Genomic DNA, 71,664 nt, shown 5'->3' on the forward strand with positions numbered 1-71,664 from the left:
TTCTTCGATCAGGTCCACAGATAGCTGTCTGGCCTCGTCAGCTGTTTCTTCATTGTAGGCGGAAACTCGCGGTGAATCGTGGATGATGTCGGAGGGAAGCACGGCTTCGGATCCGTATACCAGGAAAAAAGGGGTAAACCCTGTTGATCTGTTAGGGGTAGTTCGTAAACTCCACAGAACAGCTTCCAACTCATCAGCCCAAGCTCCAGCTGCTCGACGCAGCGGTCCTTCAAGGCGTGGTTTAATTCCTGATAATATTAGGCCGTTAGCCCTTTCAACCTGACCATTGGACTGTGGGTGAGCCACAGATGCGAGGTCCAGTCGTATCCCCATTGTCTCACAATAATCCCTTAATTCTCCTTGAGCGAAGTTCGTGCCATTATCTGTGATTATGCTGTGTGGGATGCCGAATCTCATCACGAGGTCGTTGCAGCAAATTTTAGTGCCGTAGCACCGTCGGCTTTTCTCACTGGCTTAGCCTCGATCCATTTGCTGAACTTGTCAACAGCGACCAGGAGGTACTCAAAACCGCCAGGAGATGATCTTTTTAACTTACCAACCATATCGAGCCCCCAGACCGCAAATGGCCAGGTGATAGGTATGGTCTTCAGCTCTTGGGCTGGAGCGTTTGGTTGAGTAGCGTAGTACTGACAACCTCGGCAGGTCTTGACTATTTTATCAGCGTCTTCTTTAGCTGTAAGCCAATAGAAACCTAACCGAAAAGCTTTTGCAACGAGTGATCTGGGAGCGGCGTGATGCCCGCAGTCCCCTGCGTGGATCTCTCTGAGGATTTCAATGCCATCTTGATTGGAGACGCATTTAAGAAATACCCCTGCTGCACTTCGTTTGTAGAGCTGTCCATCAACTATTGTGTAGGTTCTTGCTCGTCTGATGATCTGTCGTGCGAGGACCTCGTCCTCTGGCAACTTCTGATCGATGAGGTAGTCCAGGAAAGGCTGGGTCCAAGCCGGAATGATGGCCATCACTTCCCTAGCCGGAGACACTGCCACCTCTGGGTTTTCCGGGTTAGCGCCCTTAACTGAGGGTATCCGGAGATGCTCCAGGAAAATGCCAGGCGGAATTGGTTTCCTGCCGGATCCGAGCTTGGATAGCATATCAGCCGCTGTGTTATCGTCTCTCCTGACGTACTTGACTTCGTATCCGAGGAAGCTCTTGGCGATCTCGTCAACTTCGTCTCTGTAGGCCGCCATGACGGAATTTCTGGCGTTCCAGGTTCCGGCTACTTGCTGTGCCACCAGGTCGGAATCTCCACAGCATATGATGTGCTTGATCCCCATTTCCTTAGCGATGCACAGACCGTGTAGTAGAGCCTCATATTCCGCCATGTTGTTAGTAGCTTCGAAGTGGATCTGCAAAACATACTGCAGTTCTTCTCCGGTAGGGGACTTCAGGGTGACTCCGGCTCCTGAGCCTTGATGCTGCTTGGATCCATCGAAGTGCATGACCCATGTCTCTGGTTCCGGCTCCAGACTTGCATCCGGAGCTTCTGTCCAATCTGCAACAAAATCTGCCAGAACCTGGGATTTTACCGCAGTCCTTGGCTTGTAAGCGATGTCGAAGGCGGATAATTCGATGCCCCATTTAGCCGTACGTCCTGTTGCGTCAGCGTTGTTGAGAATTGTTGACGCGGCGGAGCCTTGCTCACGATCATATTCTTGGATGCTCTTGGAAATAATGCCTCGGCTTCCGGTGCCTAGGAACACGCCATAAGCTAGCTTCTTAAAGTGAGGATATCTTTTTTTTGATTCCGTCGGCACCTCGCTGATGTAGTAGACAGGTCTCTCGGACGTCATATTCATGACCTTCTTCCTTTCGCTCCACCACGATGACGAGGTGACGACTTTGTTGGTAGCTGCCAGATAAAGGAGCATTGGCTCGACTCTCTTGGAGCTGCCAAGATAGGAGGGGAGGTAAGTATTTCCTTCAACCTCGAAGAGCTGCATCAGCTGCGTCGTCCTGCATAAATTTGTCTGTTTTCTTCAGCAGCTTGTACAGAGGTAGTGCCTTCTCGCCAAGACGGCTAACAAACCTACTGATTGCTGCAACACAACCAGTTAGTCGTTGCACATCTTTGAGACAAGTTGGCCTTTTGATGCACAGGATTGCCTTGATCTTTTCCGGGTTAACCTCAATGCCTCTGTGAGAGACTATGAAGCCAAGGAGTTTTCCGGCTGGCACGCCAAAGACGCACTTCAGCGGATTCAACATCATCTTGTACCTGCGGAGGTTGTCGAAGGTTTCTGTGAGGTCGCTGATCAAGTCGGATCCTTTCCGGGTCATGACCGCGATGTCGTCGACGTAAGCGTGCACGTTCCGGCCAATTTGGTCCTTCAGGCACCGCTGCATCGTACGTTGGTAGGTAGCACCTGCATTTTTCAAACCAAAGGGCATAGTAACATAGCAGTAAGTACCGAACGGGGTAATGAATGAAGTCGCCTTTTGGTCGGATTCCTTCATCCGGATCTGATGATACCCGGAATACGCATCAAGAAAACACAGAAGTTCCGCCCCCGCCGTCGAATCAATGACTTGGTCAATGCGCGGCAAGGGGAACGGATCCTTCGGGCAATGTTTGTTCAAGCCAGAGTAATCGATGCACATTCTTAGTATTTCAGTGTTCTTTTTGGGTACAAGGACGGGATTCGCGACCCAATCGGTATGGATAACTTCTATTACAAAACCTGCTTCTAGTAACTTTGCTAGTTCCATTCCTATGGCGCGGCGCTTCTTATCTCCAAAGCGTCGCATAGCTTGCTTCACTGGTTTGGCCCCCGGATTTATGTTGAGGTAGTGCTCGGCGAGTTCCCTAGGTACTCCGGACATGTCAGAAGGTTGCCATGCGAAGATATCCATGTTAGCGTGGAGGAACTCGACGAGCGCGCTTTCCTATTTGGGGTCCATGTTAGCTCCGACTAAAACCTGCTTGGAAGAGTCACCCGGAATGAGGTCATGCTTCTTGGTTTCTATCGCGGGCTTGAAAGAGGTTTTCTGCTCGGAGATCTGCTTCTTGGTGGTCTGCATCTCAGTCGGATTCACCGCGGCTCTGTAGCCTTTCAGCTCTTCTCCAGATATCACAGATTCTGCGAAGGCGGCTTCGCCTAACTCGCACTCATGAGCTTTTTTGTAGTCTCTGGATACGGTAATCATACCTTTAGGACCCGGAATCTTGAGCTTGTTGTAGATGTAGCATGCTCTTGCGTGGAACTTGTGGTAGGTGGGCCTGCCGAAGATGACATGGTAGGAGCTCTTGAAGGGCACAACTTCAAACGTGATCTTCTCTTCGCGGAAATTATGAACATCGCCAAAAGCCACGGGAAGTGTGATGCTGCCGAGGGAATTCGCCTTCTTACCCGGAACCACGCCATGAAACTCAGTGTTGCTGTGTTTGAGCTGTTCCTTGGTGAGGTTCATCCGCTCTAGAGTCTCCAGGTACATGATGTTCAGGCTAGCTCCGCCATCCATGAGGCACTTGGAGAAGTCATACCCGTCTATGCGGGGACTTACAACGAAGGCGTAGCATTCTTTTGGCACAATTGCGGGATGATCCTTCCGATCAAATGTGCACGGGATTTCCGACCACCTGACGATCATGCAAGACAGCCGGAACTATGGCGTTCAGGATCCGGGTAGCTGACTTGGAGGCGCGTACTGTTGGGGTTCCGAGGAAAGTGTGGTAAGCCCCCACGCTCTTTTTGTCGAATGGGTTGGATTTTCCTGCGGATCCTGCCTTGGGATCCGGCGAGTTATCATCCTCATCCATTGCCTCGGAACTATCGTCCTCTTTGTCCTTCTTGCCCTTGCCCCCTTTTCCGCGAGGGCGGTGCTTCCGTGCGCGCTTGTATCCGGCCTCCGGGTCGTTTTTTAGATCATTGACCCACTTGCAGTTGCGGTTGGTATGAGTGGACTTTCCTGTAACCGGATCCAGATGGGCCAGGCAGGGCATGTCTCGGTATTCCTCATAGGTTTGCGGTGCGCGGGATCCGGCAGCAGTGACCTCGGAGGTATGCTGCTGACCCCTGCCGGCTCCGCCTCCGCGTCCGCGTCCTCTTCCGCCTCCTGGACCTCCGCGTTGAAACGCCATGGCGACCATGTCGGATCCGCCACTCTTCTGGTCATCAGGGTTCTTGCGCTTATGGCTGCTGCTGCCGCCGTTGTCACGGTTCTTCTTTTGTTGGTGCAGGGGGATTGCTGTGGCCGCTAGATCACCGCCTGCGTCGTCATCGGCGGCAGTGTGATCGCTAGCGATGGTGATCATGTCATCCAACGTCAGTTGGTTTGCATTGACCATGCAGGTTAGCTTGTGTCGCAGCAATCCTCCTCGCTGCAAGCCCCCAATGAAGGCGTGCATTGCCGTGCGGTTGTCAACGTTCTCGCACTCGTTTCTGCATGCCAACCATCGGGTGAGGAAATTCCTCGATGTTTCGCCCTTCTTCTGGATGCAAGCCTGTAGGTCGCTTGTTGTGGCAGGTCTCTTGTAGGTGCCCCTGAAGTGTTTCTCAAAAGCGTTCTTCAGGTCGAACCAGCAAAAGATGGAGTTCTTCTCGAGGTCGCTGAGCCAGATCCGGGCTGGACCTACAAGGTACAACTGGAGCATGCGGCAGGCGATGTTAGGGGTTCCTCCGGCGAAGGTTACAGCATTGTAGTAATCCTCGATCCAGGTATCCGGCCTTTCGGTGCCATCATAATGCTTCAGATTTCCGGGTAGCTTGAGGTTCATCCTTGGCTTTGGTTCCTCTCGAATCATCCTGCCAAAGCACTTCGGGCCAATGTAGTCGGTTCTGTACTCATTAAGGCGGTCCCGCGCGTCGCGCGAGCCGTGGCGAGGAGACTTTGAGCGAGAGCGAGATCTCCGGCCATTACCTCCGCCTCCACCTCCGCCGCCACCGCTAGGTGGTGGTGAGGGAGACCTGCGAGGTGGGCGGTCTGACTTCTTGCTTCCGCCATCTGAATCTCCTCGGCCTTCCTGGTGCTGACTCCGGCTCCTGTGGCTGCCTTCGCCTTGGCGCTGGTTGGCCTGGTCGTTCCGGCGAGGCTCCGGGTCACGGCTCCGACGAGGCTCTGGGTCCCGGCTCCGGCGAGGTTCTGGGTCGCGGCTCCGACGAGGTTTTGGATCACGGTTCCGGCGAGGCTCTGGACCGCGGTCTTCATTCCGACTCCTTCTGGGCTCGGGCTCAGGAACATTGTTCTGATTCCGGCGAGGTTCCGGCGAGCGCTCCCTGTTTCTGTTTCTTGGCAGCACGTTGTCGCGGATAACAAGCGCACCATGCCCTATGGGCCTGGTGTTTCCGGCTGGACTACGGCGGCGAGGGGGTCGCGGGTAACCGTTGGGCGGAGGTGAGGGGTTGCGGTATTTGTCTCTGCCGGAGTACATCGCGTCCTTTCCCTTCCTTGGGTCCGACGGAGGCGTCTGTGACGGAACGGGGATCGGATTTGGGTGTTCCCTGGTTTTCCTTCTGCGTTCCGAGGATCCGGTGCGCGATTCATCGTCCTTCTGCGCGGTAGATACACAGTTATCCGGATTGGATTCCAACCTGCGCGAAGTGTCTGCCCTGCTCTGCTGCTGCACTGCTGAAGCGACAAGTGTGCGGAGGTAGTTGATGTCAACTTCTTCGTCCTTCTTCTTCAGCAATTCCGCTGCTTTCTGCATGTTGTCCTTTGGAGTTTCGAGCGGCTGGTGCACTGTGGGGGTGGCGAAGGTAATCTTGCGGGGAGGGATGGCTTCACGCCTGATCTTAGCTTCCTCCTCTTCAACGAATTTCACCTTGGCTTCCCAGTGCTTTTCTAGTTCCCTGACCTTTGCAAGAGATTCATCGACCTCGCGGTCCTTCTTCTTGAAGTGATCCACAAAGTTGGCAGCTTCTGTTCTCTCGTCCAGCATCGCAGCTGCGGTGTTTGCGAACTTTTTGGCAGTAGCCAGCATCTCCTGTCTTGTTGCTTCTAGAGCTTCCGGATCTGCGGCGTCGTCAGGGGTTATTGGTTTGTTGAGAACACCTGATTTTACGACCAGGTCCATGCGTGCTTGTGCGACTAGCTCCTCCGGAGACAGGACATCCTCAAGGGGACGTACACGATCTAACGGAGATCCGACATTGGACGGTCCTGGGTCGGAGGTGGTGTTTTCATCTTCGCCTTCCTGCTCATCCAGCCGTGCCACGGTTGCGAGAACCTGCATAGGCTGGGCGGAATCGACCTCAGGCTGATCACCGAAACCGTACTCCCCTAACTTGCGGACGAAGTCATCAGATTCCATGGAAGGGGTATCTCCGGAAGCTGGGCTCAGATTGCCCAAAATTGACTCTTCAACCGGAGCTTCGCTTTCTCCGACAGGCTGAGCCTGATCCGGATCTGCGCCGTTTTCCGGTGCCTCTACCTGCTCAGGACCAGCTCCTCCTTCTGGAGGGGCGGTTCCGGCGGTATGGGCCAAGAAGTGTACGAAGTGGCACCTCTGCTTTTCTAACACCTGGGAGACCCAGGCGGATCTGCATTGGTCTTCCACCTTTGTTTCCTGCTCAAGGGCGGATTGGGTGGGCTTTGAAATTTCCAGATCCAAGGCGGAATCTTCCTTGGGAAGCTCCTGCATCTCAGATCGGATCTTCGCGACAGCGTCCAGCTCTGCGGCGGCCGCGTCTGCGTTACTTACCAGTGGGTTTCCGTCGGAATCGACGGTTTCCCCGATGAAGATGTGAATGCCGCCAATTGGGACGATGGAGAGCTTGACGGGGTTTGTCTTAGCCGGAATCCAGCATTCATCCGGAGGGACGATCGGCAGATTCCCGGCGTAAAGGACGCGCCCCACAGCGATGGTGTCGTCGTAGCTTCCCATGGCGGAACCCTCCCGGTTCCGGCCTCCAGACGCCACAGGCCCCACGGTGGGCGCCAACTGTCGTTGCCTAATCGACGGTACCCCGGAGGAGGGATCCTCACGAGGGGGAGAAGTAGTAGGGGCCATAGGGCGGAGTGCACACGGGACGGTGGTACGCGAGTTACCCAGCTTCGGAACACCTGCACGATGACAGGGCCTACTGCTGCTTGTCTGGAATTATCTGGGCGCTTTCGCGTTGTTACAATGAGTTGTGGTTGTGCCTCTAGGGCTCCCGGGATCCGGCTTATAAAGGCGCACGGATCTAGGGTTTACATGGAGAGTCCTAGCCGGATTACAGATAGCCTAGCTACGGTACAACATCTTGCCGTGCACGTCACGGATCCGCCTTCCATGCACGTCGTACTGGATCCGGGTTCCTCATGGGCCTCCCTGGATCCGGGTCACTCCTAGGTCGGTACGGATCCGGCCTGCTGATCCTGGGCTGGACTTCTTCCTTCATGATCAACAGCAACTGGGCCGCCCGATGGGCCACATGCCTCATCACCGTCTGTGGGCCACCCGGGCTTGCCGGATCTAGGCACTGTCGATGGTACACCCATGAAGTATACCCACAACAGTCATTAATCTTGCAAAAATCATTCTTGCATTGCCATCTTCCAACTACCATAGGTATATTGTTCTTCATTGCAAAATACAAAATATGCTACACAAGTTCAAATAGACACTAATATTATTTTTACAACTGCCTATATAATATGGATGGTTTTGCATAAAACAGTGCTTAAATTATTAAAAAAACCTACATTGGTATTAATTTCGTGAAAGCAATATTGGATTCCCCATGCAACACATAGTCACAATAATCCTTGTATTTTAGATGTCATTCAATTTTTATTTGAATATTCCAATTGGTTAAACAAAACAAAAAACAATTACAAAATGGGTAAGGGTTGAACCTTGCCCAAGCTCTCTTGTCCCTCCTCTCCCCCACCCCTCCCCCTCAAACTCCCTCTCTCCATCTCTCTCTTATGCCCCCACCCTTTCCTAATACCGCCTCGGATTTTGCGGGATTTCCTTGTGGATTATGTTTGGGGGTCAACAGGTAGATAAATGCACAACTAACTCACGTGGTTTTTACAGAGAAACATTTTCACTGAAAGTAATAGTGGTAAAAGGAGAACCAATCACTATTTCGATAGTTAGAGGAAGTTTGTACCTCCAAACCACAATCAAACCACGCGTCATTAATGCAGATTATGTTCTTAGTGAAATATATGTACGTGGCAATTTCATAAATCGTAAAACTATGTGACGTATATATATTCAATAAACAGTGTGTGAGTGTGTTTGTGTATATATGTCTAGTAAAATGTTTTGTACTCATGTTGTTAAAAAAAGTATTCTATGTATACCTAAATGTAGATTGTAGTGCACATTTGCATTTTTATCAAAGCCAAATTTCTTAATATTTGAGTAAGTATACAAAAAAAATCAACATTCCATGATACCAAATACAAACAATACAAAATATATTATATGCCGCTTCTAATAATATCTGTGTGATACCTTTTGCTATAAACCTTGATGAAACTTTATGAGTTTTGAATTTGACTAAAACTGAAATGTATTGTGTTTGTATGCCGTTTCTAACAATACCTGCATGATACCTTTTGCTATAACACGACTTTTACACTTGTTTTTTTGTTTGGAGGTCACATTTTGGGATGCGGCTAGGAACGGGAGCATCCCAAAGCGGCACCACGCCACGGTGTCCCCAGACAACCAATCCGACGCTTTTTCGTTTGGGGATGCTACTAAAATACCTGCGTTTGGCGCCATGGGATGACACCTCTGATGAAGCTAAGGCGGTGGAGCGTGATCTCTGCGAGCTTTTTGAGAGGGAGGAGGTCATGGCACGACAAAGGTCTAGAGTGGAGTGGCTCAAGGAAGGTGACCGCAACATGACCTTTTGTCATGCAAGAGCATCGACCAGAAGGAGGACAAATAAAATCAAATCTCTAGTCCAGAACGATGGCTCGCGATGCACTGAGTTGGCTGAAATCAAGGCTCAGGTGGAAGGGTTTTACGATATGCTGTTCTCCGCTGAACCTTGTATTGATACTGATGTGGTGCTAGATTCTATCAAGGGCATGGTCACTGATGAGATGAATTTGGATCTATGCAAACCTTACTCCAATGAAGAGATTAAAGCAGCTTTGTTTCAAATGGGTCCTACAAAGGCACCAGGGCCGGATGGATTTCCTGCGCTCTTTTATCAAACCCATTGGAACCTCATTGGAAGGGGAGGTGATCCCTGAAGGATTATGTGACTCCATCGTCGTCCTAATCCCCAAGGTTACCAAGCCGGATAAACTGAATTTTTTTCGCCCAATTAACCTCTGCAATGTGTTATATAAAATTGCATCTAAGGTGTTGGCTAATCGTCTGAAGCTAATTCTTCCTGTTATTATTTCCGAGGAGCAAAGTGCCTTTGTCCCGGGCAGATTGATTACTGACAGCGCCTTAATTGCCTATGAATTCCTCCACACTATCAAGAACCAAAGGGCGAAGAAACATTTTTTCGCCCTCAAGATTGATATGATGAAAGCTTACGATAGAGTGGAATGGAGCTTTCTACATGGGTGCTTGGTGAAGCTTGGGTTTGCCCCGGCTTGGATACGGTCAGCCATGAGATGTGTCACTATGGTTCGCTATACAGTGAAAGTCAATGGTGATCTCACGAAGCCGGTGATACCCACACGTGGGATAAGACAAGGGGATCCCATTAGTCCTTATTTGTTCTTGCTCTGTACGGAGGGTTTATCATGCTTATTGCATCAACAGGAGGAGGCAGGGCAATGACAAGGTATTCGAAATGGCCGATCTGGTCCAACCATCTCTCATCTTCTGTTTGCTGACGATAGCATCTTCCTTGCCCGAGGCGGTCAGAGGAGTGTTGATGCTCTGCAGGCCACTCTGAAACTATATTGCGAGGGGTCGGGGCAGAAGATAAACCTTGACAAGTCCACGAGTTTCTTCGGTAATCACTGTGGGCATGCGGTCAAATAGAATGTCATGGATCACCTCGGTGTTCGGAATGAAGCGCACCAGGAGTCTTACCTGGGTATGCCTACAGAGGTAGGTCGAGCCCCCATTGGTTGTTTCCGCTTCCTCTTTGATAGGTCCTGAAAGAGACTTAACACCTACTCAGACAGGTCTCTCTCTCGCTCGGGGAAGGAGACGTTGATCAAGGCGGTGATTCATGCCATGTCTACCTACATCATGAGCTGCTTTCAAGTGTCGGTGGGTGTCTGTTCATCCATCAGAAAGGCGATAGCAAATTTTTGGTGGGGGATTGAGGATGGGAAGAAGAAAATGCACTGGAAATCATGTGATTGGCTATCCACACCCAAATCCTATGGAGGGATGGGTTTCCGTGACATGGTTCTCTGCAATAAGGCAATGCTAGGACGACACTGTTGGCGTCTCCTAACTGAACCAGATACCTTATGTGCTCGTGTCCTCAAGGGACGGTATTACCCAGACACCGACTTCTGGAATGCTGCACGGCCACGTACATCATCCTTTACTTGGCGTAGCATTCTATTTGGGAAGGAGCTCTTGGTCCAGGGTGTGCGGTGGGGAATTGGCAACAGAGAGAACACGAGAATCTTGACAGATAACTGGATCCTAGGTGTCCCCTCAGAAGGTTTATCTACACTGTTGCCGCTACCCGCAGACGCTTCAACTGCTACTCTCCTGGATTCTGACACTATGTTATGGAAGGAGGATATGGTCAGGCGTTTCTTTGCTGACCCGGTTGCTGAGAAGATCATGGCGATCCCTTTGGGGCGTCAAGGCGGCGATGATTTCATGTCATGGCTGCATGCTCGCTTTGGTGCTTATATGGTGCGGTCCGCGTACAATCTTGCAAGGACGCAGCAGTTCCTTCATAAGCGCAGCCGGTCAGGACATGGCATTCCTTCTGACATCACGGATGATTCCTTGCGTTGGAAGAAGTTGTGGAACATTCCGGTGCCAGGGAAGATGAAGATAAACCTCTGGCGCTTTGCCCACGATTGTTTGTCGTCGGGCACGCAACTCCTTCACCGACGGATCCCTGCTTCGGGGGCGTGTGTCTTCTGTGGCCGAGAAGAACAGGTGGAGCATACACTGCTCTTTTGCTCCTACGCTAGGGAGGTCTGGCGTGCGATGAAGGCCAAGTTCCCATGTCATCTTGCTAGGCGAGGCTTCACTACAGCTAAGGCATGGGTTTTTGATCTATTGGGAAGAGTTGATGATAAAGCTCTGGTCACAATGACGGTGACTATTTGGCACATCTGGGACGCTCGGAACGCGGTTCGTAATGATGAACAGTTGAAGCATCCTCGGAGCCTTGCTGAACAGATTAAAGCCTATATTGATATGATCTTGTTGCACCTCTTCAAACAGCCCACCAGCCAAAGACGTGAGACTACTCCTTCAACACCAGTTTGGTCTCCGCCACCGGAAGGTACGACTGTTGTTAATGTTGATGCATCATTGTTCTTTGCTTCGTCTCGGATAGGGGTTGGCGTGGTGATCAGGAGCCACAAAGGTGATTTCCTGGCTGCATATAGTCAGGTTCATAATTAGATCATGACGCCAGAAATAGAAGAAGCACACGCGGTGAGATGTGCAATCGCCCTTGCTCGAGATGAAGGATTGGACAAGATCATCCTTGTGTCTGATTGTTTGTCGGTTATTGAGCGGATCAATGCCCCTGGTGAAAGAGAAAAGTCTATACTCCATGTTTTGTGTGTTTTATGACAACACTTGAATGAATCTTACCATGTACAAAGGTTGTCTTTGATAGATTTGCAAGTGCACGGTGACCTCGCTGAACACGTCATGATCGGAGAACTGAAGCGTAGCTTATAGGTTTTCTGGTTTTGTGTGTGTATCGCGAGGTGACATGGTTGGAGAGGAAAAGAGGAAAAAGCAGTTTTTGCTTGACCGGTACTACCGGTACCAGGAGAGGTAGTACCGCTACCCTACTAGTACCGCCCAACGGTACCGCTCTGGATTCGAAATCCCCCACAGAACTTATCCACGTGGACACACAACGGTAGTACCGCTTTCCAAAGCGGTAGTACCGCTTAGGCGGAAACTGCACATAACGGTTGGATTCGGGGGGCCCTATATAAAGGGCCCTTCTTCTCCAGCTCGTTTTTATATGTTCTCTTTCTCTCTCTTCCATTATTGCTGAGCTTAATCCTTGAGGATCTCCCCAACCATCCAACCAATCTTGCCCAAATTTTGAGGAGTGGTGGAGGAGGCCCCGATCTACAGTTCTACCAAGAGAGTTTTCACCAATTCGTGCTAGTCCTTTGTGGATCTTGGAGTTAGGGTTCCTTTGGTGGGATCTTGGAGAAAGTGCTCCTATGGAGGCTAGCTTGGAGTTGTGCTAGCCCCATAGGGTGTTGGGAGCCTCCTAGTGTTGTGGAGCTCGCCCCAACCTTGTGAAGGAACCACCGCCTCGACCGGTGCCTTAGTGGAAAAAAGGGAGCCCCTTTGTGGAGCTCTCTTGAGGAAGAAGGTGAGGCCTTCCTTCGTGGTGTGGCCGCCTAGCCTCTTGTGTAAGGATAGCACCTCCTCAACGCAGACGTACTCCCTTTTGTGGCAGGAAATGCGGGAAACAAATCCTCGCCTCGTCTCTGCGCCCTCCAGTTGTCCCGCTCCTCAACTTTATTATTGTTGCTTGGTTCCTTTGCTTGTTGCACTAGCCTAGGGTCATACTAGGAACATCTCCACCACTAAGGCTATCACATTTACCTTCCGTTGCACTAACAATTGAAAAAGACTAAAAATTGCGTAGCGCCCATTCACCCCCTCCCCCCTCTTGTTCGCGACGGTACGTTCACCTGGGAGGGATCGGTCCCTGATTGGAGTGGTGATCGAGGACATTAAAACCCTTGCTCGCTTGTTCTCGTCGGTGACTTTTCATCATGTTAGTCGGTTGTGTAATAATTCAGCACATATCCTAGCTCGTCGAGCTGAACTTCTTGGTAGTGTTTACTTTCGTGATTTTGCTCCGGATTGTATCCGAGGAAAACTTTGTATTGATGTTATTTGATCAATAAAGTGCTGAATTCTCTCTCAAAAAAAAGGGATGCTCTTAGGTTTTGTGGTGGAAACCAATCTGCCAACCAAGTCAAGTTGGCGTCTCACGTGCACGGTTGGGTCTGAGTCTGACCCAAAAGGCCAAAACGCTCGGCCCACCCCTGACCCGAACCCAATCTCACGCAAAATTTCCCACCCGCGACCCGGTGAGAAGGGTCACAGATCACGCACGCAGCCGCCACCGGCAACCAATGCCACCCGCCGCCGCCGGCCGCCACTGCTGCCGGCGGCCAACTCCTAGCCGCTGCTGACCACTTCCCCCCTCCCCCGCCATGCCCCGCCTCCTCGCCCCGCTCCCCTCCCGCTCGCGCCGCCGCCGCCTCCTCGCCATTCTGTCGAACACCTTCTCGACGTCCACCGCCCCACCACACCGCGCGCCGCCGCCGCCGCCGCTGCCGCAGCTCTCCCCGCTGCTTCCCCGGACCGAGGATTCCTACGCCTCCGTCTCCGCCGCGGCCGCCGACATCGCCGTCTCCTTCCGCGACTGGTTCCTCGTGCCCCGCGCCGCCGAGCCGCTCTCCGCCCTCGACGCGATCTACGAGGCCCTCGCCGCCGAGGACGCGGCGGCGCTCGAGGCGCTCCCGCTCACGGAGGAGCTCGTCCTCTCGTTCATCCGCCACCGCCCGCGGCGGCTCCCCGACGGCGACGCCCTGCTGCTGCTCCGCCTCAAGTTCTTCGACTGGTCGGGCCGCCGCCCGCGCTACCGCCACACGCGCGCCGTCTACCACGCGGTCTTCCGCCTGCTCTCGCGCGCGCGCCGCGCCTCCGTGCTGCTCGACTGGCTCCGCCTCTTCTCCTCCACCACCCCGTCCGCCAACCAGCCGCGCTTCCACGACACGCTCGTCGTCGGCTACGCCGTCGCCGGCGACCCCCAGCGCGGCCTCGGCGTCCTCGGCCGCATGCGCTTCCGCGGCATCGACCTGGATCCCGTATCCTCTCGCATCCTCCTCAACTCGCTCGTCGACGCTTCGCTCCACGACTACGCCGACTCCTTCGCCCGCAACCTTGCTGCCAGCCCCGTTTCAACCTGCATCCGTATCAAGAGCCTCTGCCGTCGAGCCCGCCTCGGCGACGCTGTAGCGCTACTTGACACCCTCCCTTTCGCGGAAGCATCCAAAGGCACCGCGGCTGGCTCTATCGTCACTGAGTTCTGCCGGCGTGGCCGCTTTGATGAGGCATCCCAGATTGTTGATAAATTCTCGTCGTGTGATGTTTACGGCGCATGGATGCATGGCCTCATTGAGGCTGGGATGCTTGATACTACGTTGCAGTTCCTTTCTGATAAGAAGGAGGCTGAGGGATACATCCCTGATGGTAAGCGCTATGATAAGCTTGTGTACCGCCTTCTCAGCAAGAACAGACTTGGTGAAGTGTATGATTTGCTTGTGGAAATGATGGAGGAGGGCATTGCTCCAGGACGTTCAACCATGAATGCCGCACTTTGCTTCTTTTGTAAAGCCGGCCTTGTGGAAGTTGCCATGCACTTGTATAGGTCAAGACTGGAGCTTGGGATTAACCCTAACAAGGATGTCTATAATAATCTGATCAGGGCGCTGTGCCGCGGTGGGGCCACGGAAGAGGCATGTCTCGTATTGGAGCAGTCGATGGCAGACGGCTACTTTCCTGGCCGTCAGACGTTTGCCATGTTTGCAAATGTGCTGTGCCAGGAAGGGAAGCTTGATAAGGTGAGGGAGCTTCTTGACAGGGCGCTCAAGCAGGAGGCATGGCCAATGGACAGTATCTTGGCCAAGTACCTTGTGGCCTTGTGCAAGAGTGGGAATGTGGACGAGGCATGTACAGTGCCCCAGATAGCGAGCAGCAAGAACCCTGCGGGCCTATATCGTTATGAATCAACTTACAAGAGCTTGATTAGGGCATTAATATTGATTAAGAGGGTGGATGTGCTGCCAAAGCTCATACTGGAAATGCAAGATATGGGACACATTCCAACCCGGAGCCTCTATCAGTCTGTCGTTTGTGCATTGTGTGAGGAGAGTAGGTATGGTGAGGTTCTTGAGCTACTGGAGAACCAGTTGGGGAGAAATGAACTACAACCCCGTGTGTGCTATAACTACTTCATCTCTGGGGCTGGACATGCTAAGAAGGCTGATGTTGCCAGGGAGGTGTATAGCCGGATGGAGTGTGCGGGGATTGTACCAGCTGAAGAAAGCAATATCCTTCTTCTCATGAGTTATCTGAGGAGCAAGCGTATTGGTGACGCACTAAATTTTTTCAACTGCATTCATGAGAAGAAGGCACCTGGGACCAGGATGTATAACATATTTATATCTGGTCTATGTGAAGCTCGGAAGCCGGAGCAGGCAATGGTATTTTGGAGGGAAGCAAGGGATAAAGGATTAATTCCGAGCATCAACTGCTATGAACAGCTTGTGCTTCTTTTGAGCTCAGTTAACGACTATGACAGTGTTGTCAAGATTATTGATGACTTCAGGGAAACAGGTCGCCCTGTTTCAGCCTTCTTGTGTAATGTACTTCTGTTGCACACACTGCGGGGCAGCGGTCTTCTGAAGGCTTGGACACGTTCAGAAGATAGATCAGCATCTATTGTAGCAAGTGCTGAAGAGATCAAAGGTCGTGGGGCAGGACGAATCTTGATTGGACAACTTATTGAGTTGTTTGCAAGTGGTATTCGAAACAGGAGTGACTTGGAGGTTCTAGAAGAAGGTTTAGAACAGTTCTTTCCTGTCGACATTTTTACTTATAACATGCTGCTACGAGGATTGAGCATGGCAGGGAGGATGGATACTGCATGTAACATGTTCGAAAGGCTGTGCAGAAAGGGGTATCAACCAAACCGATTTACTTTTGATATAATGATACACGGCTTCTGCAAGCATGGCATTCGAAGTGAGGCTGAAAGGTGGATGGAGGCAATGTACCGAAATGGGTTCTATCCTACTTGGTACACTATGAGGTTATACAACAATACATCCTTGCGAGTACATGATCAGAAAGTCATTCAATTTGTATAAGCAATTACCTATCTTCGCCTCGCATCCGTCTACTGGGCTATTTAATACTATGCCTTTGCTGAAAAAGGTAATGTATTATCAATCCTTGCTCTTTGATTGATTTTCTACTGCATGTGAGGTTTTGTTGTTTGAGAGGTTTGCCGGAGATCTGAGATATTGAGTAATTTTTTCTGGTGTTTCCTTATGACACATGGGATAAATCCGTTGCACCATATTTTAGACTTGTCACATTAGCCTACTGGGTATTAGTTTCTCAGACATGACAGTATGTTGGTCGACCATTTTCGTGGCAATCTCACATGGCTTTCATAGTTACAAAGAGACATGACATTTTCTGTTCTATTTTCATAAGGTATCTGTGTGATTTTCTACATTGATGGAACTGATCGTGTGATGTACATTAAAGTCGTTGTAGCGGGTTATGCAAATGTCTAGCAGACCAAATTTTAAGACAGTTCATCTCTTAATTTTATACTATAACCACATCCACAATAAATTAGTACAATGGCTTACATTTTTCCCTCCCAATTTGAGCATTGTGCAGGCACACTTTTTGAGGATCAGACATACATCCATGTGGAGAATATTTGTAAACTTAACATTATTGCATCCTGAACCACACCTCACCTGGCACAACTTAGCGTCGAAGATGTAGCTAGGGTATCAGTTTACCTGTAACATTGATTCTTTTTTTCCTTGTCCATGATGTATTCTACTAGTCCTATTACAGTTTTGCGCTGTTCACCTGCTGTAACAATAATAATTCAGTAGTTCCCACTGAATCAGTAAATTATGGGGCAATGGAGATTCATTGTCATGGCATGATCATCTAAAAGTTTAGCATAACATTTTCTAAATATAGATTGAAGGCGGTTGGTCCACATTATGCACACGATGTTTCTGCTTCCAGGATCCATTATCAGTTCCAAAATGGAAGTTTGATCTATTTATAGCGCAAAATTGTTGAGGCAAGAAAGGACTTGAAAGTATCCTGTAGATGTTTGATCTCATTTTTTTTCTGCAAGGCGATATAAGAAATATGATTGATATGTATTCTTCATTTATAGATCCAGTTTATTTCGAAGATTACCATTTTCTTGGAAATATATTCAAGGTTAACTTCATGTGAATTTTTGTTTCTTTCCTGGATTTTTGTTCCCTTCCTGGTTGAATCAAGAGAACACCATTTATCTCCCGTAGAAGACTTTACTCTGCACTGGTTCCCTAATTTTCTTTAAGGTGGACAGGCTCGATCTAAATCACGTCGAAATTGTACTCACTGTGTGCGCTCACCAATCTCCTGCAGCACAAAGCCTACCTGAAAGAAAATTGCACTATACAGTCCAAAGTACAGCAGCATGGGTATGTCGCTATATCTTGCATGCAAATTTTCACGTTAGAACAGGCTATGCTCATTTGTACATGTGAGAAAGAAAACATATGATTGAAACTTCTAAACATGGGTTTCTAATATTTTCGAAGTAACAAGAAAACTCTACAGATGCTGCCGTCATTCTTGGAAACAGGAGCCTGAAAATGTAGTTGCATATACAGAATTATCTTGCCATACTAACTTACTAGTAGTAAGCTAACGGTAGTAGACATACAATGTCCATCTGTGATGTTCATAGCAGAATTATTCCGCAAAAGGAAACATAGATCATCAACTCTTATGCTGTTGTGAACAAGCACACATTACATTCCAAGACGACTAGCTATTATCTAAAAAGAACATGACAGGGTTTAAGCGGGCATACATATACACATACAGCGTAAATTACAGACTCAAACTTCCATCTAAGGCCTTGTTCGGTTTCACATATTACAGAGGGGATTGGCATGGTTTGAGGGGGATTAAATCCCATCTAAGCAAAAAATCTCCCCCAATCCCTCTCAATCCAGTTCAATACACTTGAGAAGTGTATTAACCAAACAAGGCCTGCACATGATCAGGGTTTTTTCATCCAACAGGATCTCAGATCACACCGAGAACTTATTCCACGAAAAGAAAGTGGAGAAGATTAAAAAAAAAGCCATCTTGGACAACTATTCCTGCATAAGAAAAAGTACACACTGATTGTTATCTCTTAGATAGGTGTACTTGCTGTCTTCGACACCATGGTAGGTCGACCCATCCGTGGTACATTCTCACCTAGGCATCAAACAAGGGTCCACACAGATGGAAGCACCACCAAGTGTAATGCAAGCATCAGTCTATATCCAAGGTGGAGTATGGCGCGTGACCGACCTGCATCGAGATTTAAATGTGGCCACTTTGTTTAGCAAATACTAGCTTGGTCACCGAGAAATCAGGTGTGGAACCACCTGATTAGTACATGGGGTGTAGAACTCTGATGATATCTGATAGGATCTTGCTACTTAGTACTTACCGAGCAATCATCATGAACACGCCAGATCGTCTCGCCCAAAAGGTTAGCAACCGAGAGGATGGTCAGCTGCGGGAAGTTCTTCTCCTCCTTCAAAGGGATCGTGTTTGTGATGATTACTTCTTGAAACAATCCGCTTGACAATCTTTCAATGGCAGGTGGGCTGGAAAGGTGATGGAAATATACTTGTAAGAAAATCACAGCTAAATCTATTGCCACGGAATAACAAAATAAAACATGATGCAGATTCGAGTTCAATATCTATAACACTGCGTCTCCACTCTCTAACTTTTCTAGTCAGCAGAAAGTGCAAGATGAGAGGATAATGATGCTACTATTGAATGTTTACACAAAATCCAGGAGCTTTTGATGCTACACTTTGGGTTCACTTTTCCATGACACCGAGAATTCAGGAGCTTTTGATGGTATTTCTCTGCAGGTTGCTAAGTTGGTTTATCCATGCAGATTTGCAGAGTTTAGATCTGACATACAGTGTTAAATTATACGAGCACAGTGCACACTTTCTGAATTGCTCGTACACATTGGTGCAGACTCTGGCTCCATCAAACTCTCAGCCCCATGGAATAGAAGTCTGTTACTATGTATACAGCGCGGGGATGGGCCTTTCCCCATACCAAAGCAAGTTCCATAGTTCATCTACTATACTTCGTACTAGAAAAATATGGAATGGGCGTACCTAAAAACAGCATGTGTACAACATGCATAGACTTCTCTTGCTCCTTCTTGATGAAGCAGCTCAGCTCCTTTGGCAATAGTTCCTAATTTAATTGTAATAGTTTCAGTAGGATATTCATATTCAAAAGCAAATGTCTCAAGACGTGGTAGTTAGTTTTCATGTGCAACAAGATGTTATAATTTACTTCAGTTGTCAGGCCTGAATGTGGAACATTTTAGCGGGCTTCCTGTATGAACTATATTGTAAGTCATATGATTTGTATTCACTCCTTATTACAAAAATCGATCCTAGCTATATGTATATGGTTTATTGTTTTAATAGGATGCCACAACATATACTTGACTAGTAACAACATGCCTACTCCTTCTTGATGGACAACTGCCCCTTGGTACGAAATGGACAACTTAAGAATTTTGTTGTTGTAATTTAAATGGGATAGCTTACCTGCTGTATCAATCATATCATCCATCATAACAGCCACTTTTCCTCTAACATCACCAATAAGATTCATTACCTGTGATAAATGCACATAATAAGTGTTAGCCTTGCTAGCTAGTTCACAGGTAGTGTCGTGTGTGTGAAGTGGTCTGGGTTTGTGATGCTGCCAAAAACTTCATGCAGCTTGTATTGCATAGTGCTATTTATAGGATACAAGCTAGGTACAACATGTAGATTTCTAAAGCCTTCTAAAGCTTTCTACTGCTATCCTTTTATAGCTATCTACTAGTAGAGGTATCCAGAGTGTTCTACTGGCTAAGACTTACATATGTAATGTACTCCTAGAACATACTAGAACATACCAGCACCTACAGTACTACTAGAAGGTACTAGCTAACTCCTGAGCAAGAATTACTCTAACGATTCTCCCCCTAATCCTTGCTCTTCATGCTTGACTTGATTTGGACCATTCCAATTCTAGCTCTCAGCTCCTGAAACTTCACTCGCCCAAGTGATTTTGTCAAAATATCAGCGAGCTGATTTGAATTATTGATGAAGCTGGCGTTGATGCTTCCATCTTCCAAGCAGCCTCTGATGAAGTGATAACGAATATCGATATGTTTGCTGCGCTCATGGAAGACTGGATTTTTGGCTAATGCCAGGGCAGACTTGTTGTCCACCATTAGCTCAACTGTCTCGGCTTTTCTTCCTTGAAGTTCTCCAAGAAGTCGAGCCAGCCAAATACCTTGAGTTGCTGCAGTTGTGGCCGCGACATATTCTGCCTCGCATGAACACAGAGCAACCACCCTTTGCTTGAGAGATTGCCAACTCACCAAGCAGTTGCCGAGGAAGAACAGATTGCCACTCGTGCTCTTCCTAGTGTCAATGTCACCGGCTAGGTCGCTGTCGCTGTAACCAATTAGATGTGCATCCTTTGTTTTCCGTCGGTAGTGAAGACCATAGTGGGTCGTGCCAGCGACGTAGCGAAGAATTCTCTTCACCGTTATCATATGCTCCTTCGTGGGTCGTTCCGTGAAACGACTGACGAACCCAACAATAAATGCCAGGTCTGGCCTGGTGTGGACGAGGTAGCGTAGGCTGCCAACGATTTGTCTGTACTTCGTAGCGTCCACCTCTTTTGCTGTACTTTTACGACTGAGCTTGAGCCGCTCCTCCATTGGGGTGTGTGCTGGGTTGCATCCTTCCATTCCACCCAGCTGCAGGATGCGCGAGGCATAGTGCGCTTGACATAGGCTAATGCCATCGCCATGCTGCTGGACTTCAATTCCGAGATAGAATGACAACAATCCAAGGTCACTCATTTGGAATTTTGTCTTCATCTCGGCCTTGAAACTCTCAATTGCTCCCTTGGACGAACCTGTGATGATCAGATCATCCACATATACTCCAATGAGCAAGATTGCGTCACCCGTGATGCGCCGGTAGATTGCGTGCTCGTGCTCGCTCTGCTTGAAGCCCATTTCTTTGAGTGTGGAGTCGAGCTTCGCATTCCATGCCCGAGGAGCTTGCCGCAAACCATAAAGGGCCTTGCGCAGCCGTAGGACTTTTCCTTCTTCTCCGGTGACGACGAAACCCGGTGGCTGCTTCACATAGACCTCCTCCTTCAGTTCTCCATTGAGGAAGGCTGATTTTACGTCCATGTGGTGGATGGGCCACCCCTCCTGGGCAGCCAAAGCAAGCAGCAGCCGGATTGATTCCATGCGAGCGACGGGAGCAAAGACTTCATCAAAGTCTATGCCGGCTTCTTTGGAACGAAGCATGACGACCAACCGTGCTTTGTGTTTGTTTACTTCGCCGGCTTCATTTTTCTTCAACTTATAGACCCATTTGAGGCCTATTGGTTGATGCCCGTGTGGCAGGTCAACAAGCTCCCATGTGTTGTTTCGCTCCACTGCTTCAATTTCCTCGCGCATGGCTGCCTGCCATGCCTTGTCGCGCTCAGCTTCTGCGAATGAGCACGGCTCCCCCGTGCTAGCTAAGTGTAGCTCAGAGTCGAGGTTGCGCGGTTCGAGCCCAGGCACTGGTTCGTCTCCAATCAGGTTTTCGACCCTGCGATAGCGAACCGGTGTGTCTCCATGCGCAGCATCCAGTCGGTCATCATCATCTGCTAGTGGCGTGACGAAAACCGGGGTTGATGCGGTTGCAACACTTGTTGCTGGAGCTGATGCAGGTGTTGGTGGGGCATTGGTTGAGGCACCTTGAGCCCCACGTCTCGAAGACAGAGATATGTCCCCTGCTGAACTGGACACCTGGCTAGGCAGTCTTGTGGCATGACGGTTGATATACTCCACGTCAAAGTTGCTGCTGGGGATTTCGCCACCATCCCAATCCCAACCTCGCTCTTCATCAAAGATAACATCACGAGCGATGCGAACACGCCTTGTGGCTGGGTCCAACAGTCTGTATGCCTTTACTCCATCCTCATAGCCAATGAAGACAGCGGGAGAGCTACGGTCATCGAGCTTGCGTAGGTTCCCCTGTTCCTTGACATATGCCAAGCACCCAAAGGTGCGAAGGTAGTGGACAGCCGGCTTGCGGCCATGCCACGCCTCGTAAGGAGTCTTTCTTGTGAGGGCTTTGGTGGGAGCTCGGTTTAGGAGGAAGACAGCAGTGCTGACCGCCTCCCCCAAAATTCAGCTGGCATACTCCTCTGTTTCAGCAAAGAACGTGCCATTGCCACCACTGTTTGGTTCCGCCTCTCGACGACGCCATTCTGCTGTGGGGTATATGGCGCGGAGAAGTGGCGCTCGATTCCGTCATCAGCACAGTAGGATGCAAAATCCGTTGAGGTGAACTCACCGCCATTGTCCGTGCGGAACACACGCAGTTTGCGTCCGCTTCGAGCTTCATTGTTGCTGAACTCTTTTGATGGCATCTGCTGCATCATTCTTGGCTGCTAGGAGCATCACCCACATGTAGCGAGTGGCGTCATCCACCAAGAGCAAGAAGTAGCGCCGGCCTCCAGGTGTCGCCGGCGAAATGGGACCGCAGATGTCGCCGTGGACAAGCTCAAGTGGCTCCTGTGCACGATACCTTGCTTGCCGAGGGAACGGGCTGCGGCGATGCTTCGTGATGACGCATGTGTCGCAGAACTGCTCCACGTGTTCCAGCCGTGGCAGCCCACGTGCCATGGCGAGGCGTCCCATCTTCTCCAAAGCATCAAAGTTGAGATGCCCAAATCGCTCATGCCAGCGCCAAGCAATATCATCGCGGCGGGCAGAGAGACAAATTGGCCGCGCAATCTCAAGATGGAGGAGATAGAGGCGATTTCGGCCGCGTGTGACCCGAACAAGGAGTCGTCCTTGCTGATCCCATATGCGAAGCACACCTCTCCTGATCAGCATGCATGCGTCGCTCTCGTCAAGTTGACCAATGCTGATGATCGAGTTCTTCAGGCGTGGGATGTAGTAGACGCCGCTGAGAGCCTTGTGTTCACCATTTCTGCCTGCAAAGATGATGGTGCCCATGCCCTTGATTTCCACGACCGAGCCGTCGCCGAATTGTGATCAGTGATTGTACGGTCAATTTCAGCAAAGGCATCCCCATGGCCCGTCATGTGATTTGTAGCCCCAGTGTTGAGGTACCAGCCCTCGATTCGCTCGTCGTCGCTGCTCGTCCCAAGGTAAGCTTTTGCCTTCGGCTCGTCGATGTGAAGAGGAACATGCTCTGGAGCTTTGATGGTGCTATCTTGCACCACAATGGCCTGGGCTGGAGCAACATTCTGTTGCACCACCATGGCAGCTGGAGCTTCACTTTTCTCCACCGGCATGGCTGGAGCTGGAGTAGTGTTTACCATGGCAGGGGCAGGAGTGGTGCAGACCTGCGCCATGAGGAGTGCAGGCTCCTCATCATCTTCCTCTGCTTCGGCCAGGTATGCCCTGTTTCTCCGGGGCTGCCTGCAGTCCTTGGCCCAATGGCCGCGACGGCCGCAGTTGCGGCATGTGTCATCTCGCGGGCCGTCCCTAGCCGCTGCACGATCATCGTTGCCTTCTCCAACCTTTTTACGTGGTGGCCGTCGTCGTCTCTGTCCGCTGCTGCGTGCAGGCCTGGAGGAGCTGCCTCCTTGGCGCCCCTTCATCCGCTCTAGCCATTGCTCCTCGGTGAGTAGGAGCTTGCCCTGCTACCGCGCCGACTCAGGCGACTCGAGACGATCCTCAACTGCCTTCAGCCGGCCGGTGACTTCCTCCAATGACATATCAGAAGTGTCAAGGAGGGTCTCGATCGCAAGGGCTATCTGCGACAGCCTTGGCGGCACAACCCGCAAAAACTTCTCGACGACTTGAGTTTCGTCGATAGGTGCTCCGAGCGTGGCGAGGCTTGTGACGAGGTTCGTAAGGCGTAGCGCGAAATCATCAACAGACTCCCCGTCGCGGAATGAGATCATCTCAAATTCCTTCTTTAGCTGCTGCACCTTGCCCTTCCGCACGCGATCTGAACCGACGCGCATGGCTCGAATCGCCTCCCACGCCTCCTTCGCTGTCCGCTTGATGGCTAGTCCAGCCATCATTTCTGGTGGCACCGCTTGCAAGATGGCCTCCAGCGCCATTCGATCTTCCTGGTAGTCATCGGCGCCGAGCTCAATTGCATCCCAGATGCCCCGAGCCTGCAGCTTCACCTTCATGAGGAGGCTCCATTCGGTGTAGTTTGTCCGCGTCAGCATCGGGTAACTGCCACCGCCGATCGTGCAGCGGCTAGGGACGGCCCGCGAGATGACACATGCCGCAACTGCGGCCGTCGCGGCCATTGGGCCAAGGACTGCAGGCAGCCCCGGAGAAACAGGGCATACCTGGCCGAAGCAGAGGAAGATGATGAGGAGCCTGCACTCCTCATGGCGCAGGTCTGCACCACTCCTGCCCCTGCCATGGTAAACACTACTCCAGCTCCAGCCATGCCGGTGGAGAAAAGTGAAGCTCCAGCTGCCATGGTGGTGCAGCAGAATGTTGCTCCAGCCCAAGCCATTGTGGTGCAAGATAGCACCATCACAGAATATTCCTTCACGACTCGCTCGATCACAACCTCGCGCCTTCCTGCATCACGGTGGCGCGGTCGTCTTGGTGGTGGTGAAGGGGAACGGCGCCGCGGCTGGCGAGGCGGACTGCCAGCAACACCTCCAACTGGAGCTGACATCTCTCAGGATCCTATCTTCACCAACGCTCTGATACCAATTGTTAGCCTTGCTAGCTAGTTCACAGGTAGTGTAGTGTGTGGGAAGTGGTCTGGGTTTGTGATGCTGCCAAAAGCTTCATGCAGCTTGTATTGCATAGTGCTATTTATAGGATACAAGCTAGGTACAACATGTAGATTTCTAAAGCCTTCTAGAGCTTTCTACTGCTATCCTTTTATAGCTATCTACTAGTAGAGTTATCCAGAGTGTTCTACTGGCTAAGACTTACATATGTAATGTACTCCTAGAACATACTAGAACATACCAGCACCTACAGTACTACTAGAAGGTACTAGCTAACTCCTGAGCAAGAATTACTCTAACAATAAGTTAGGCCTGTTTAATCTGACAAAACTGAGATGAAAGCGCAGAAAAAAAAACTAGCATGTACCAAGTGAAACAGCACATCTCCAAACGTATTACACAATTCCTCCAGATTGATTAGAGCAGAATCTAACCACAGTACTGTGTAAACAACTATGAAAATCCCGGATGTGTACTATTTTCTTACTATACATCCTAGTCATCTGCTCATATTCCCGCTGTAGACAGGAATACAGGACATGTTAAGCCGTTCTTCTATTGATGTCCATTCATCCAGATATACTTTGTAAAGAATATACTACTTGCCTCAGCAACGTTGTGTCCATGCCTTCTTTTATCTACAATAGCTAGAGGTGCATCTGATAGCTTTTTGGCAAAAGCGCGTGCCCTGGCAACACCTCCAACATCGGGCGACACCACCACCAAGTCATTTGAACATATTGTCTTGCTGGCGAGGTAATCAAGAATCACCGGCTTGACAGATCAAAGAGGTAAAGTAACAGTTGTGAAATGATGAATATCATATGTCAGTTTTAATAGAACTTGTCAACTGAAGGAACATGCATCGGTGAGTACCTGGCCATAAACATGATCTACAGGGATGTCAAAGTATCCCATAGCCTGACTTGAATGAAGATCACAGACAAGGACACGGTTTGCACCAGCTTCTGTGATCATATTAGCTACAAGTTTTGCAGCTATAGATTCACGACCTTGAGACTGAAAAAGGCAGTTAAGTAAAAAAAAAACAAGTTTTCATAGTTCCATTAAAAATTACGTCCTGTTTTGGCAGATATTAGACTGGTCTGTGCCAGAAATCTACTGCAAGACAGAACTTCTGGTAATTAAATTTCCTGCAAGAACAAGATGCTCCTTGTGGTATGGATATTAAAGTCTCCACATACAGCAATGATTTAACTTGGACATCAGAGTGTTTGGTTACACAACACTGGTAAAAGCAGTGATACAAGCCATGACGACTGAGAAGTAATATAATGTAGGTTTAAAATTTTACTATTAAAAAAAGAAACAGCCTTAAATCTCAACATCACTAACATAATATTTGGAGATTCAATATTTAAGAAACATTACCTTCCTGTCAGCCCTGGCATAACCGAAATAAGGGATAACTGCAGTAATATTCTTAGCAGATGCTCTTCTACAGGCATCAATCATGATGAGTAGCTCCATGAGATTCTCGTTTGCTGGAGGACATGAAGGTTGCACCAGGAACACATCGCATCCCCTTACACTTTCTTGTAACTGAACATATATTTCGCCATCAGCAAATCTTTTTATGTTGATCTTCCCAAGCTCCAAACCCATGTAGCTCGCTATTTCCTGTTGATGACACCAAGAAAAGCATGTGTATTCGAGTGGCATTCAAATAAATCATTACAGGTAATTGATATGCTCCATTTTAAGAATAGCTCTCCAGTGTCCATGGTTCATGTCTTTTCAAGCTTAGTGACACTTCACATTTCCATATACTAATGTCTACAAATAACCCAGTTGTCATTTCCATTGAAAAACAGGAATGTGTTCCTAAGAACCAGGAAGAAACAATACTACATGGAACTGCTAAAGTATGAAAGGTGAATTTCCTCTCTGAAGATCAAACTGACCTGGGCGAGAGAAGGATTGGCCGTTCCTGAGAAGATACGCAACCTCGTGTCATCCTTCCTAATGTTTGTGTCCCCAATAACTGGCATCGTCATAGGTGTCCATAGTGATTTGTTAGACAACGGAACGTAGGGGCTGGTTCCATTTACTGCCCTCAGTTTCAGAGGATCAATCCTTTGGCACTTCTGCATTTACAAGATAAATTTCGGTCAGCTACACAGCAGCACACCTGTTTAGCACACAGATTTTACATGATTACAACGAGAAATTCGTTCTACCGAGATATACATACAAACAGTACTAACAATCAAGCTGCTACATTAACTGCCCTCAGTCTCAGAGGATCAATCTTTTGGCACTTCTGCATTTACAAAGATAGTATTTCGCTCAAGTACACAGCAGCACATCTGTTTAGCGCACTGATTTGACATGATTACCCGGAGCAATCTGTTCTAACAAGCTATATACACCCGGAGTACTAACAATCAAGCTCATGCTCATCCACTTGAAGTACACAGAAGCCTTTACAAAAAAAAAAAAAATCTAAGCAATGCTCACCTTCCCGAAAAGGAACAAGTAGTAGAGCACACAACTCATGGACAAATAATTATGTGCAATTAACACAAGCTATCAATCGAATAACGCAGTCAACCGGAAACAACATACAGTTAGAAGTAATCTGTAGTCGGGGTGAGGTCCAGATGCCACGACCTCGAGTAAGAGAAAGTGTGCGGAAACAAAATCGGATCGACACTTTCACATTTGTTGCGTGAACGGAGTGAGGGGGACGGAGCTCACCACGGCGACGGGGCCTGAGCGCGGACGGTGGAGGCCGCACCGGCTGCGTGCAGCGAGCGGCGACGCCGCCGGCCCGGCTGCGACGGCGGCGGCGGCGGCGGCGAAGGAGGAAGGTAGCGGCATGGGGAAAGGCCACTAGGGTTTAATCCCGGTTAACTCGCGGGGTTTGTTAGCAGTTCCAGCCGCCAACGGTTTTTTGAAGGCTTCACTTCCTTGACGATTCATCCGATATCTTTGTCTAGCTGTAGTGTGATTTTAAGATGATTATTTTACTATGTTCTAGCTGATTTATTGAAAATCAAATATTGAAAAACACAATCTTTAAAGATTTAAGTTGGTGCGCGTCCAGTCACCCTGATCTAAATTTAATTACTCGCTCCGATCCATGTTACTTGCGTTGAAATGAGTAAAGAGACGGACTAAACGTCACTCTGATCAAAATTTAATTACTCGTTCCGTTCCATATTACTTGTGCTGAAATGAGTTAAGAGACGGACTAAATGTGTCTAGATACATGTAAATCAACAAAAGTAGTATGAATCTGAGGAAGTACCACAATATATCATAGAAATCAAACATTCAAAGATGAAAGTTTATAAAGAGTTGTCAACAATTTACTTACCATGTATTTTCGTTGGAGCATATGTATCTTTTAACTAATTGTAAATAGAGAGTGTTAACATTAATATACAAGAATATATATTCTTTTTATTTTGCATAGAAAACAATGCAAAAAAACACCTGCATCTGGCTAGTCTAGTAAAATTTAAGAATATATATAGTCTTTGTTACAAGGAAAACTGTAAATGGCTGAGCTACATGCAGCTCTTTATTTCAAAAATTCAGAAATCGTATTTTTAAGTTTAAAAAAAATCTAAAATAAGATTCTAGATTTAGACAATTATGTATGCTACTGACGTGCAAAATCTCAATGTCAAATTCTTTGTATTCTAGGCTACATAAAGATAACAAAATCTGACAAGTTTTATAGTATTGAAGTGTACACTATTCACTATATTCATATCCACATATTTGTCATTTTTATGTAGCCTAAAACACGAAGAATTTCACATGGAGATTTTGCACGTTTGTAGATTTGATCATTGGCTACATCCATAATTTCGTTTCAGATTTTTTTGAAACCTAAAATGCAATTTTCAAAATAAAAATATAAATAAAGGGTTACATGTAGCTCGATCTTGATTTGTGCACTCTCTTGTTACAACTGTTATATAACTTCAATCTTGTCGGGTGATGTTTTAGATAACTGATCCGCAAGTGTGTTGTGTCATTTAGTAACAATTATTCTTTCTCCTAAGAAATCTAAGAAATTTAAGGCATTTTCCCCACAATAAAAACCGTAAGGCACATAATTCATGTTAAATCTTGACTGTTGATATGTGCCGAAGCATATGGATTGAGTATGTAAAAATTTAGGTATATCTACACATTAAAACATGTCTAGATACATGCATATTTTAAAAAGTTGAGGCGTCCTTTTATGAAAGGAGCAAGTATTATTTTATTTTTCTTGCTAAATTATGTTATGTTGCATATCCCTTTACTATTTTGCAGGCATATTACATATAATTGTTATCAAAATCTGTAACAACCTTTTGTATTACTGGATATAGAGAGAGAGTACAAGTTGTTACGATATATCAAGCAAAAAGAAAACAAACCATATTTACGCAAACATGTTCATTGTACATGGAACTTAACGAAATACTATTTGGTTGTGAGGACATATAGTTGATTTTTGCTAGTCCTAATAAATGAAACAAAGTAATTGCTTTTCTAGGCAGATATTCAGCCTAGCTAGCACTAGTAGTTTTAAATAAGTGACCAAAATAACTTTATTGCTAAACTGATAGGATGTGCATGGAGGAGATCAACAGATGAAACTATTTAAGATGATGTTTGATATATACAAATAGCTCTGGATAAACTAGGATGACAAAAGCACTCCATCATTTAGCCCTAGCATTATCAATGCTTTTGGGATGTTTGCAAAAAGAGCATTGGCATTCTTTTGCCTGTAATGTGAACCTCAAGTTGTAGCTCCCCTAGCTGCCTTCCACAACCTAGAATTTCTTCGAGCTCGTTTGGCACGCCTCATCTCATTTCATTTGGCAAGAATTAAATGAAATTGGTGATATCATTTTATTTGGTAAATCCACATGGATACCATGGTACAAAGAGGAATTAAGATTTGACATGGTACGAAATCCATGAAATTCTTAATTGAATTCTAATATCAATGTGGTGGCAGCCAAACAAGTTGATTCTTGGAATCATAAATAAATTATTTCATTTCATCCCCAAATAATAGGAGGCCAACAATCTCTTATGGTTTATGCTAGTGTAGAATAAGGCATAACCCAATGGTGGAAAGAGGCTGATGCCTTTCCGCAGGAATTTTGAGTCTTTATACTCGTAGTTTCAGGAGGATGCACTATCATCTCGATGTAATGTCTAGGTGCTAACAATTTCAAGTTGTTCATTGATGTTGGTTTAGGGTTTAGACTGTTATTCTGTTATTGCTTTTGAGGTTATTTGATTCCAAATTAATCCCCCTAGCTAATGCCTGCGGATAAATTACGTGCTAATTTCCGAAGACAATCAATACTAAATGTACTAACGTACAATCCATGCTCACAGATTAAATATGTGTGTTGTTGTTCATGTTGATTAATATATCTAGTATGTTTGAGTTTTACATTTAATAGCTGATGTAGTCATGTTTAATATTCTAAAATTAATCATGAAAATATTGCCTAATTATCAAACATTGAATTGTTGGAACTACAGATTAATTAATTCTTTGATTCCAACCACACATAATTGGAGCCAATCCATTTCTTATGGTTTAATATGCTGATGTAGAAGGCATCATAATCCAGCGGTAGAAAGAGGTTGTTGTCTTTCCACGTGAATTTTGAGTCTTTGTACTCGTAATTTGAGAAGGATGCACTATTCTTCTTGATGTAATGTGAAGGTGCTAGCAATTTCAATGAAATTGTTACCGTAGTTGTGCAGTGACACTGGTTTGAGTTTAGGCTCTATTATTGGTTGCTGTTTGTGAGGTTATTTATTCCAAATCAACCTAGCACATGCCTGCGGATAAGAGCATCCCCACTCGTTTGGGCTCCCCACGCCCAAATCCGGCGAAATTTAGCGCCGGATGGATGTAGTTTTTGGCCTGGGGAGGCCCATTTTTCCAGCCGCGAGCCCATGGACGCGCACCCACCGCGTGCATAGCGACGGCGCAGTCACCGGGAAGGGCAATCGTCGGAGTTCCCTCGACGCATTGAACCGTCGCGAAGTGGACTGGAGAGCCGAAACGACTCGTCGGGAACGGTCGAAGTGGCCTCGATGCGAGAACCGCCGTAATGGAGCACGAACTCCGCGGAAGAGCAACCGGCGCTCTCTTTCGTCGAGAGACCTACATATACGGTTTTCGACGGGCGACGCCATTCATCTGTTCTCTCGTCACCATCCTCCGTCAACCATGAGCGATATCTCTTGGCCATCGGACACCGACAGCGAGGGGAAGCCGCCTGGATGGCGCCATTGGTGGGAACCAGCTGCATCGTCCAGCAGCGACGATTCCCCCCCGCCGGCCAGCGAGGACGAGTGGGACGACGAGGAGGAGGACGAAGAGGCCGTGGAGCAGGCCGAGGAGCAGGCCGAGGAAGAGGCCGAGGAAGAGGAGGAGGAGCAGGAGCAGGAGGAGGAGCAGGAGGAGGAGGACGAAGAGGCTGATGAGGACGACGACGAGGACTCAACTTCCTCCGACGAGGAGGTGACGAACCGGAAGCGTCGCCGCGACGACGATGAGGCGGGGCCTTCTAAGAAGAAGAAGAAGTAGTTTAGTTTTAAAGTTTTTATATGTAATTTTTATGTTTATTCGAATTATATTCGAAATATATATATAATCTATCTATGTTGCACCAATTGAGAGTTCAAAGCTTTCGTTCGACGAGGGTTTTGCCGTAGATCGGGAAGACGAGGGTTTTGCCGTAGATCGGGAAGACGAGGGTTTTGCCGTAGATCGGAGGCCATTGTCGCCGACAAGTTGGGGCCACGCGCGCTTTCGTTTCGTCCGGAGTCCCCGAGCGCTCCCCGGGGGGCCGGGGATGTCGTGGGATCGCCGGATGGATTTAGGCCCAAATCCGGACGAAAACGAGGAACCGGGGACGCGACTGGGCCGAATTACGCCGTCCGGATGGAAAAAACGCTCGCCGGGGGCCTGTTCGGGGGGACGAGTGGAGATGCTCTAAGGGCATTCACTATGTTGTCTATAAGAATGTTCACAAAAGAAAAGTGTACATCGAAGAGTTTGACATACATAGTGTCATAGTGGAGGCTATTCACAAGCACTTCACAAGCTCAAAAGTTTATGGACAACCTACAAAATTGTAGTCTAGCACAATAAATTTTGGGCCGCACTACCCACTATTAGCTACAAGGTTTATTTTTTAACTACTTTTTCTGACATGTAGAACTTATCTTAAGTTATGCTTTTACGACATACAATACATAGTAGTGAATTTTCTTTGCCATAAATCTGCTACGTGGATCCCAGCTTGTGGGCTTAGCCCAGTGGTTGGGATCGCAGTGGCGCACCCCAACGACCGGAGTTCGATTCCGGAACGAATTTCGGAATTGTCACGCCAAGTCCCACTTCTACTATATCAAAAAAGTGTCTAGTTCCTCCTAGACACGGTTTCATTTTTGACGACGTGGGCTTAGCCCAGTGGTTAGGGTCGCAGTGGTGCACCCTAACGACCGGAGTTCGATTCCTATTAGGGACGAATTTCGGAATTGTCACGCCAAGTCCCGCTTCTACTATATCAAAAAAAATGTCTAGTTCCTCCTAGACATGATTTCATTTTTTTTTCTGAGTTATACGCCAATTTCCGAAGACAATCGATACTAATCCATGCTCACAGATCAGCAGTCGAGGGGAAGAGCCATGACCCAGTGGGTTTGCAGTCACCGAAGAATGAACCGCGCGGCAGACCAATCCCGGAGGTGATCTTTGTGTCCATGTCATAGACGCCCAAGCTGTCCGGGTTGTCGCCGGCGAATACGATTCGCCGTCGATACGTCTCGTCCGCGAAGTAGATGCGGTTCCCTCGCACGCCGCCGCCGCCGTGGCTTGACGCCGTCCGCAGGCCCCTCGAGCCGTGCGCGCCGACGAACAGCGCCTCGTCGTCCTCCAGGCTCGTCACCTCCGACCACCGCCCACAGGCTTCGTCCGCCTCGAACACCTCGAATGACTCGCCCCATTTGCTGCGGACCAGCAGCAGCCTGCCGCCGCCGGAAGGCGAAGGCACGAGGTAGTGCCTCTCCCACTCGTCGAACATCAGGAAGCGCGCCTCGGCTTCGGACTTGGGCACCTCGGCGCCGACGATGCATAGCCGGACGCTGGCTCCGGGTTCGCCGGCGGCGGCCAGGTCGTAGGCGCAGAGTGTGCCGCGGTCGTACAGCGCGTACAGCTTCCCGCGGTGAAGCACAATCTCCAGAAGATCATCCGCGCCTTCGGGAGGCGGCGGCGCTGGCGACCACGAGCGCGCGACGCCCGGCCGGCAGAAGGCGATGGTGTGGTGGCCGTCGAAGTAGCCCATGGCGGCGACGAGCTCGCCGCCCGGGCACACGACGATCCTGCCTATCCGAGCGGGCGGGAGCACCATGCTGGTCTCCTCCGACAACAGTGGCCAGTGGGTTCCTAAGGAGGAGGTGGCCGTCGCCGGCGCGGCAGAGGATCCACCGGTCGAAGGCTTCCCAGGAGCGGGCGTGGATGTGGACGGGGAGGCTGAGGCGGGCGCCGTCGGGGAAGCCGACGAAGACGCACTTGTGAGAGGTGGTGAGCCACGGCAGCGGCGGCGGGAGGATCCGCCGCTGCTGCTTGGCGGCGTGGCGCCACTGCCGGCACACGCAGCCGAAGCGGGCGCGGTCGGCCAAGGACGGCATGCGGCTCAGGATGACGCCGCCGATCTCGGACGAGAGGTTCGACCAGCCACGCGCCGACGTGGAGGTGCGCGTCCGTTTGCTCGGCCTCGCGGCCATGGCGTCGTCGTCCATTGCACTCGCACACGACGATTGATCCAATGCTTGGGAGGGACTGCTATTTGACGAGAGGGATTCCGGCCGGCCGAATCCGAATCGAAGTCTGATTGTCACACGCCGAACATTTGGATAATCCCATGGGTTGCCACCGAGTCCTATCCCAATTTGGATTGTCCTTCGCTTCACGTCCATACTAGTTGCCGTTGGCTACCCATTATTCGCATCTAAACTTTGATCTTTTATTCGAAACACATTATAAATATAAATATGTACATACATGCATCTCTATAAACGCACGCAAAAACTATCCCTAAGAGTTAATAGCATAAAACCACCACATTGATGACGAAATTTACCGTATACTACCAGTTTACGTTTGCGGGACAGAAAACCACCACATTTTGCTTGGTTTTTGCGGAATGCCCTAAACCCGAATTAATCCGAAATTGACACGGTTTTTACCATTGGGGTCTGATGATGTGGCAGGAATCTGTGAGATGGAGAGGGACCCACATAATAGTTCAATTTAAAAAATCCAAAATATCTGTAGAAAATTCTGCCAAGCCATCTCGCACCGCACGCCGCCACCGCATGGCCGAGCCCGCCCGCCGCCGCCTCACCGTCTGTGCTCGTCCGCCGCCGCGCACCTCGCCGTTCGCCGCCACGCGCCGTGCGCACCGGCCTGCCGTCCGTGGATCCGACTTGCGGCTTGAGAGGAGGAGGAGGAGGGCACGGGGGAGGTGGAGGTCAACCCCGCCATGATCGGCAAAGGGCGCCGCCGCTACACTCTTGCTCGCGGCCGAAGGCCGGCCCCCTACCTCCACGCCTCCCCTGCTCCACTCGTGTGAGGGCGCCGCAGAGCGCCGCCGCCGCAGCCCTCTTAGCGTTGTGGCGGAGCTCCCGACGGCGGGTGGGGAGGGCGCGGCCACGGGCCATGGCACGCCAGCGGGAATGGGGCGGGGGGCCAAACCGGGGGTGAGCTGAGGCGGCCTGGACGGAGATGCGCGCGGCGGCGGCCTGGCCGGAGAAGCGCGCGGCGGCGGCCTGAGAAGCACGGTCGGGTCGGGATTGGGAAGCAGATGATCTCTCCTTTTTTTGATTTTCCACACTTTTTTTTAATGTTGCCTGGCAGGTTGGACCAAGGTCCATGTCAGCAGGTTCACTAACTGTGATGCCACCTCAACCTGATGGGATTCGTAGCATAGAAAACAAAAAATTTCCTACCGCAAGAACGAAGACCAAGCCAAGATGCAATCTAGTAGACGGTAGCAACGAGGGGATCACGAGACTAACCCTTGAAGATTTCCAAAACCTACGAGATTAGATCTCGTTGTTGCAGAAGATGATCACTTGCCGCTTTCAAAAGCGCGTAGAAGATCTTGACGGTGCCACAATCGGGCAGCACCACCGTACTCGGTCACACGTTCGGTGTTGATGAAGACGACGTCCTTCTCCTCGTTCCAGCGGGCAGCGGAAGTAGTAGATCCTCCTCGGAATCCCGGCAGCACGACGGCGTGGTGGCGGTGGTGGTGGAGATATCCGGCAGGGCTTCGTCTAAGCGCTACGGGAGGTGTATGAGGAGGGAGGTGAGCTAGGGTTTGGGAGAGAGGGGGTAGGGGCGCCGGCCAGGGGCTCCCCTATGGTGGTGCGGCCAAGTCATAAGGCTGCCCCCTTCCTCTCCTCCTCATTATATAGGTGGAACCCCAAGGGTTTGCCCAAAGTCTTCGAATAAGACCCCAACAGAAAAACTGCCTTGTGGACGAAACCTAGAGGGACAGGGACTCTCCCCTTTCCCCTTTGTTGGCCGGCCAAGGAGGTGGAGTCCACCATGGACTCCACCCTCCCACTTGGTTGGCTGGTTTAGGGTTGGTGGAGTCCCTCCGGGACTCCTCCTTCCATAGTGATTTATTCCGGATGATTCTAGAAACAACCTTCCATAAATGCACCAGATCATTTCCAAACTTGGAAAGTGACTATCAATATATGAATCTTATTCTCCAGACCATTCCGGACCTCCTCGTGATGTCTTGGATTCCATCCGAGACTCCGAACAAAACTTCGAACTCCATTCCATATTCCATATCTAGTTAAAATGACATCAAACCTTAAGTGTGTCACCCTACGGTTCGTGAACTATGCAGACATGGTCGAGACTTCTCTCCGACCAATAACCAATAGCGGGATCTGGAGATCCATAATGGCTCCCACACATTCAACAATAACTTAGTGATCGATTGAACCATTTACATACGATACCGATTCCCTTTGTCTCGCGATATTTTACTTGTCCGAGGTTTGATCATCGGTATCTCTATACCTCGTTCAACCTCGTCTCTGACAAGTACTCTGTACTCGTACCGTGGCATATCATCTCTTGTGAACCTTTCATATGCTTGCAAGCTAATCAGATGACATTCCACCGAGAGGGCCCAGAGTATATCTATCCGTCATCGGGATGGACAATATCCCACTCTTGATCCATATGCCTCAACTCATACTTTCCGAATACTTAATCCCACCTTTATAACCACCCATTTACGCAGTGGCGTTTGATGTAATCAAAGTACTCTTCCGGCATAAGTGATTTACATGATCTCATGGTCGAAGGACTAGGTAACTATGTATCAATGTTATGCAAATGAACTTAATGACGTGATCTTATGCTACGCTTAATTGGGTGTGTCCATTACATCATTCATCAATGACATAACCTTGTTATTAATAACATCCAATGTTCATGATCACGAAATCATGATCATCTATTAATCAACAAGCTAGTTATACAAGAGGCTTACTAGGGACTCCTTGTTGTTTACATAACACACATGTATCAATGTTTTGGTTAATACAATTATAGCATGGTATGCAAACATTATCATAAACACAAAGATATATTATAATAACCATTTTATTATTGCCTCTTGGGCATATCTCCAACAGTCTCCCACTTGCACTAGAGTCAATAATCCAGTTTACATTTGTAAAGATATAACACCTTGGTCTTCCGGTGTTTTATCATGTTTTGCTTACGGGAGAGTTTTTTAGTCAACGGATCTGACACGCTCAGAAACATATGTATTTTGCAATTCATTTGCGTCTCAACGCATCACTCATTTTCCAAATGAGTAGGCATTAATCATATATGTTCAGCCTTTTGGTGGAACCTTAATTCCACGGTCTGAAATATGTCACTAATATTGTCGTATACAATATAGCTTCAAAGTTCTGACACTATCGGAACTACACCAAGTTCTCAAAGAACTCTTCGACTTAAACATCCTCAGTCATTGTCAAAACAATAACATACTCTGCCTTCATTTGTAGAATCCGTCACAATATTTTTAACTCATCTAAATCTAGCATAGACAACTTCTAGCTTATTGTGCTACCTTTTAAACAACACATAGTCTAACTTGAGATTGAAATTTTATTTCTACATGTGACAAAACTAATATCGGTGCAACACCTTACAGCGATTTTGTTTGTCATTTCTCCATACAAAATTATATATATATATATCCTTGGTTCTTCTAAAGTACACAAGGATATTCTTACTGTCGTCCAATGATCATCATATGAATCATTATGGTACATGCTCATAACACTTTAGAGCACATGACGTCTGATTGTGTACATATTATTTGTGATCTATAATCACTCATGTATTTTTACTCATTGAGTGTCAGATACACTCAAGTCTTGTTAAACCTTCACATGACAAAAACATTTTCTTAATATTTCTATATTGAACTACTTCAATATCCATTCTATGTACTTTGACTTAAACTTATTATGTGTTTCAATCTATCTTCATAGATCTTGACACTAAATATGTTTCAGTCCATATTCTTTCATTGAAGTTAATTCTCAATGAAACCTTTTAATCAAGTATATAATTACATCATTTATAACCAACTATATGTCATCTACATAAAGTATTATAAATATGTCTCAGCGCTCCCAATTAATTTCTTGCAAATGCAAGCATCTTCATCGTTTCTGATGAAATCAAAAACTCTTTGACTATTTCATCCGGTGAAGATTCCAACTCCGCGATACTCACTTTATCAATTGAAGTTTGTATACCTATCTAGTATTCCACGGACTAGCAAAACTCTTGTTTGTATCTTGTATACACATTTAATACACACTTCTGTTAAGTAATGTATTTTTCCATCCTACTAGCATATCTCATAAAAGAAATACGTAGCGATTACTAGAATAATTCACATAGACTATAAGCATCGCCACAGGAGATCTAATCTTATCGTAGTCAACTCTTTGAACTTTGTCGTAAACAATTTTTCGACAAGTTGAGCTTATTCAAGGATATTCCATCCAAGTCCATCAATTTTATAGATCCATTTACTTTCAAAAAGTATTTATCTATCTTGGATTTCATGGCGTATAGCCATTTTAACGGAGTCAGGGCCCATCATAACTTCTTTATTTGTAGTTGGTTTATTATTGTTCAAAATCAATCCTTTGTCGACAAATCATTTATTTGATCGCAAAGTAAACCATACCTACAAGGTTCAATATGTACTTCGATCTCCATGGCTAAAACACTTTGTATTCATGGGAGCCATGATCGTCGTGGCCGCTTCCGGAACCATTTCCGATGCTACGCTACTCTGATCATTATGCTCAGGTTCATAAACCTTATCAAGTTCTATTGTCATCCCACTCAAATACTTCGCTAGAAAACAATTTCTTGGAAATAAGAAACATTGACAAACACTTTTGTCTTTGTCTCCATAGTGGAAAGAATTCCCAATCAAAACTCTGGGATAATCAACAAAGACATTCATCCGATTTTGGTTGTAAACTTATTTACATATGCTATGCATACCAAAATTAAATAAAGGACTATTAAGGTTCATACCCATGCCATAACTCGTATGGTGTCATTTCAACGGATCATGATGATGCTCTATTTAGTGTAAAACGGTAGTCTCTAAAGCATAATCCACAAAAATATAATGGCGTCATTTTATTTTATCTCATCATTAACCCAACAAGGTTTGGATACATCTCCCGGTTACTATATCATCACTATGATACTCCAAGAAATGTGAGTTGTAGAACAATTTCATAACTCTCTTAGATGTTCGCTAAAACTTGTAATTCAAATATTTCCACCATGATCCAATCATAGATATTTGACTTTTCTATTACGATGATTTCCACTTCATGCTGAAATTTATTTGAATCCATTCAAATGTTTCAAACTTCTTCCTTATCGAATATATCCACATATATATACTCAATTCATTGTTGGAAGTTCTCATGAAGTAGAAGAATCTCCCGCACACAACTATGTCCAGTGAACCACATACATCATCATGTATGTTTCTACTAAATTAGTTGCCCGTTCAACTCTTGGCCTATGAACTATATTTTAGTCATTCTCTTTAGAAAAGATTTGCAAGCGCCAAATGACATAGGCATCCCAAATGGGCCTGCCGAATATAGTACCCGGGGTTTAATGAAGGCCCACTACCCGAAGAATAAGAAGATTCGAGAGCCCAAGATGTATTTAAGGAAAAGATAGAGCTGTAATAGGAAGTGTTATTTGTAATCTGGCGGGATGAGTTAGAAACCGTCTCGGACTCTGTAAACTTGTATAACACGAATCCCTCGGCTCCACCTCCTATATAAAGGGGGAGTCGAGGGACGAAGAATCAATCGAATCATTGTCTGCAAACCCTAGTTTTCATATTCGTCGAGTACTTTCCGGCTGAAACCTTCGAGATCTACTTACCCTCTACTTCCAACTAAACCCTAGCCTACAATCCATAGGCATTGACAAGTTGATACCTTGTCAATTGGCGCCGTCCGTGGGAACTAGAGGCGTAAGGAGCTGATCTCGATGGCACGCTCAAGATCTTCGACATCGTCAACCGCAAGCAACACAATGGATCGAGGTAAACAGATCGCTGCTGGTCTTGTCGATTTTGTTCAGCTCCCACCCTCCCGTTTGGATGCATATGCGTATCTGGCGGAGCCCATGGAGATGACGTTCGGAAGGTTTCACTTTCGCGTCGAGAAGGAAGGATCGTATCGTGTCGAGATTCCGATTTCGTCGGGATCGTCGGTGATCGATTCAGATTTTTCAAGCTATGCATCGTCAACTGAGTCAGGAGAAGAAGGAACCTCGGCGACACGTTACGTCAGCACCAGAACAAGAGAGAAACTCGCCAAGATCTTCAACGACATGTCGTTTGAGTCATCTGCGGACTCATATATAAGCGATGGCTCAAGCAATGTCGACAGTTATGACTTTATCGACAAATCTATCACAGTGGGCAAGGTCTTCATCAATCTCAACGATGATGTCACCAAACCCAACGTAGATCTGAGTACAAAGTATCATCAGATTTACGCCATTGAAGATCAAGAGGAGACATCCGAGGCTTTCGACAGTCTGGGAAATCCATACGTCGATCCCTCTAATCTGCGGCAAGGCCTGGGCAACAAATACGTCGGGCCAGAGCCGCGAGATAGAGTTCAACTTTCACAAGCAGCGTGGGACAGAGCCGCGAGAGCTATGAACGGCACAGAACCAATGGCTACCACGGCCACACCAGAAGAACTGCAAGCATATCAATATAGGCTCGCACGAGCTGCCAGGGAATTGGAAAAACAGACAGCTGAGTTGAACAGGAGAAAGGAGGCAGCTTCTGCATCCAGCAGGAGAAGGGCAGATTTAAGTCGACAATCTAGAACTACGGGTGATAGCCATCGGGAGGCGCGGAACAGAGCAAGATCAAGGCTGCAACACATACCCGAAGCAGAAAGAGAGCACTTGGTCCAGAACCTCGACATGTCCTTCATGTCGATAGATACAAGAGGAAACATCATCCCTAAGACACCAGAGGCTGGGTATATGGCGACACATGCTTTTATCCTTGCGTCTAAACCACCTCCAGGTGATCCAAGGGAAACATTGTACAATATGGCGGTAGCAGGAGTTGGAGCTATGGGGACAGCGTTTGTATCAACGCCTCCCGAAGGAGCGGCAAGGCAAAATAGTCCACGACCTGCAGCAGCAACAGCGGCAGCACCTGAAGGGCCAAGTGGAGCAAGAGACACGAGAAGCACAGCAAGAGTCGGCAGTAGCGCGGCAAAGCAGAAGGGATCATCGGCAATCTCCGGAATTGACCGACGAAGATATGTGTGGCTTGCCATGCTTTACGAGGAGAGTCCGGAAAACTCGAGTCCCCTCAGGATTCAAGTTACCCGATAATTTCAAGAAGTTCGACGGCCTTCAAGATCCAGAGGATTGGCTAGTCGACTATCTGGAGACGGTGAAGCTCACAGGAGGAACTAGGGCAACAGCCATGCAAAGCATCCAGGTGCATTTGAGTGGAGCCGCACGATCTTGGATAAAGAAACTCGCTCCAGGATCCATCGACAGCTAGGAAAGTTTCGAGGATGTGTTCGTCAAAAATTTTAGATCCACGTGCAAAAAACCCGCGTCGTTAGAGGAGTTGAGAGCGTGTCGACAAAAGCCAGATGAGCCAATGAGGAAGTACATCCAGAGGTGGAATATCATTAAAAACTCGGCAGAAAATATATCTGACGAGAGAGCAATAGATGCGTTTGTCGCAGGAGTCAGGCGTGGAGATTTCGTCGAAGACTTGGGAAGGACCAATCCAAAGACAGTATCCGCGTTAATGGAGATAGCAAATAAATGGGCAGATGGAGAAGACGCTGTCCACAACAAACGACACAGGTCGCCAGAGGAGGACCGCGGTCGAAACTATCAACCGAGGCGAAGATTTCCTCGGACGTACCAGAACTACGACGCTCCAGGACAAATTTCGGCAGGTTTTCGGACAAATACAGGAGGAAGCAACAGAGATGATTACCAGAGAAGCAGTGAGCAGCGAGGTGATAACAGGGATGATTCACGCAACAGGCAAAATAGCGGGCCTAGGTTCCCAAGACCTTTCGTGTCCCCTGAAGAGATGATGAATGGACCGTGCCAGATGCATTTTTTTCTCGACAGCAACGGAAAAAGACAGTCAGGGCACTTGCAGAAGGATTGTCGAAATTTTCAAGCAATGTTGCGGTATGCAGAACGCTAATGCGCGGGCAGCACAGAGAAATCCTCGAGAACCCGTAAGCGAGATTCACTTGCCGCCTCCTCCCGCGATTACAGACGACAATCGGCATCAGCTCAGAATAGCGGCAGCACTGCACCACCACCTTATGTTGATCCTAATTCCAATGGAGCGTTGTTGATGATCCGAAGGGAAGGCCGTCCAATAGAGCTCGTAAAGTAATCTCACGACAGGTGTTTATGGCAGAGAAAATGCCTCCACCAACAGCTTGAGTACCTTAATTGGTCGAGGACAAGATATCGGCTTCACAATAGCAGATCATCCGCAGCAAGTTCCTCGGCCAGGGGCCAAGACTTATTCTCGCCAAAGTTATCGCGGGATTTGATGTCTCTCGAGTGTTCATAGACGGCGGCAACAGCTTAAACCTTATGTATGCAGATACATTGCGGAAGATGAACATATCCTTAGCAAACTTGAAACCAACAGACACAAGGTTCCATGGCATCACACCGGAGAAACCAAGTTATCCATTGGGAAAGATCAATCTCGACGTTCAGTTTGGGACCCGAGAAAATTATAGAATCGAGAGGCTCGAATTTGAAGTCGTGGATTTTCCGTCGCAATATCACGCTCTGTTGGGACGACCAGCATATGCTAGATTTATGGCAGTGCCACACTATACATACTTGTTGTGGAGGTTGCCTGGACCAAAGGGACCAATCACAGTTAAAGGAAGCTTTGCCTTAGCCGATAAGTGCGACAAGGATTTCCACCGGTTGTCAGAAACCTTCGGGATGCAAGCTGAGTACTTGGCATCAAAAAGCATGACTGATTACGACGTACTGCCAGACGTTGGAAGGCCAAACAAAGAATCAACTTTCAGTACCGAGAAAAATTCAAAAGAGGTGCAGATTCACCCGACAGACCCAAAAAAGACGACATCTATCGCAAACGACATGGATATCGCATAGGAAAGCGCGCTCGTCAAGTTCCTCCGTGAGCACTGGAAAATCTTCGCATGGTGTCCAGCTGACATGCCAGGAGTACCCAGGGAACTTGCCGAGCACCACCTAAACTTGGATCCACTAGCAAGACCAATCAAACAACCTTTGCGGCGTTTTTCGGAACCAAACCGCAAAGCCATGCTGTCAGAAATTAATCGACTACAAGAAGCTGGTTTTATCAAAGAGATATTCCACGAAGCCACATGGGTAGCAAATCCGTGTCTTTGGTACCGAAGAAAAACACTAAGGTCCTTCGCATGTGCGTCGACTTTACGTGTGTCAATAAACATTGTCCAAAGGATCACTTTCCCCTCCCGAGGATCGATCAAATTATCGACTCCACGGCTGGATGTGAACGTCTTTCCTTCCTGGATGCATATTCTGGTTATAACCAGATCAGATTGAAAGAAGAAGATGAAGTAAAGACCGCGTTTATTACACCTTACGGCGTGTTTTGCTACAGAACAATGCCCTTTGGTCTAAAAAATGCGGGAGCAACGTATCAAAGGATGATGCAGAAGTGTTTGGCGACACAGATTGGGAAGAACGTGCAAGTATACATTGATGATGTCGTCATAACATCAAAAAAGGGGGCAACGCTGATCGAGGATCTCAAGGAAACCTTCGACAACCTTGATAAGTTCTGCCTCAAACTGAACCCGACGAAGTGTTCCTTTGGCGTCCCAGCAGGAGAACTTTTGGGGTTTCTAGTCTCAGCAAGAGGGATTGAAGCAAATCCCGACAAAATACAGGCTATCGTAACAATGAGGAAGCCAACAAAGTTGAAGGAGATACAACAGCTAACGGGGCGAGTCGCAGCTTTGAGCAGATTCGTCGCTAGGCTGGGAGAAAAGGCACTGCCGTTCTACGCTTTGATAAAACAAGGAGATAAATTTCAGTGGAACGAAGAAGCTGACAGAGCTTTCGAGGATTTGAAGCGCACAATCTCGACACCGCCAATTCTGGTGGCACCAAAAGAAAGGGAACCCCTCCTGCTATATATCGCAGCCACACCCCAAGTGGTGAGCACGGTGCTAGTTGTCGAAAGGGAAGAAGAAGGAAAACTCCACGGCGTGCAGAGGCCAGTATACTTCGTCAGCGAAGTTTTATCGCCATCAAAACAAAGGTATCCGCAGTACCAAAAGATAGCATATGGAGTATTTACGACAGCACGAAAATTGCGCCACTATTTTTCGGCACATCTGATCATAGTGGTCAATGAAGCTCCCTTGTCAAATATACTGAACAACCCAGAAGCTACGGGTCGTGTCTCCCTTTGGGGAATAGAACTTTCCCCTCGGGACATCACGTATGAAAAAAGAAAAGCAATAAAATTGCAAATACTGCCGGACTTCATCGCAGAGTGGATGGAGTTGCAAAATACAGGACCTCCAGATTTATCGAGAACTTGGACCATGAACTTCGACGGGTCCAAAAGACTGGAAGGAGCTGGCGCAGGAGTAGTACTCATATCACCTGAAGGTGACAAGTTGAAGTACATCCTTCGGATGACGTTCCCTAATGCATCTAACAATGAAGCAGAATATGAGGCTCTCATACACGGAATGAAGATGGCGAAAGCCTGCGGAGCAACTCGACTAAAAATCTTTGGCGACTCACACCTGGTGGCACAGCAAGTTATGAACCAATGTGATGCAGTCAATGATAGCATGATGGCATACAAGGAGGTATACAACGAACTCGAGAAGTTGTTCGATGGATGCGAAGTAAACCATATTAGCAGATTGAGCAACGACGAAGCCGATGTTCTTGCAAACATCGGGTCGCAATGCCTTGCAGTCCCGCCAGGAGTATTCTGGGAAGAAATAACAGAGAGATCCACTAAGTCGACAAAATCAAAAAAGAAGGAGAAGAAACCCTCGGGGGCTACCAAGGAAAAGCAAGAGGACGAAGAAGAAGATCAGGACCTGGTCATGGTGATACAGATACCGTGGATGCAGCCGTACATATCATACATCCTGAGGAAAGAAATACCCGACGATCCAGTTGAGGCAAGGCGAGTAATTCGACGCTCCAAAGCTTTCACGGTGGTCAAGGGAGAATTGTATAAGCGAAGTATTTCAGGCGTCTTGCAAAGGTGCGTCACACCAGAAGAAGGAAGAATAATTCTGAAGGATGTACACGAGGGAATATGTGGCCACCACGCAAGTAGTCGAGCTATCGCAGCCAAAGTTTTTCGGGCAGGATTCTACTGGTTGACAGCAATTGAGGACGCCAAGGACATAGTAAGAACTTGCGACGCGTGTCAAAGGTTTGCCGCAAAACCTCACTCTCCAGCAGCAGAGCTAGCACCAATACCATTGTCATGGCCCTTTGCTCAATGGGGACTTGATATGGTGGGTAAATTACACAAATCCTGGCCAGGAGGAAAGGAGTACATGCTAGTAGCTGTCGATAAGTTTACAAAGTGGATAGAAACGAAGCCGATAAATTCACCAGATGGAGCATCCGCAGTAAAATTCGTAAAAGGCCTCGTCTTCAGATTTGGAGTGCCCCATAGTATCGTCACAGACAACGGCAGTAACTTCACATCCCATGAATTCAAAGATTATTGCGAAGAGGTGGGTATCAAGTTGAACTTTGCGTCAGTTGCACATCCTCAAACCAATGGGCAAGTCGAGAAAGCCAATGGTATCATCTGTAATGGCATTAAGAAGCGCTTGTTAGGACCACTAGAAAAAGCTCGACATACCTGGCCAGAAGAACTACCAAGCGTGTTGTGGAGCATCCGAACAACACCAAACACAGCAACGCAGGAAACTCCGTTTTTTCTGGTTCATGGAGCAGAAGCAGTACTACCAATCGAGATAGAGCACAATTCTCCACGTATCGCTGAATATGACGAAGAAACATCGAGAAGAGCGCTAGAGGACGACGTCGACGCACTTGATGAAGCTCGAGATGAAGTATTATCTCGGGTAACCAAATATCAACAGGACTTGAAGAATTACCATAGTTGACGTTTGCGGCCAAGATCTTTTCAGGTGGGCGACCTAGTTCTTCGGCTCACGCAAAAAAGTCATGAAAAACTCGAGTCACCGTGGCTTGGCCCTTACATCGTCACGGAAGTAATCGGAGGAGGAGCATACAGGATAAAGGACAAGAAGATAGGGGTGGAGGAGCCAAACCCCTGGAACGTGGCGCAACTTAGGCGGTTCTACGCCTAGAGTCGAAATATAGTCCTTGTAAAACTTCAATGTACTGAAACGCCCGCGAGTTTTCAGACGCACTCTTTTCCTTTTTCGGGGCACCGAGTGGGGCCGGAGAAGGTTTTTAATGAGGCGGGCTCGCGGTGCTGCAATATAATAAAGATAGTGACAATATAACTTTTCTTCGTTATCGACATGACCCAAGTCTTTGCTCCTACGAATTTCAATGTAGCTCATCGACAAAAGAAAAACCTTGCCTTGGTATTCAAATACCTCGTGAGTCAATAAAAATACAAAATAGTACTCAATAAAAAGCTCGGGGGCTCATATTCGCCTTAAATATATAAATGCCTTGGTTCAAAACCTCGCAAATATACAAATATAGTAAAGAGTCACCGAAACACTCGGGGGCTAGACAAACAGAGAAATATAATGGTTGCTTTACAATACAGTCATGGATTACAAAGAAGAAATATCTACAAGAAGAAAATAACTAGTCTTGATTCAGTATGTCATCAAGAGTAACTCTGTTTTCCTCAGGAGCAGCACCAAGAAAATCGGCATAATGGCCATCGGCAAAAAAGTCGGCATCCATCCGAAGCAGGTCCTCAATCATTTCTTTGGCTATGGGCGTAACCTTCGTGTTAATCCTGTCAACACCAACTCTCCGACGCTTTACCTTTCGGTGAACCTTCTCGACAACCTGGGTAAGGTCAAGTTTCGAGTGGCAGATCTGGAGCATGATAAGAGCAAATCTGGCGCCAGCTACTAGTTGGGCTTTGACAAAATCATGGATACTGCGAGCATCCTTAAACCTTTCCATCAATTCAGGAAGAGTTTTTGGTTGGACGTTCCGAGGAAACATGGAGTTGTAAACCATGGACAAGGTTTTGGTACAGAAGTCAAGGAAATCGCGAGTTTGAGAGGTGCGATCTTGAAATCTGACAATTTGGCGGGTCCTCTCCGGGGTAGCCCAAAACAAAGAACCATGGTCCAGGGAAAGATTAACAAGGAGGTTCGTCCTAGCACTTACTCTCTCCTCCTCGGCAGCAGCATCAGTAAAGGCACCTATCAAAACAAAGAAGTGGAAACCTTTAAGAGACAATAGCATGAAGATGAAAGATATCAGAGGATGAAACAGGCATACCCGACATATCTGCACTGGCTTCATTCATTAATTCGAGCATGAAATTTTCTCGAGTAGTCGCCTTTTCAGCCTCGGAAGCAGCAAATTCCTTGGCAGCCACGGCCTCGCGAGCTTGCTGGAGAGCAACTTTTTCGGCTTCAGATGACTTGCGAGATTGTTCCATCATCACAAGTGTTTGCTTCTTTGCATACTGAAGCTGCTGTCGAAGTTCGTCCAGTTCTTGCGACAAGGTATCGTCGACAGTGCGATATCGACAAAAGCTCTCCTCGCGTGAGAAGAAGAAGGCGACACATTGGAAGGAGCGGAAGTTGGAGTATAGTTATCAAATATCAACTGAAATATAAACAGGATAAAATCAAACGACAAGCAAAGATAGAATTTTTCATTAATCTCTTGGAATAATTACAAGGGCATTACAGTGGAGCTAAGGAAATACGTGTCGCTAACCGACTACTTTGGCGACAAAAGCAAAAGAAACAAAGAAAAACAGAGGCATGCAACTAGACCTCCGGTCTTGACGAGCTAGGAGTCGACGTTGGTTTAATCCCGAGATAGGCCAAGATTTTCTTCGTGTTGGGCTTGGCTGCCTTGATCAGCGACTTCCACCTTGATTGTTCTATTTGCTTGGTGTCGCCAACTTTCATCCAGTCGATAGTCTGTCGACTGTCAGCAACCAAGGCGACGGTGTTTTCAACGGCAACCTTCATATTCTCTTGGCGCATCTTCAGTCCAAGGTCTTCCGGTGTATTGAACATCTTGGCAAGATTGAGGAAAGTCGCAGGCTCTTCCTTCTTCGGGAAGAAGTAGGGGAACAATGCCGACAATACTGCGTTAGCGTTCGATACACCTTCACGAATCTCGGACCCATGAAGCTCCAGATAGGAAAGTGCGTCAAGGACCGGATCATCGACAGGATTCGTCAGGTCAAAATCCTGGTTTGTTTGGACTGTCAAGGAAACAAAGTATTAGTGAAAAGACAAGAAACAACGATTCTCCTAAAAATAGAAGGGAGCAGTAAAATTACCGAAAGTACGGCGACTCTGAGTCTTCAGGCGCTTGAGGATTCCTTCTTCACGAGAAGCTTGCGCAGCTTTGTGCTCATCTAAAGCAGCTGTAGCATCCTTAAGCTTTTTCTGCAGTTCTTCGACACCAGCAGCTTTCGCCTTGGCTTCATCAGCTTCGGTTTTGGCTTTGCTAGCAGCGAGGTCCGCTTTCTTGCGAGCCGCCTCACTTTGCTCAAGTTTTCGAGAAAGTGCGTCGGCGCGTTCGTTAGCCTCTGCAAGTTTCTCTGTCGAGATATGAAAAAAAGAGAGGAGAAAGATCAACAATCGCGACAAGCAACAGGAGTAAAAAATCAAGGAAAAACAGCAAGTACAAAAGTCGTTACCTTCGGCTCTATTAGCATATTCACGGTACCCAATAAATTGGGAACCGATGCGGAGAAGATCCTTGATCATAGGCTGTTCAACGTGAACACAGAAAGAAAAACATCGGCATGAAAAAGAGAAAAGGTGTGAAAAAACAAAATAAGGAAAATATAGATGTCGACAAGCTTACATCATCTAGGAGCAGAGTCGACGAACTGCCCAACTGAGGGGCAGGTTCAATAATCTTTTCAACCCTTGCCCTTTTTGGTGAGGGAGCAAGGGGGCTTGATGGCGGAGTAGTGGTGACGACGTTTTGTTGAGGAGGCGAGGTTTCTTCTCCTTCAACTAGCGTGTCTGAGACAAGTACAGTACGTGACGTGCTTGTCCGAGGAGCCACGTCAGTAGTTGGAACTTCTTCCTCGTCATCGCTATTAATCAAAAAATCGGCAGCATAAAAAGCAAGACAAGCTAAATATTTCGAGTACAAAAATAGAGAGAAATAAAGACGACTTACGAGCTGACGAGGGATTCAACATAAGGATCGTAAGTTGCCTTCGGATGAGAAGGAACAACTTCTTCAGCCTTAGAGGTGCCAGAATCTTCAACATCAGTCCTTTTCCTTTTGTTCTTGGGAGAAACAGCAGGAGGAAGGGATTGCGTCGATTCACTGGCTTCAGACTCAACTTCTTTTTCATGAGAAGCCGCAGATTTGTGAGAACCCGCGACTTCACTTTCACGAATAGAAGAACCTTGAGTATCTTCAGCAACGATGGCCTGTTCTTCGACTTCTCCACCCTCCGGAAGAGGAGGAAGGGAAGTCATGGTAGGATGGTTCTGCAAAAAATAGTGACCAGAAGGAAAATTAAAAGAGATGACAATATAATGAGATGCAGAGAAAGTGCAAAACAAGGTAAAAACTCGGCAAGACAAAATACCTCGGGGAGTGGATTGGCGGCGCTGTACGGTTCCACGCGACAAGAGGAAGGAATTGGGTCTTTACCCAGGCGAGAAAGTCTTCGAATCAACTTCTCCAAGTCCTTGGTGGAAAGATCACCGGAGATTCTGTTGGCGTCATTTTTACCAGAATATGTCCAAAGGGGATTTTTGCGAGCCTGAAGAGGCTGCACTCTAATCCTAAGGAAATAGGCAGTGATTTGAACACCAGATAGCTCTTTGCCTCGAGTGTTTTGAAGCTGGCGAATACGAGACATGAGCGCCTCTGTCGCCTTTTTCTCTTCCTCGGAAGCTTCGGCATCCCAGGAGCGGCGGCGCTGAATTTTGGCACTTCCGTCGAAAGGAACTATGTTGTGCTCAACGGAGTTGGCGCTTTCTTCGTGAATGTAGAGCCACTTTTTGCGCCATCCTTGGACAGAATCAGGAAATTTGACGTCGAAATAGTCGACATCAGTGCGAACACAGATAACAACGCCACCTATGTTATAAGTGACGTTGTGGGAGCCATTGCGACGGAGGCGTAAGATGCGTTTCCACGTAGCCCAATTGGGAGGGATTCCGAGGAAGCATTCGCAAAGTGTGATGAAAATAGAAATGTGAAGGATGGAATTGGGAGTCAATTGGTGCAATTGAATCCCATAAACAAAAAGAAGACCGCGGAGGAAATCGTGGATTGGGGTCGAGAGGCCGCGGATGAGATGATCAACAAAACTAACCCGATACTCCATTGGAGGCTTGGGGTAGCTTTCTTCGCTAGGGAAGCGGATGGCGTCCTCCTTCTTCATGAGGCCAAGCCTCTTCAGCATGTTGGTGTCTTGGTTGGAGATTTTGGATCTCTCCCACTCAAGATCCTCGGCGGCCATCTTGGATTCTGGAGTGCTGTGGCGAGTCAGACGCGCGCGCGGTGGCATCAACGGCAATGACAGAGCAATGTGTGTGAGTGCGGAAGATCAGAGAAAGATTGGGCGCAGGAGAAGTTTTGCGAAGAGGAACAGGTGAGCGGCGCAAGCGAGGGGATGAACGGAGGTTGAAGAAAGGTTTATATAAGAATCGGGTGAAGCAGTGTGCCGTTGGATGAAGAAATCGTGTGGTGAGAATAGATCTTCTAGATACAAGGGTAAAAAGGTATTTTTACTGAGATAGGCGTTACTGTACGTGCGCCAGAAAAAGCGGAGGACGTGTGTCCCCCACTTGCACGACGTGTCAACGTGGTGGAAGCAATGGACCCACAGGGCAGAAAAATTACGACTATTCGAGAAGGATGAAGTAAATTTGGTTAAGGGAAGCATGTCGACAAGAAAAGTTAAAGAAGATTGGCGACAGGAAGAATTATTCAATACTTCGGGAGCCTTTGATCAAAAACAAGTTTTTCCCCAAATGCTCGGGGGCTACTTCGACAAAAAGTAAAAATTCGACTATGACAATATAGAAATTGCGGAGCCTACAACCAAGTACAAGTTCTTGGCTGTAGCCTCGGGGGCTACTCCCATCGGGAGCGCTGTTCGCGCACCCGAGAGATAAAAAAAAAGAGAGAAAAAGAAAAAGATCATATTGGGAAATAATGACAATATAGCGACAAGGTGGACTAAAATGTTGAGCCTACAACCAAGCACAAGTTCTTGGCTGTAGCCTCGGGGGCTACTCCCATCGGGAACGCTGTTCGCGTGCCCGATGAAATTAACAAAGGAAAAATAGAAAAGCAAGAGTATATTTCGAGTTATAGTTAACTCTACATATACTCCCATCGGGAGAGCAGTATAAGTCATATTTGACTCGATAAAATGTGCCATTCCAACAGCCGGAAAAGCACTCGACAATATATTCTCAGAACGCCGAAGTTGCGATCAATTTCTGAATGCCGCAAATTTGCGAAGGTAAGACCCCAGATCCGTTCTGCTGGGCGTGGCATCGCCGAAGACTGCGCTCTGCTACTTTTATCCGTATCAACAGATACGAAGAAAAATCCTAACGGACGCGTTAGGTACCCGATAAATTTGACTGGGACTCGACAGAATGGTAAGACCTTAAGCGGCACCTGTCGAAGTTTACACCAGTATCCCGAGATCATGTCCAGGGACGTGATTTTGAAGTAGGTTTTTGCGGATTGCCACTAGAGCAGTTAACTAGTACCTGATCCGTCAGATGAACTAGCCCCAACTACCAGTATCCCTGTACAATATAGAATTTTATGTGAAGAAATATAAAAAAGTTAAAGCTTTCGGGTAAACGTAAACAGTGGAGATTTTCCCTGACTCTACGATTCAAGCAAAATCTCGGGGGCTACTGACATAGGCATCCCAAATGGGCCTGCCGACTATAGTACCTGGGGTTTAATGAAGGCCCACTACCCGAAGAATAAGAAGATTCGAGAGCCCAAGATGTATTTAAGGAAAAGATAGAGCTGTAATAGGAAGTGTTATTTGTAATCTGGCGGGATGAGTTAGAAACCGTCTCGGACTCTGTAAACTTGTATAACACGAATCCCTCGGCTCCACCTCCTATATAAAGGGGGAGTCGAGGGACGAAGAATCAATCGAATCATTGTCTGCAAACCCTAGTTTTCATATTCGTCGAGTACTTTCCGGCTGAAACCTTCGAGATCTACTTACCCTCTACTTCCAACTAAACCCTAGCCTACAATCCATAGGCATTGACAAGTTGATACCTTGTCACCAAACAATTCAAAAATCAAATGACTCCAAAAATCCATTTGCATGGAGTTCCTTCATGCGTTCCTTTCTAACATGACCTAAATGGCGATTCCACAAATAAGTGGAATTCAAATCATTTGCCTTATGATATTTTAGCGTCGGTGTTATGTATGTGTATTTCACCATTAAGATTTATAATAACTTATCCATCGTACATGGAGTAATTTCATAATTTGAACAACTCATTGTTTTCATTTGACCAGAGCAAAATAACAATTATTAAGTTCTTTACTATAATTTCTAAGGGCTAGGTAGAATGCTAACGACAAACATAATAACACTTTATTATGTTCCAGACATGCATTATTGCCATATTCCTTATCAGTCACTTAGGCCATCATATTCTTGTATTGCGTTGTACTTTATGACATCTCATACCAACCAATCTGGTACAAATACCCAAGAATTTCATTATGTGACCAAACAAGGAATACATCCATAACATGTATATCATTTATATACACCTGAGCTAGACTTTCTAGTATTTTCTTTCTTTCTGCCAAAATATCTTTTGTAGTTTCTCTTTTAGCTTTCCTCATTCTCAGAAAACACTTCACTTTCAATAACTTCTAGGTCCATTGGTCAAATACCAATAACCTTGAGGTTCTTACTTTGAAGTTGATTATCATATGACAAGTGTTCCAGATTTCTGAAGGAGATATGTGATACGTCTCCAACGTATCGATAATTTCTTATGTTCCATGCCACATTATTGATGTTATCTACATGTTTTATGCACACTTTATGTCATATTCGTGCATTTTCTGGAACTAACCTATTAACAAGATGCCAAAGTGCCGATTCTTTGCCTGCTGTTTTTGGTTTCAGAAATCCTAGTAATGAAATATTCTCGGAATTGGACGAAATCAACGCCCAGGGTCCTATTTTGCCACGAAGCTTCCAGAAGTCCGAAGAGGAGACGAAGTGGGGCCACGAGGTGGCCACACCCTAGGGCGGCGCGGCCCACCCCTTGGCCGCGTGGCCCTGTGGTGTGGGCCCCTCGTGCCACCTCCTGACCTACCCTTCCGCCTACTTAAAGCCTCCGTCGCGAAACCCCCAGTACCGAGAGCCACGATACGAAAAACCTTCCAGAGACGTCGCCGCCGCCAATCCCATCTCGGGGGATTCAGGAGATCGCCTCCGGCACCCTGCCGGAGAGGGGAATCATCTCCCGGAGGACTCTACGCCGCCATGGTTGCCTCCGGAGTGATGTGTGAGTAGTCTACCCCTGGACTATGGGTCCATAGCAGTAGCTAGATGGTTATCTTCTCCCCATTGTGCTTCATTGTCGGATCTTGTGAGCTGCCTAACATGATCAAGATCATCTATCTGTAATTCTATATGTTGCGTTTGTTGGGATCCGATGAATAGAGAATACTTGTTATGTTGATTATCAAAGTTATGTCTATGTGTTGTTTATGATCTTGCATGCTCTCCGTTATTAGTAGATGCTCTGGCCAAGTTGATGCTAGTAACTCCAAGAGGGAGTATTTATGCTCGATAGTGGGTTCATGTCTCCGTGAATCTGGAGGAGTGACAAGAACCACTAAGGTTACGGATGTGCTGTTGCCACTAGGGATAAAACATTGGTACTATGTTCAAGGATGTAGTCACTAATTACATTACACGCAATACTTAATGCAATTGTCTGTTGTTAGCAACTTAATACTGGAGGGGGTTCGGATGATAACCTGAAGGTGGACTTTTTAGGCATAGATGCATGCTGGATAGCGGTCTATGTACTTTGTCGTAATGCCCAATTAAATCTCACTATACTCATCATAATATGTATGTGCATGGTCATGCCCTCTTTATTTGTCAATTGCCCAACTGTAATTTGTTCACCCAACATGCTGTTTATCTTATGGGAGAGACACCTCTAGTGAACTGTGGACCCCGGTCCAATTCTCTATACTGAAATACAATCTACTGCAATACTGTTCTACTGCTTTTTTTGCAAACAATCATCTTCCACACAATACGGTTAATCCTTTGTTACAGCAAGCCGATGAGATTGACAACCTCACTGTTTCGTTGGGGCAAAGTACTTTGGTTGTGTTGTGCAGGTTCCACGTTGGCGCCGGAATCTCTGGTGTTGCGCCGCACTACATCCCGCTGCCATCAACCTTCAACGTGCTTCTTGGCTCCTCCTGGTTCGATAAACCTTGGTTTCTTTCTGAGGGAAAACTTGCTGCTGTGCGCATCATACCTTCCTCTTGGGGTTCCCAACGAACGTGTGAGTTACACGCCATCAATATGCCCTAGAGGCAATAATAAAGTGGTTATTATTTATATCTTTATGTTTATGATAAATATTTATATATCATGCTATAATTGTATTAACCGAAACATTAGTACATGTGTGATATGTAGACAACAAGAAGTCTCTAGTATGCCTCTTAAACTAGCTTGTTAATTAATGGATGATTAGTTTCATAATCATGAACATTGGATGTTATTAATAACAAGGTTATATCATTATATGAATGATGTAATGGACACACCCAATTAAGCGTAGCATAAGATCTCGTCATTAAGTTATTTGCTATAAGCTTTCGATACATAGTTACCTAGTCCTTATGACCATGAGATCATGTAAATCACTTATACCGGAAAGGTACTTTGATTACACCAAACACCACTGCGTAAATGGGTGGCTATAAAGGTGGGATTAAGTATCCGGAAAGTATGAGTTGAGGCATATGGATCAACAGTGGGATTTGTCCATCCCGATGACGGATAGATATACTCTGGGCCCTCTCGGTGGAATGTCGTCTAATGTCTTGCAAGCATATGAATGAGTTCATAAGAGACCACATACCACGGTACGAGTAAAGAGTACTTGTCGGGAGATGAGGTTGAACAAGGTATAGAGTGATACCGAAGATCAAACCTCGGACAAGTAAAATATCGCGTGACAAAGGGAATTGGTATTGTATGTGAATGGTTCATTCGATCACTAAAGTCATCGTTGAATATGTGGGAGCCATTATGGATCTCCAGATCCCGCTATTGGTTATTGGTCGGAGTGAGTACTCAACCATGTCCGCATAGTTCACAAACCGTAGGGTGACACACTTAAAGTTGGATGTTGAAATGGTAGTACTTGAATATGGAATGGAGTTCGAATATTTGTTCGGAGTCCCGGATGAGATCCCGGACATCACGAGGAGTTCCGGAATGGTCCGGAGAATAAGATTCATATATAGGATGTCATTTTATGTGAATTAAAATGTCGCGGAAGGTTCTATGGAAGGGTCTAGAAGGTTCTAGAAAAGTCCGGAAGAAACCACCAAGGAAGGTGGAGTCCAGATGGGACTCCACCTCCATGGCCGGCCAACCCTAGTGGGGGAGGAGTCCCAAGTGGACTCCCCCTTAGGGGGCCGGCCACCCCCCATATGGGAGGTGGAACTCCCACCTCTAGTGGGAGTCCTAGCTTGGCTAGGTTTCCCCTCCATATGGAAGGTTTTTGGTTCAGGTCTTATTCGAAGACTTGGAGACCAACTCTTGGGGATCCACCTATATAATGAGGGGCCAAGGGAGGGGGCCGGCCACCCCAAGACCACAAGCTGGCCGCCCCCCTTGAAGTGGCCGGCCACCCCCTCCCAAACCCTAGCCGCCCCCCTCTCCTCCATATCTCCCGCGTAGCTTTAGCGAAGCTCCACCGGAGTTCTCCACCGCCACCGACACCACGCCGTCGTGCTGTCGGATTCAAGAGGAGCTACTACTTCCGCTGCCCGCTGGAACGGGGAGGTGGACGTCGTCTTCATCAACAACCGAACGTGTGACCGAGTACGGAGGTGCTGCCCGTTCGTGGCGCCGGAACCGATCGTGATCAAGATCTTCTACGCGCTTTTGCAAGCGGCAAGTGAACGTCTACCGCAGCAACAAGAGCCTCCTCTTGTAGGCTTTGGAATCTCTTCAAGGGTGAGACTCGATACCCCCTCGTTGCTACCGTCTTCTAGATTGCATCTTGGCTTGGATTGCGTGTTCGCGGTAGGAAATTTTTTGTTTTCTATGCAACGTTATCCTACAGTGGTATCAGAGCCGTGTCTATGCATAGATGGTTGCACGAGTAGAACACAATGGTTTTGTGGGCGTTGATGCTCTTGTTATCTTTAGTTTGAGTACTTTGCATCTTTGTGGCATAGTGGGATGAAGCGGCTCGGACTAACTTTACATGACCGCGTTCATGAGACTTGTTCCTCGTCCGACATGCAACTTGTATTGCATAAGAGGCTTTGCGGGTGTCTGTCTCTCCTACTATAGTGAAGATTCAATTTACTCTTCTATTGAAAACATTAGTATCAACGTTGTGGTTCATGTTCGTAGGTAGATTAGATCTCTCTCGAAAACCCTAAACCACGTAAAATATGCAAACCAAATTAGAGACGTCTAACTTGTTTTTGCAGGGTTTGGTGATGTGATATGGCCATAATGTGATGATGAATATGTATGAGATGATCATTATTGTATTGTGGCAACCGGCAGGAGCCTTATGGTTGTTTTTAAATTTCATGTTGAGTAGTATTTCAAAGTAGTTGTAATAGTTGCTACATGGAGGACAATCATGAAGACGGCGCCATTGACCTTGACGCTACGCCGACGATGATGGAGATCATGCCCGAAGATGATGGAGATCATGTCCGTGCTTTGGAGATGAAGATCAAAGGCGCAAAGACAAAAAGGGCCATATCATATCACATATGAACTGCATGTGATGTTAATCCTTTTATGCATCTTATTTTGCTTAGATCGCGACGGTAGCATTATAAGATGATTCCTCACTAAAATCTCAAGATAATGAAGTGTTCATCCTTAGTAGCACCGTTGCCAAGACTTGTCGTTTCGAAGCATCTCGTGATGATCGGGTGTGATAGAATCAACAAGTGCATACAACGGGTGCAAGACAGTTTTGCACATGCGGATACTAAGGTGGCCTTGACGAGCCTAGCATGTACAGACATGGTCTCGGAACACGTGATACCGAAAGGTAGAGCATGAATCATATGGTTGATATGATGAACACTTTGAGTGTTCGCCATTGAAATCACACCTTGTCTCGTGATGATCGGACATAGGTGCGGTGGATTTGGTTCGTGTGATCACTAAGACAATGCGAGGGATATTGTTTTGAGTGGGAGTTCACCTAGATTTTTAATTATGTTGAATTAAAATTTGAACTCAATTTGTCATAAACTTAGTCTAAACTTTTGCAAATATATGTTGTAGAGATGGCGTCCCCAATCAATTTTAACCAGTTCCTAGAGAAAGAAAAAATTAAGAGCAACGGTAGCAACTTCACCGACTGGTTCTGTCATGTGAGGATCTTCCTCTCTGGCGGAAATCTGCAATATGTGCTTGATGCACCGCTAGGTGACCCTCCTACAGAAACTGAAACCGATGAAGTAAAAGCTGTTTACGAGACTCGGAAAATACGGTACTCTCAAGTTCAGTGTGCCATCCTATGCAGTCTGGAATCCGATCTTCAAAACCGTTTTGAGCACCACGATCCTCATGAGTTGATGAAAGAGCTGAAAGCTATTTTTGAGACTCATGCGGCCGTGGAATGCTATGAAGCATCGAAACAATTCTTCAGTTGCATGATGGAAGAAGGCAGCTCCGTTAGTGAGCACATGCTCGCCATGCCCGGGCATGCGAAGAAACTCAGTGACTTGGGAATAGTGATTCCTAACAGACTGGGGATTAATCGTGTCCTTCAACCACTGCCACCAAGTTACAAGAACTTTGTGATGAACTACAATATGCAGAACATGAACAAGGAGTTACCTGAACTCTTTGGCATGCTAAAAGCTGCTGAGATTGAGATCAAGAAAGAGCACCAAGTGTTGATGGTCAACAAGACCACCAGTTTCAAGAAACAGGGTAAGTCTAAGGGAAAATTCAAGAAGGGTGGCAAGAAAGCTGCCACGCCTCCTATGAAACCTAAGAACGGCCCTAAGCCTGATGCTGAGTGCTATTACTGCAAGGAGAAGGGACACTGGAAGCGTAATTGCTCCAAATATCTGGCTGATCTGAAGAGCGACCTTGTCAAGAAGAAGAAGAAAGAAGGTATATCTGATATACATGTTATAGATGTTCATTTCACTGGTTCTCGTTCTAGTACCTGGGTATTTGATACTGGTTCGGTTGCTCATATTTGTAACTCGAAACAAGAACTAAAGAATAAACGACAACTGCTGAAAGATGAAGTGACGATGCGCGTTGGAAATGGATCCAAGGTCAATGTGATCGCAGTCGGCACACTTCCTCTACATCTACCTTCGGGATTAGTTTTAAGCCTAAATAATTGTTATTATGTACCTGCGTTGAGCATGAACATTATATCTGGATCTTGTTTAATGCAAGACGGTTATTCATTCAAGTCTGAGAATAATGGTTGTTCTATTTTTATGAATAATATCTTTTATGGTCGAGCAGCACAAAAGAATGGCTTATTTCTGTTAGATCTCGATAGTAGTGATACGCATATACATAACGTTAATGCTAAACGAATTAAATTGAATGATAATTCTACTTATATGTGGCACTGTCGTCTTGGTCATATTGGAGTGAAACGCATGAAGAAACTCCATACTAATGGATTACTTGAATCACTTGACTTTGAGTCACTTGATAGATGCGAAGCATGTCTAATGGGAAAAATGACTAAGACTCCATTTTCTGGTATGATGGAGCGAGCTACTGACTTATTGGAAATTATACATACCGATGTATGCGGACCAATGAGCGTAGCATCACGCGGTGGTTATCGTTATGTTCTAACCTTCACAGATGATCTGAGTAGATATGGGTATATCTATTTCATGAAACATAAATCCGAAACTTTCGAGAAGTTTAAGGAATTTCAAAGTGAAGTAGAAAATCAACGTAACAAGAAGATTAAATTTCTACGATCTGATCGTGGAGGTGAATATCTGAATTATGAGTTTGGCATGCATTTAAAGAAATGCGGAATACTTTCACAATTGACACCGCCGGGAACACCTCAACGTAACGGTGTGTCCGAACGTCGTAATCGAACTCTCTTAGATATGGTTCGTTCTATGATGTCTCTTACTGATTTGCCGTTATCATTTTGGAGTTATGCATTAGAGACAGCCGCATTCACTTTAAATAGAGCACCATCAAAATCCGTAGAAACGACACCGTATGAACTATGGTTTAATAAGAAACCTAAGCTGTCGTTCCTGAAAGTTTGGGGTTGCGAAGCCTATGTAAAGAAGTTACAATCGGACAAGCTAGAACCCAAAGCGGAGAAATGCGTCTTCATAGGATACCCTAAGGAGACTATAGGGTACACTTTCTATCACAGATCCGAAGGCGAAATCTTTGTTGCTAAGAACGGAACCTTTCTTGAGAAAGAATTTCTCACTAAAGAAGTGACTGGAAGAAAAATAGAACTCGATGAGATTGATGAATCTATACTCGTTGATCAGAGTAGCGCAGTACCGGAAGTTGTACCTGTACCGCCTACACCGGCAACAGAGGAAGCTAATGATAATGATCATGAAACTTCGAACGAGGAAACTACTGAACCTCGCAGATCGACAAGGGAACGTACCACTCCTGATTGGTATGATTCTTGTCTAAATGTCATGATTGTGGATAACAATGATGAGGACCCTGCGACGTATGAAGAAGCGATGATGAGCCCAGATTCCAACAAATGGCAAGAAGCCATGAAATCCGAAATGGGATCCATGTATGATAACAAAGTATGGACTTTGGTAGACTTACCTGATAGCCGAAAGGCTGTCGAGAATAAATGGATCTTCAAGAGAAAAACAGATGCTGATGGTAATATTACTGTCTATAAAGCTCGACTTGTCGCAAAGGGTTTCCGCCAAATTCAAGGAGTTGACTACGATGAGACTTTCTCACCTGTAGCGAAGCTAAAATCTGTGAGGATTTTGTTAGCAATAGCTGCATTTTTCGATTATGAGACATTGAGGAAGAGTTGTATATGGTACAACCCAAAGGTTTTGTCGATCCTAAAAAATGCTGACAAAGTATGCAAACTTCAGCGTTCAATCTATGGACTGAAGCAAGCATCGAGAAGTTGGAACCGACGCTTTGATAAGGTGATCAAAGACTTCGGGTTTATACAGTGTCATGGAGAGGCCTGTATTTACAAGAAAGTGAGTGGGAGCTCTGTAGCATTCCTGATATTATATGTAGATGACATATTATTGATCGGGAATGATATAGAACTATTAAGCAGTGTTAAAGGTTATTTGAATAATAGTTTTTCAATGAAAGACCTTGGTGAAGCATCGTATATATTAGGCATCAAGATTTATAGAGATAGATCAAGACGCCTAATAGGGCTATCACAGAGTACATATCTGGACAAGATTCTAAAGAAGTTTAGAATGGACGAAAGTAAGAAAGGGTTCTTACCTATGTTACCAGGCAAAGTCTTGAGTAAGACTCAAGGACCGACTACGGCAGAAGAAAGAGAAAGGATGAGTAAAATCCCCTATGCCTCGGCAGTAGGATCTATCATGTATGCCATGCTATGTACTAGACCGGATATAGCACATGCTGTTAGTTTGACTAGCAGATATCAAAGTGATCCAGGAATGGAACACTGGACAACGGTCAAGAATATCCTGAAGTACTTGAAAAGAACTAAGGATATGTTTCTTTGTTATGGAGGTGACCAAGAGCTCGTTGTAAGTGGTTACACCAATGCAAGTTGGAACACTGATCCTGATGACTCTAAGTCACAATGCAGGTACGTGTTTATATTGAATGGTGCTGCGATGGGTGGGCAAGCTCGAAGCAGTGCACGGTGGCGAAGTCTTCAACAGAATCAGAGTACATAGCGGCTTCAGAGGCTTCATCAGAAGCGGTATGGATGAAGAGGTTCATTGTAGAGCTCGGTGTGGTTCCTAGTGCATTGGGTACCCATTAATCATTTACTGTGATAACATGGGTGCCATCGCCAATGCACAAGAGCCAAGGTCACACAAGAGGATGAAGCATATCAAGCTGCGTTACCACTCGATTCGCGAGTACATCGAAGATGGAGAAGTAAAGATTTGCAAAGTACACACTGATCTGAATGTAGCAGATCCGTTGACTAAAGCTCTCCCTAGGGCAAAGCATGACCAACACCAGAATGCCATGGGTGTTAGGTATATTACAATGTAATCTAGATTATTGACTCTAGTGCAAGTGGGAGACTGAAGGAGATATGCCCTAGAGGCAATAATAAAGTGGTTATTATTTATATCTTTATGTTTATGATAAATGTTTATATATCATGCTATAATTGTATTAACCGAAACATTAGTACATGTGTGATATGTAGACAACAAGAAGTCCCTAGTATGCCTCTTAAACTAGCTTGTTAATTAATGGATGATTAGTTTCATAATCATGAACATTGGATGTTATTAATAACAAGGTTATATCATTATATGAATGATGTAATGGACACACCCAATTAAGAGTAGCATAAGATCTCGTCATTAAGTTATTTGCTATAAGCTTTCGATACATAGTTACCTAGTCCTTATGACCATGAGATCATGTAAATCACTTATACCGGAAAGGTACTTTGATTACACCAAACACCACTGCGTAAATGGGTGGCTATAAAGGTGGGATTAAGTATCCGGAAAGTATGAGTTGAGGCATATGGATCAACAGTGGGATTTGTCCATCCCGATGACGGATAGATATACTCTGGGCCCTCTCGGTGGAATGTCGTCTAATGTCTTGCAAGCATATGAATGAGTTCATAAGAGACCACATACCACGGTACGAGTAAAGAGTACTTGTCAGGAGACGAGGTTGAACAAGGTATAGAGTGATACCGAAGATCAAACCTCGGACAAGTAAAATATCGCGTGACAAAGGAAATTGGTATTGTATGTGAATGGTTCATTCGATCACTAAAGTCATCGTTGAATATGTGGGAGCCATTATGGATCTCCAGATCCCGCTATTGGTTATTGGTCGGAGTGAGTACTCAGCCATGTCCGCATAGTTCACGAACCGTAGGGTGACACACTTAAAGTTGGATGTTGAAATGGTAGTACTTGAATATGGAATGAAGTTTGAATATTTGTTCGGAGTCCCGGATGAGATCCCGGACATCACGAGGAGTTCCGAAATGGTCCGGAGAATAAGATTCATATATAGGATGTCATTTTATGCGAATTAAAATGTCGCGGAAGGTTCTATGGAAGGGTCTAGAAGGTTCTAGAAAAGTCCGGAAGAAACCACCAAGGAAGGTGGAGTCCACATGGGACTCCACCTCCATGGCCGGCCAACCCTAGTGGGGGAGGAGTCCCAAGTGGACTCCCCCTTAGGGGGGCGGCCACCCTCCCATATGGGAGGTGGAACTCCCACCTCTAGTGGGAGTCCTAGCTTGGCTAGGTTTCCCCTCCATATGGAAGGTTTTTGGTTCGGGTCTTATTCGAAGACTTGGAGACCAACTCTTGGGGATCCACCTATATAATGAGGGGCCAAGGGAGGGGGCCGGCCACCCCAAGACCACAAGCTGGCCGCCCCCTTGAAGTGGCCGGCCACCCCCTCCCAAACCCTAGCCGCCCCCTCTCCTCCATATCTCCCGCGTAGCTTTAGCGAAGCTCCGCCGGAGTTCTCCACCGCCACCGACACCACGCCGTCATGCTGTCGGATTCAAGAGGAGCTACTACTTCCGCTGCCCGCTGGAACGGGGAGGTGGACGTCGTCTTCATCAACAACCGAACGTGTGACCGAGTACGGAGGTGCTGCCCGTTCGTGGCGCCGGAACCGATCGTGATCAAGATCTTCTACGCGCTTTTGCAAGCGGCAAGTGAACGTCTACCGCAGCAACAAGAGCCTCCTCTTGTAGGCTTTGGAATCTCTTCAAGGGTGAGACTCGATACCCCCTCGTTGCTACCGTCTTCTAGATTGCATCTTGGCTTGGATTGCGTGTTCGCGGTAGGAAAATTTTTGTTTTCTATGCAACGTTATCCTACAATTTCACTATTAGTAACTTTGTAATATGATTAACAATTTCACTCATAATTTTATCCATCTTATCATGACGACTTTCCGAGACCATGTCTCTACATGCTAGGCTCGTAAAGTTTAACCTCAGTATTCGCATGTGCAAATCTGGCTTGCACCCGTTGTATGCACACGTAGAATCTATCACACCCGATCATCACGTGATGCTTCGAAACGACGAGTCTTAGCAATGGTGCATACTAAGGACGATCACTTCATGGATATGCGAATATCGTTAGTGCCCAACTTAGTTGGAGGATTGGGACGCCTGGCGTCTTCAACCTTCGTACATTCCCATAAAACTTATGAGTTTATGTAGTCTCACTAGATTATATTCTATCATCTTGTAATAAGGTCTTAGATATCACATATATCTCATACCTTGCTTATTTCTGAAAAGAAAATTTCTAGCTTCTTAATTTTCAAACATATTTGAATCAAGTTTCATGGAGACAAGATGACTTTAGGTACTAATTGAAACCATTGCTCTTTGAATCAACAATGTGAGGTTTAATAAAAGTTTGCAATAGGACTTAATCATTTCTTGATTCTTTAACAATACGGTACCAGTCCGTAAAGTTACTTGTCAGACTTAACAGTATTTCTATCTCAATTACAAGACTAGCGCATAGTAGAAAACAGATGCCAATTCTACAAATTTAATTCAACATACTATTCAGACTATGTTCATGATAATTAGTTCATGTTTTAATCTAATTACTAATGAACTCCCACTTAATACAACATCCCTCATAGTTGTTAAGTGGTACACGATCCACATCCACTACACCAAAACCGATCATCACGTGAGATGATGTAGCTTCAATGGTGAACATCAACATATTGATCATATCATCCATATGACTCGTGTTCAACCTTTCGGTTTCCGTTGTCCCGAGGCCATGTCTGTACATGCTAGGCTCGTCAAGCAAACCGGCGTGTGCAACATGGCTTACACCTGTTGTATGTGAATGTAGAGTCTATCACATCCGATCATCACGAGATGCTTCGAAACGACGAACTGTAGCAACGGTGCATACGAGGGGAGAACACTTTATTATCTTGATATTAATGTGAGGGATCATCTTATAATGCTACCATCGCGATCTAAGCAAGATAAGATGCATAAAGGATTAACATCACATGCAATTCATAATGTGATATGATATGGCCCTTTAGTCTTTGCGCCTACGATCTTCTCCAAAGCATGGACATGATCTCCATCATCAACGGGCATGATCTCCATCATCGTCGGCGTAGCCTCAAGGTTCATGACACCGTTTTCAGGGTTGTTCACCGTGTGTAGCAACTATTACAACTACTTTGAAATAATACTACAACATGAAATATAAAGACAACCATAAGGCTCCTGCCGGTTGCCACAATACAATAATGATCATCTCATACATATACATCATCACATCATGGCCATATCACATCACCAAACCCTGCAAAAACAAGTTAGACGCCTCTAATTTGGTTTGCATATTTTACGTGGTTTAGGGTTTTCGAGCAAGATCCAATCTACCTACGAACATGAACCACGATGGTGATACTAGTGTTGTCAATAGAAAGAGTAAATTGAATCTTCACTACGGTGGGAGAGATAGACACCCGCAAAGCCACTTATGCAATAGAAGTTGTATGTCAAGCGTGGAGCAAATCTCATGAACGCGGTCATGTAAAGTTAGCCCGAGCCGCTTCATCCCACCATGCCACAAAGATGCAAAGTACACGAACTAAAGACAACAAAGCATCAACGCCCACAAAACCATTGTGTTCTACTCGTGCAACCAATCTATGCATAGACACGACTCTGATACCACTGATGGGATTCGTAGCATAGAAAACAAAAAAATTCCTACCGCAAGAACGAAGACCAAGCCAAGATGCAATCTAGTAGACGGTAGCAACGAGGGGATCACGAGACTAACCCTTGAAGATTTCCAAAGCCTACGAGATTAGATCTCGTTATTGTAGAAGATGATCACTTGCCGCTTTCAAAAGCGCGTAGAAGATCTTGACGGTGCCACAATCGGGCAGCACCTCCGTACTCGGTCACACGTTCGGTGTTGATGAAGACGACGTCCTTCACCCCGTTCCAGCGGGCAGCGGAAGTAGTAGATCCTCCTCGGAATCCTGGCAGCACGACGGTGTGGTGGCGGTGGTGGTGGAGATCTCCGGCAGGGCTTCGCCTAAGCGCTACGGGAGGTGTATGAGGAGGGAGGTGAGCTAGGGTTTGGGAGAGAGGGGGTAGGGGCGCCGGCCAGGGGCTCCCCTATGGTGGTGCGGCCAAGTAATAAGGCTGCCCCTCCCTCTCCTCCTCATTATATAGGTGGAACCCCAAGGGTTTGCCCAAAGTCTTCGAATAAGACCCCAACAGAAAAATTGCCTTGTGGACGAAACCTTGAGGGACAGGGACTCTCCCCTTCCCCCTTTGTTGGCCGGCCAAGAAGGTGGAGTCCACCATGGACTCCACCCTCCCACTTGGTTGGCTGGTTTAGGGTTGGTGGAGTCCCTCCGAGACTCCTCCTTCCATAGTGATTTATTCCGGATGATTCTAGAAACAACCTTCCATAAATGCACCGGATCATTTCCAAACTTGGAAAGTGACTTCCAATATATGAATCTTATTCTCCGGACCATTCCGGACCTCCTCGTGATGTCTTGGATCCCATCCGAGACTCCGAACAAAACTTCGAACTCCATTCCATATTCCATATCTAGTTAAAACGACATCAAACCTTAAGTGTGTCACCCTATGGTTCGTGAATTATGCAGACATGGTCGAGACTTATCTCCGACCAGTAACCAATAGCGGGATCTAGAGATCCATAATGGCTCCCACACATTCAACGATAACTTAGTGATCGATTGAACCATTTACATACGATACCGATTCCCTTTGTCTCGCGATATTTTACTTGTCCGAGGTTTGATCATCGGTATCTCTATACCTCGTTCAACCTCGTCTCTGACAAGTACTCTTTACTCGTACCGTGGCATATCATCTCTTGTGAACCTTTCACATGCTTGCAAGCTAATCAGACGACATTCTACCGAGAGGGCCTAGAGTATATCTATCCGTCATCGGGATGGACAATATCCCACTCTTGATCCATATGCCTCAACTCATACTTTCCGAATACTTAATCCCACCTTTATAACCACCCATTTACGCAGTGGCGTTTGATGTAATCAAAGTACTCTTCCGGCATAAGTGATTTACATGATCTCATGGTCGAAGGATTAGGTAACTATGTATCGAAAGCTTATAGCAAATGAACTTAATGACGTGATCTTATGCTACGCTTAATTGGGTGTGTCCATTACATCATTCATCAATGACATAAGCTTGTTATTAATAACATCCAATGTTCATGATCACGAAACCATGATTATCTATTAATCAACAAGCTAGTTATACAAGAGGCTTACTAGGGACTCCTTGTTGTTTACATAACACATATGTATCAATGTTTCGGTTAATACAATTATAGCATGGTATGCAAACATTATCATAAACATAAAGATATATTATAATAACCATTTTATTATTGCCTCTTGGGCATATCTCCAACACAACCCTGACTAGCCAAATTCCCTGTCAATTCGCGTTCAATTCGGGTTTAGAGCATTCCGCAAAAAACCGAGCAAAATGTGGTGATTTTCTGTCCCGCAAACGTAAACTGGTAGTATACGGTAAATTTCGCCATCAATGCGGTGGTTTTATGCTATTAACTCATCGAATAAATGTATCCGATGGGTCGAATAAATGTATCCAACGGGTTTTGAGATTGACGAAGTCACCATAAGCGTCTCGCTATAAGGGGAACATCGTCTCGCTATAAGGAAAACATCGTGCAATTCCACCTTTATGAGACACCAAAGTGTTAAACCTAAGGTTTAAACTCTGGTCTCTGCTCCTGATCATCCAAGCACACACTGGTTCTCCAATAGGAGCATCTGTAGAATACTTTTGAACGTTATAGGAGGTGCTAAATAATTATTTTATAGTGGCACGCGGGCTCCGTCAGAATAGAACCCACCTGTTAGCGTTTTTTGCCTATCTTTTTCTTTTTCTCCTTCTACTCTTCTTCTTCTTGGAGCAACCCATCTCCAACCTAGCCTCTGCTTGACCACCTCCATTGGCGTCCCCACCCTCCTAGCCGTTTCTGGTGTGGCACTGACCCTGCATCCCCGCTGACGTGTCATCTCCCACATCCACATACCCTCTCCGGTCGCATCCCCATCGGCTGCGAGATCGGCGCCGCCTCTCGGAGCCGCATGAGGCCTGCGCGCAGGCCTCCAGTCCAGGCGCTCAATCCTCGATGGACTCCCGCTTTCGCCTCAACCGGGGAAATACGAGGCAGTGGCCTCCCTGCATCGCCCTAGATTTATACGCTATACTCCCTCCACCCTCAAATAAGTGTACGTTTAGACATGTCCTAAGTCAAATTTTATTAACTTTCACCAACTCCATAAAAAATAGCGTTCCTGATACTAAATTAATATTGCTAAATTCATCTTGCATGTAATTAACAACATAGTAATTTGATGTCACATATATTGCTATTTTTTTATATAAAAGTTAGTTAAAATTAAAAAATATTTAACTTCTAAAAAAAGTGTATATTTATTCATAGACGGAGGGAGTACACTGCACATATGTAGCATTTTTAGTGAGCATATATATACATGTCTTTTTTATTACCTTCTCTAGGAGACCAGGTTTATATGGAAGATACTTTGGTACCCGAACAACATATGTTGATGACGACATGAAGGTCACCTAGCACCTTTGGGTCTAGGTGGGGTTAGGTTATCTGTATCAATGACGGTGGAATTTCATACAGCTATGATACGTTGTGGTTGTCACAAAAGAAAGAATCTGTAATACTTGATGTAACTTCTTTTTATTTTGATGTTGGATATTATTTATCTTTGGTGGAGTCAGTGCGTTTTGCTAAACTTCGCTCTGTGGAGAGTTATGATGTTTCATGTACGTGTGCTTAGAGCAAGTATAATAACATCTCAGTCAGCAAGTTATAAGGATTAAAATAGTACATTTATGCTTAATTGGAGGAGAGAGAAGATATGTGGGGCTCACGCAAGAGCCAGCTGTAGCACATGTTTCTAATCACTATGAGAGTGAAAAATGGATCATGTATCGGTAAGGTAATAGATTTTATAGCTAGTTATGGAAATTTAGCAATTTTTGTGTTGTGGGGAGATACTGTAAGTGAAACCGAGTATTTCGTGTGTATTTCCATGTACTCTCAGTATATTCAAAGTGGTAGGTTTACATGATGCAGCTATATTAAGCAAGGCATACCCACATATTCAAAATGGTAGGTTTACATCATAAATCTGGTGGATGCATGTCTTCACATGAGCCAATAAATTTGCACACCATGGCAACACTGTTGATGAATGACATATACTACTATATAATAAAAACAACCTGCACGTTGTATTTCAGATTTTCATATGTTTCCATACAGGTATACAATGCATGGTGTCCGCTGAAGCAGAATCCCTCAAGAGGGCAATTTTAGGCTTAGGATTAGGAGGCAATTGGGAGATCAAAGTTAGCCAGTGAAATAGACATAGTAAGCACACCACACGTCCGACCTGGCGTGCCGGATATCGCTTGTATAGAAGTGAAAACTAGCTGTCAGGATAATATTGTTGCGGAATCCTAGCTTCCACACCCACTGAGCCCACTTTTGAATGTATGGCATGATTTTGCTATTGCTTGATCCTGTCGTCCATACACATTGATCCAACTTTTCCAACAACATCAGCCACCCACTGGCCCTCGATCCTGTGACCCACAAGCATTGAGTCTGCATTTAGTCTCTAGTTAAGGAGGGATGGGTTGGGGATATCCACGTCCAAACTGATGAGGATATTATCTTTTCCTGTTCAGACGGATGAATTGGGTCACTAGGTGGATAGATTGTTGGCATGGCAGCTTTTTCATGATGCGGTGAAATTACTTGATTATGCACGGATTTTCCCAAGAAATGAAGAAATTAGATAACCAAATTGAGCACAAGGTTATGGCATTGATGAATAAAATTGCATCTATGCCTACAGTTTTAAAATATATACTATATGCATAGTCTATTACATCTGGGAACTCAACATAAACATTAGTAGGTGTAACCGTGTAATTAACTGATGGCACAAAACAATTTTTTTAACATTAGGCAAATCAAATTGTTTTTTAGTAAAGGTACTCCCTACGATCCCTAATAAGAGTTGGAGCTTTAGTTCAAATTTGACTAATGTGAACTATTGTCCGACACTTATTACGGATAAAGAGAGTTATATTTTATTGGCTCGAAAACATCACATCAAGGGTATTCAAACATCATGTGTTTACATCGGACATCTAAGTAGCGAGATGCACACAACCTAAACACCACAGTAACAAGGTAAAGTGACAAATGTTCTTATTGGTCGCCGAAGTAAGTATAAGTTGCAGAGCCAATGCGTGCAACCTGCACTGAAGAGAAAATACTCTTGTTGTCAAACACCACATGTCCACATCATTTCTACATAGCCATAATGCCCGAGAAAATACTCTTGTTGTCAAACACCACATGTCCACATCATTTCTACATAGCCATAATGCCCGAACACAGCGAAAACTCGCTACTACGCTCGAGCTTGAGTGATCCGGAAATCCTCACAGCATCGGTCCGTTCGCTTCTTTGTGTGACGTCATGTTGAGCTTTGTAGGAGACGTAGATATATGGTCTTCGAATACGTACTGCGTGGACGGCCAACCACCCAGGACGTAACCACAGCCATGATGCGAACGGAGCAGCGAGCAGGCAGAGGACGTTGGGTCAGCGTTTTGCCTGGCACCGAACATGTTGGGCTCAACATGGTCCAAATCAATCACCTTCAGCCATGTGTTCGTACATTTGTATAATAACTGTTAGAGTATATGTCCGTTAGGGATAGATTAAGTAGGGATAGATTTGTTTCTTGTCTTTACTCCAAGTCGGTCCCTTGTACTCCTATATATACTCGTCCATGAGTCTCAATAATACATCCATTATATTCCGCATATCCCCTTTATCCTTCAACATGGTATCAGAGAGGCACGCTCCTTGACCTAGCCGCCGCAAGGTTTCCGCGCCGCGCCGCCCCCGGGGAGATCGATCTCCATGATCTACTCCGGGGGCCGCGCAATCCGTATGAGGGTTCGTCCGCCGATCCGTTGATTCGCTGCCCTCGAGTCTTTTTTTTTAAATCCGTAGATTGGTTTTCTTTTTGCGTCGCCAGTCGCTCAACCGGCATATTTCTTTTTTGGTTTACCGTCATAGATCGGATTGAGTCGCCCATCGCCGTCGTCCACTTGCGCCTCTACTCCGACAACGGCATCGACCTGCACCGGCCATCAACCACACGGCACAGCCGCACGCGCCGCACACGGGGCGGCCCTACGTGCGACGCCGCAGGCTGTCTCGCCTGCGCGGTCTCCATCGCTGGTCCGTCTTCGCCGTCATCGGCCGGGACTACATCGACAACGCCGCCATCGACTCTCGCGTCGTCCACGCCATGGCACATGTAGCGCCGCCGTCGGTCTGATCAACCGACCCTGCGCACGTCTACGCCAAGCAAAACCGAAGTATGCCTTCGTCCTTGACGTGCGCCTGGTTCTGGCAAAACTAGGGCCGCACCTCGTCCTCGACGGCTCGAACTGCATTGACTTCGGCATCGACAACCTCCACGACTGCCTCGACGCGTCTCCGTCACTCTCCTCGCGCACTACGCGCTTGCGGCTACATCGACACCGGCACCCGCCCACGACATCGACCACGGCAATCCCTCGCGCGGCTCCATCGACCAAGGTTGCAGCACACACGCTCTCGGCTACCTCGACATCGGCACAAAGGGCTACCACCTCGCCTGAGACTCACCAGCTTCCTCTACAGTCCAAGCTAGTGCGCCGCGACACCGTCCACGAGGCAGCTCACTGGTTCTACTTCGGTTTCTCTCCAGTCTGACCGTTCGCGATGTTCCAGTTGTTCACGACGCTACCGCTACGACTGCGGGGGGATGTTAGAGTATATGTCGGTTAGGGATAGATTAAGTAGGGATAGATTTTTCATCCGGATGAGGCCCTCGGCCCTCAGGATGCCTTTTTTTCATCCGGATGAATGAAAACGGCTCAGTCGCGCCCCCGACTCATCGATTTCGTTCGGATTAGGCCTTTCATCCGTCCGGAGAGCCCAGGCCATCTCCGGCCCCCGGGGAGCGCTCGGGGACTCCAGACGAGAGAAAAACGTGCGAAACGTCGAGCGGGCCCGCGTTGTCGGCGACACCGCTGGTAGTTCCCTCCATTAATTTCGTTTTCCCTCCAAATTGCGCCTCATAGAACCATTTTTCCCGTCGAAATTCGGTGCTACCGCCATTCTCCCCCACAGTTGCAGCTCCTCCTCTTCCCTTCCACCACCATGCCGCCGAAGAAGCTTGCCGCCGATGGCGCGCCGAAGGCGAGGAAGCCGCGGGCGCCAAAACAGAGGCCGCCGGGCATCTCAAACGCGGAGTGGGCGGCGGAATGAAACTCGCGGCCGGGCGGGGAGGGAGAAGAAGTGCAATGCGAAGAGGGTGGTGGCGGCGGCGGCGGAGGAACGGGCGAGGCTGATCTCCATCAACTTCGGC

At 46.7% G+C, this 71,664-nt stretch overlaps 4 protein-coding genes across 6 annotated transcripts; 1 reads left to right on the top strand and 3 right to left on the bottom strand.

Moving 5' to 3' along the window:
* Positions 1-13,133: 13,133 nt before the first annotated feature.
* LOC127308597 (pentatricopeptide repeat-containing protein At1g71210, mitochondrial) lies at positions 13,134-16,821 on the top strand. The gene is made up of 2 exons (XM_051339460.2): positions 13,134-16,066; positions 16,544-16,821. The coding sequence occupies exon 1, from the start codon at positions 13,279-13,281 to the stop codon at positions 15,997-15,999; it is 2,721 nt and encodes a 906-aa protein (XP_051195420.1). The 5' UTR covers positions 13,134-13,278; the 3' UTR covers positions 16,000-16,066; positions 16,544-16,821.
* An 814-nt stretch (positions 16,822-17,635) lies between these two features.
* LOC127308596 (ribose-phosphate pyrophosphokinase 1, chloroplastic) lies at positions 17,636-27,609 on the bottom strand. 3 transcript variants are annotated; one of them, XR_007856690.2, is made up of 10 exons: positions 27,452-27,609; positions 26,656-26,838; positions 26,123-26,371; positions 25,607-25,750; positions 25,337-25,504; positions 19,528-19,597; positions 19,084-19,165; positions 18,390-18,549; positions 18,152-18,247; positions 17,636-18,051 (listed from the first exon to the last, which is right to left on the bottom strand). XR_007856690.2 is itself a non-coding variant. In XM_051339459.2 (9 exons), exons 1-9 carry the CDS (start codon positions 27,572-27,574, stop codon positions 18,209-18,211), a joined length of 1,218 nt encoding a protein of 405 aa, XP_051195419.1. In that variant the 5' UTR covers positions 27,575-27,609; the 3' UTR covers positions 17,636-18,208. The 3 variants fall into 3 exon arrangements, 1 of the variants encoding a protein (XP_051195419.1); XM_051339459.2 differs by having other exon boundaries at positions 17,636-18,247; XR_011746565.1 differs by lacking the exon at positions 19,084-19,165 and having other exon boundaries at positions 17,636-18,247.
* On the bottom strand, positions 23,345-24,286 carry LOC139831982 (uncharacterized). The gene has a single exon (XM_071821378.1). The coding sequence runs from the start codon at positions 24,284-24,286 to the stop codon at positions 23,663-23,665; it is 624 nt and encodes a 207-aa protein (XP_071677479.1). The 3' UTR covers positions 23,345-23,662.
* Positions 27,610-32,400: 4,791 nt separating the features above from the next.
* On the bottom strand, positions 32,401-33,541 carry LOC127310675 (uncharacterized). Its single transcript, XM_051341325.1, has 2 exons — positions 33,228-33,541; positions 32,401-33,151 (listed from the first exon to the last, which is right to left on the bottom strand). The coding sequence occupies exons 1-2, from the start codon at positions 33,539-33,541 to the stop codon at positions 32,401-32,403; spliced, it is 1,065 nt and encodes a 354-aa protein (XP_051197285.1).
* Between the last annotated feature and the right edge of the window lie 38,123 nt (positions 33,542-71,664).

The sequence above is a fragment of the Lolium perenne genome, chromosome 6 (genome assembly GCF_019359855.2).
Source record: "Lolium perenne isolate Kyuss_39 chromosome 6, Kyuss_2.0, whole genome shotgun sequence".
NCBI lineage: Eukaryota > Viridiplantae > Streptophyta > Magnoliopsida > Poales > Poaceae > Lolium > Lolium perenne.

What these genes read in the sequence shown, in the direction of transcription:
- LOC127308597 (XM_051339460.2), top strand. Translation starts at nt 13,279, where the DNA reads ATGCCCCGCCTCCTCGCCCCGCTCCCCTCCCGCTCGCGCCGCCGCCGC.
- LOC139831982 (XM_071821378.1), bottom strand. Translation starts at nt 24,286, where the DNA reads ATGGCCGCGACGGCCGCAGTTGCGGCATGTGTCATCTCGCGGGCCGTC.
- LOC127308596 (XM_051339459.2), bottom strand. Translation starts at nt 27,574, where the DNA reads ATGCCGCTACCTTCCTCCTTCGCCGCCGCCGCCGCCGCCGTCGCAGCC. An exon ending in ATGCCAGGGCTGACAGGAAG is followed by an intron (nt 25,751 to 26,122) that starts GTAATGTTTCTT and finishes TGCCTTTTTCAG; the next exon opens with TCTCAAGGTCGTGAATCTAT. An exon ending in GTGTTCATGATGATTGCTCG is followed by an intron (nt 18,248 to 18,389) that starts GTAAGTACTAAG and finishes ATCTCGATGCAG; the next exon opens with GTCGGTCACGCGCCATACTC.
- LOC127310675 (XM_051341325.1), bottom strand. Translation starts at nt 33,541, where the DNA reads ATGGACGACGACGCCATGGCCGCGAGGCCGAGCAAACGGACGCGCACC. An exon ending in TCCTGGGAAGCCTTCGACCG is followed by an intron (nt 33,152 to 33,227) that starts GTGGATCCTCTG and finishes GGAGGAGACCAG; the next exon opens with CATGGTGCTCCCGCCCGCTC.